The 72,089-nt window shown below is 40.9% G+C and overlaps 1 pseudogene; it reads left to right on the plus strand.

Annotated features, from left to right (window-relative positions):
• The first annotated feature begins 22,692 nt into the window (after positions 1 to 22,692).
• Positions 22,693 to 25,679, plus strand: LOC147465577 (uncharacterized; annotated as a pseudogene).
• Positions 25,680 to 72,089: the final 46,410 nt, after the last annotated feature.

Here is a 72,089-nt window from a genome sequence, read left to right on the forward strand (position 1 = left end):
AAGTGAGAATTTGGAGGTCTGGGACCTCTTCCAGCACCTCATCTTCTTCTGTCATTGGATCTTCCTCCTCAGTGGATCTAGGATCTTGCAAGAGTAAGAGTGCTATAGATGCTTTGGTCTGGTCATCAATCTCTTTGATAACTTCATTTGATTCCTCCACAATGGTCACAGGAGGTCTTTGGTTGACCTTTTCCTTTGATTTTCCCTTATACATGCCCTCAAGCACAAGTAATGCTAGAACCATGTCCCATGAAATAAATTGGGTGCGTATGGACCCCATGCCCAAATCCATGAGATCATCCTCATCCTCTATCCTATAGTCCCATTCCGTGAGGCCTTCAATAAACCTAAACAAGCAAAATCGGAAGTTTTTGTCAGCCACATAGAGATGCTTCAAGAAATACACTGGCAACCACGCAGTGTTGGATCCCTCAAGGATTATGGCATATTCTTCCACATGCTATGCCATGTAGTCAAGAAAGCTTCCAAATGTCTCTACATGAAAATTGGCAGTGGCCAGCATGTCAATTGTCCCCTTGGACACACTAAGTAGTTCATGTGCTCGATCTGCATGTCCTACCTTTTCTAATTGTGTGAGAAGCGCATCAGTAGATGTTGCCATGGGTTTTTTCGCGAAGAAGATGCAAAGAGATCTTAGAGCTAGAGTTTTGTGAATGTGAGAAATGAAGTTTAAAAACTAGAAGGTCACTTATATACCCAAAGTCACTTTTTAAAAAACACTTAAATTAATGTCAAAATAGCTTAAACTTTAATTTTAAACAAAATCATGCGACAAAGCATTGAAAGACACCAGCATTGAAAAAATTTGTACTCCACATCAATTAAATTGGACTTTTCAATTGAAAACTTGAACAAATTGACAAGTATGCATAGTTATGAGATTCAAAACATCGTATGTATTAATGTGGAAAAAATCCCCGTAGTTTACAAGCTTTTACAAAAATACATCGCGAAAACGGAACATTCTCACACAGAAATCTCTTCTCTTTTCTAGAGCGAACAATCTTTTCATTGATTACAAAGAGATATTGCTTGGGCAAGGTATATCTAAGATTAAGATACTCGCGAAGGTGACTGAGATGCCAGTCATTGTTCATTGTAATGTGGTGCACTTCATCATCATGGAGACGTATTTGCAGGTCAACTAATTCTCTAGCAGCAACCTCAGAGTCTAGTGCCTCCCATTCTCCCATCGTCAGCTTCCATCTTCTATAGGGAAAGACCATCGACAAGATTTGCTTTCCAATATGGTATCTGAACACCACATTGTCAATAACTACAGAGCACTTGATTCTATCTCCTTGGTGGTTGAACAGCTTAGTTTCCCATCCAATTCCAAGAAACACGTTGATCGCACTTCCCCCTTTGCAAGTCCACATTGTTGGTGTCGTGATGAACACTCTAAAGTCAAAATATAAACACAAACATATGAAGAGACATAAACCATGTTATCGTGGATTTATGGGAACCATAAGTGCACGTCATTGCTGCTTGCACATCCACCTCAATTCTTGTTTTGGTTGCTGCGATCAAGGAATTGTCTAGCTTAGGCCTTTCCAAACTCTCCAAGGTTGGCGAGTGAACCAGACACAGATTACCATATCCATTTCGCCTAGGTGTGACATTATAAAAAAAAATGTCATGTGAGGCAAGCTCAAAGGATTGACAACCAACATAGAGCAACTTGCCAATCTTAGTGTGGATGTCCTCAACAGTTCCTGTGAAGGACTCTATTGGCTCCCACTCTACAAAATGGGATGGAAAAACATCTATAAACATGAATAAACAACAATGGAAATCTTATAGTCATGAAACGCAACACACAAGGCAAAAATACTAAATAGATAACCAAAAAACTTGAAAGAGGAGTAAAAATTACAATTTGTAGGAAACCTCGATGGAGCCACTACTGTCTCTAGCTTTAGTTGTGAAGCAACATACACATGATGGACCTTTGTAAGCCTCTTGCCATGTTGTGTTTGCTTGAACTCCATGATTCTTCCCTTCCAATGTTGTGCTTGAGAAGCCATGTGTCTCCTTGAGACCTTGTGTGCACCTCTTGAGCTAGGTTGCATTGTCACCCACATCATTCGTTTTAACTCCATCATCACCCAATATCTATTTTGGTGTTGTACATTGTTGCATGAAATGGAGTCAATGACACTCTTAGGTCGTCGAGTACCTGATGATTCCATGGGTAATAGTGGCACAACCTGCACACAAACACTTATGATTAGACATTGCACATCCATGTTCGTAGATATATAAAGAGAAATATTCTTGATGGTACACAAAGATGAAGGATGCCACTTACTGCTATACTGCTCCACCTGCTTGTTGGCTTAATGTGGAAGATAATGTTGCAAAGCTTTGAGAGGGAATTAGCTTAATGGAGAAGTAGCAGGAAACCTGTTGAGGAAAGAAAGAGGGATGATCTAGCAGAAGGATATGATGTAGACTTCAACTTTAGCTAGAGGTGTTTAGTGAAGCCCATGGAGAAATGGAGAACTTCAGCTTGAGGAGAATGTAGCCCTCAAGAATGTAGTAAGCTTGAGGAGGGAAAGGAGGTTCAAATTTTCGCTGTAGAGATTTTGGGAGGGAGAACTGAAAGGCAGGAAAGAGAAACAAGGTGAAGTGAAGAGAAATGAGATATGGTACAATAGAGAGAGAGAGAGAGAGAGAGAGAGAGAGAGAGAGGGAGGGAATGATCAGGATGTTTTTGGAGGGACCCCCTTTTAGGGGGGGGGGGGGGGGGGGGGCGGGGAGAAACTGACAGCTAGTAGAGAGAGGAAGGATTGTTTTTTACTCAATTATTTTGAGAAAAGTTTAGTTTTTGGAATTTAAAAGAGATTTTCTCTACATATTTTATAAAAGAGTACAAGTTTGACCACTTACTTTTAGGCCATGGCATACCCACCATTTTAGTCCACATAGCATCCACCCGTTTGTCCCCTCCATAATCTCCTTTTTAATCTCATGGCAAATAAAGAGCCCCCTTAGACCCCATTCTGTTCCTAATGTAATTCAGTAGGGAGAATCTCTTGGATGTTGGGGAAAAAATAGGCAGTGTTTTAAAATGCTGGTCCGTGTGAGATGCACCGAGAAGAGGGGAGAACTTGTTGCATTTTAAAATGCAAGTGGGTAGTAAGAGGTGGTGTTTCAAAAACGTTGGCAGTTGTGCAGGGTACTCTGTTGTGCAGGCGGGCAGAACAGGCAGCACAAAGGCTAGCGAGTTTTACAACGCAGGCTCTACTTAGTAGTTTTCTACACTAGCTGGGCAGGATAGATGGGTGCATTCTGAAATGCCAGGCAGCAACGCAATCTCCTCTTTGCATTTCAGAATTCTAGACAGTAAGGTAAAAATGCAAGTGTAGAAGGGTAGCAATTGAGCAATTCTTTGGCAAGGGCTTGTTCTTCTACTCCTTCGAGGTGCCTCGCTCTTCCAAGGTCTTCAGTAGCTCTTCTCTGGCGCCATGTCAAAGTTGGCAATGCAGAAGCGTGTAGACCAAGGTGAGAAAGCACCGGAGAGAGAGAGAGAGAGAGAGAGAGAGAGAGAGAGAGAGAGAGAGAGAGAGAGAGAGAGAGAGAGAGAGAGAGAGAGAGAGAGAGAGAGAGAGAGAGAGAGAGAGAGAGAGAGAGAGAGAGAGAGATGCACTGAACTAATCCACCAAGGCAATGAGATAACAAATGATAATACAATGGGGGTTGAGGGTTTCTTATATAGAAATCTCAATAAATTGCCCTACCCAAACTCTAACAAATAAGTGAAATAAATCCCTAAAAGCCAAAATAAATACTGGGTTCACACTGGACAGTTCACTTGAGATGCCTAAACTTTAATAGTTTCATCCTCAACCCTTTCATTTGCATGATTTGCATGATCTACCGATGGAATGGTGGAGGGCTCTACTTGAGGGTCGGGAGTTCCAATATGAATTTCTTCTTCAGTCCCTCCCAGTGCATGATCTACATTAACTTCTTCCATCTGAATATCTCCATCTACAAAGTGAGATTCAAGATAAACCCCTCCCGGTGCATGATCTCGCTCCTCACGCTTGCATTGGCCACCTCCTCACCATGCATCTCTTCCCTCTCAACAACTCCCTCTTTTTTATTATTCTTCTCCTCAGTCCGTCCCTGTGTGACTATTCAATCACCCACTCTTTCTCTTGTCCCTTCTTAGCCGATCTTACAAAATTTGACAACTTGTGGACATCCACTTGATTGTGTCCCTCAATAGTCATTGTTATCTCTACAATATGGTCATCCAACTAGGTGTCTTGTGCATCCATACTTACACGATGTGAAATAGAAAGCAGATGCTTGATAAGAGTCACACGATATCGATGCAAATATTGTATTGTGTACTTCTCCAATGCACTCTATAAAAGAAAACTGAAAACAAAAAGAAACTGAGAGATGTTTTTATTGCTACAATCACCATGCTATAGTAATGCTTTGCAAAATTCCTACCTTTGACATGAATGGATGTAGTGCAAAGGAGCTTTTCAATATGTACTCAGCATGTAGGAAGTATCTCCATCCACATGATTTGGAATCCATTTGATTATGGACTATGACTTCTTTTATGAGGTAGCCTTGTACAATTTGTAACTTCCACACAGCTTGCCATATGCATGGAACAGTCTTTTCATGCAGCTGCAAGCAGATAAGTTTGGTATGAAAACTAAACAATCATTGCATTCACAATTTGGGTGGTTGTGGATTTGTCAAGTTAACCACGATGGTTATTTTGGACAATGTTGATTCCTCAGCAATGTTATCCGATATTGTGATTCCCATTTACCAGTCATCTGGGAAGACTGTCTATAAACCATGGAGGAAACAGACCTCAGTACTACAATTATCCAAGGGGATAGACGGATTAAAAATTGTAATCTTGGGCTAAAAGATATGCAAAGTGCGTATATTAGCACCAAGCACTCCAATTAATAAGAAATTATTTCTCTACTTGGATTTTACTTACTATCAGTTAACGCATGGTTGCGACTAAGTTTAGTCTCTTCATGTATAACTCAGGTTCTCAACCTTGAACCTAGTTATGGTGGGGTTGTTTACTGATGAAATTTGAGAACACGTCAAGGACTTACACTTGGCTGATGAGTTATGTCACCAAGTACTTTCATGGAAAGTGAAAAGCGATTGTCTTACAGATACATCTTTGTCGTGATAACTCGTTTAGCATGCTCATGTGCATTCTAAATGGAGTCTACACACTAGATGGTTGCAAATGGAAAACTATGTGCAAAATTGAGATATTATTCTTGATTTCATTGAACCTCCTACTACACCGTGTTTTCAGTCAAACAAAATAGCTGGATCCATGAGGGATACCATGGTGGAAAACATTAATGTTCGTATGAAGATCCTACCACTTTTGTTTTTCGCGGACAAAAACACTTCTCCAAGGGGGGAGTAATGTCATTCCAAGGGTAGGACTATAGGAGGGCATGGCCTTGGCCAAGGGCCAATGGATACACATGCGGTACAGGGGCTATATATAGGAGGTCCAATGGCCTATATATAGGTATGGTTGGGTGGTTAGCGGAATGTCTATCTGCCTATGTCCTTTCAGGCTGTGGCAAACCATAGATGATGAGCGCATATCTGGGATTGTCATCTGCAATCTCGGTGCTGAGAAGAAGATGACGAAAGATCTAGAGGCTAAAATTAATCGATTTTACATGATTCAAAATCCAATGATGTAAAAGTGGATTTTACAATACGAGGATGCAAAGCAAGAGCAGCAAAGGGTATGGATCAAGTGGAGACGGGGAAGATGACCATCAATGCATTATTTGGCGAGTCTAGAGAGTCTACCAACATTCATGAGCTTAAGATGACCATCAATGCATTATTTGGCGAGTCTAGAGAGTCTACCAACATTCATGAGCTTAAGATGGTTGCAGAACTGATTGAAAAGCGCACAATAGTGTGGTGAAGAAGTGACTGAGGAGGAGTAGGAGTACTCTCGGGGTTGCACAACCAAGGTAAGTTTGCAATGTACAAATCGTAGCTTTCTAGATGTTTGAACGGCCACTCATAATCTTTGTTGGTTGTAGTATAAGTCATACACAACAGCATGGTGTAAAGGTCGACATTTTAGGGTGGAACGGATTGGCATGCTACAAGAGATTTTGAGGATCTATTATAGAGGATTTTTTGTGGACTTGTTTGACATGCAATGGTTCAAGATAAACATGGAGGGTCGCAACGCTACTGTGTGCATAGGAGAGTCTGGTTTCCTTGAGGTGGATTCAACTAAAAAATGGACCGACCTAAGAGACGCTTTTGTACTACCCAAGCATTGTAAACAAGTAAGTTTGTAAATATTTAACATCCAATTTTAGAAGTTATGTGCTTGGAAGTACTCATGTAAGTTATGTGGCTCTGGCAGGTGGTATTTCATTCTACAAAGTCTGCATCAAACTGGTGGTACCTCATAGAGGTAGCCCCTCGTAGTGCACAGACGTATGAGGGCTACCATGTGACAATCACTACGGCATCAGTGGAGGAGATCAGAGAGGATGCTCAGTCAAAAGCCTCTGAGGTGGTGCCAAACGAGCATCAAGATGCTACTCTCTATGGGTTGTATGTAGAGGATCTACAAAATAAATTAGAGGACATCTCCCTAAACAGAGATCTCTATATAGACATAGGGAGTTATGTTGAGCTATGTGAGGATGAGAGAGAGACCTCTTAAAGCCATAAACATTGTATTTGAACAATTTTGCTTGTTTGTGGACTTGTTTGACGTGCAAAATGGACCGACCTAAGAGACGCTTTTGTACTACCCGAGCATTGTGAACAAGTAAGTTTGTAAATATTTAACATCCAATTTTAGAAGTTATGTGCTTGGAAGCACTAATGTAAGTTATGTGGCTCTGGCAGGTGGTATTTCATTCTACAATGTCTGCATCAAACTGGTGGTACCTCATAGAGGTAGCCCCTCGTAGTGCACAGACGTATGAGATCTACCATGTGACAATCACTACGACATCAGTGGAGGAGATCAGAGAGGATGCTCAGTCAAAAGCCTCTGAGGTGGTGCCAAACGAGCATCAAGATGCTACTCTCTATGGGTTGTATGTAGAGGATCTACAAAATAAATTAGAGGACACCTCCCTAAACAGAGAGCTCTATATAGACATAGGGAGTTATGTTGATCTATGTGAGGATGAGAGAGAGACCTCTTAAAGCCATAAACATTGTATTTGAACAATTTTGCTCCATTTTATAATATAGATTATATTCACGTGGCTTTTTGTCCATTCTTGTCTATATGATATGCTTGAGAAATTTAAATTGTGTTTAATCGTCATCGCTTCCACTCCAAGCCGAAGGAGTCCTCAAAGGGCAGATAGATCTTGCTCTTCAAACAAAGAAGCAGGAAGAGTGCAATATCGCTACTCGCTAAGGTTAATTTGAAGCTGGCTTAAACTCCCTCCCCCTTTTTATGAGTCCTCTCTCTCGCTCTCTCTCTCTCTCTCTCAGGTCTCTCTCTCTCTAGACTCTCTCTCTCTCTCTCTCTCTCTCTCTCTCTCTCTCTCTCTCTCTCTCTCTAGGAATCCCTCCCCCTATTATCTATAGTATACATCATAACTTGTCCATATTTTCTTCTCCATTCAATAGTGAGATTAAATGTTCATGTGTTTAATGCAGGTATGGATGATGATGAGTTTCTTTCTTCTTGTCACCCCAATAGAGGAGGTGGTACGAGGAGAATCATCGCTCTAGAGCACCATCACTTCATTCCACTCCTTCAGTGTCTCCCTATGTTTCAAAGCATTCAGTGCGCTCTAAGACTTCGGTGTCGACGAGACAATCTTCACACTTGTCTAGGCACTGTCGTTCTAGTGGTGGCTGTTGTTGTGGAGATGCCGCTGCTGATGCCTTGACACCACCTCGTGTCCGACAAGGCTCCTTACCTTCCCCTTCTTTTCCCGTCTCCCACACCAGCCACCACATCACCATCTATGCCAGGTTTTGCATGGCTATCGGCCATTCCTGGCTACACACCACCAGCTACTCCTCCGGGAGTCACCCCTATCGACACTCCTCACTTCGAGGCCCAGACTCTAGTGGAGACACCTGGCATCTGTACTTGCATTGAGACACCACTAAAGACACCACTCGAGACCCTTTCCGAGACACCCAGGTTCACACGTCACAGGCAAGAGGACTTACCCTACTCGGTCAACATCAGCAGCAGCAACATAATCTTGGATGACGAAGGCAAGAAGGTGATCGCGCGCATGCGCAGTCTTTTCTCTCAGGTGTTTTGACACGACATACTACACACCTGGAGTGAAGTGCCAAATGAAGTAAAAGATAGAGTCATTAGCATGCTGCATGACGAGTTTCCCGTGTCAAGTTGAGATGAGCGCTTCAATGAAGACCTGATGAAGGTTCGAATGCGCGAATACTGCAAGCACAAGCGTTCTGAAGTACAAAAAGAAATAAATCATGGGTGGAACAGACCAGATTCGTTGGCCAAAGAAGATTGGAAGAATGCAAAGCGCGCAGCACGCGAGAATCCGGACAAGTGGAAGCAACAAAAGGAGGCAGCCAAAGCACGAGTAGAGGCAGGTAGCTCACACCACTTGGGGAGTAGCGTGGGCATCATTTGAGGCTGATTTTGTAAGTGTTTTTGCATTGCCATTTAGGTTTGGTAGTTATGTCTATTTGTACTTTTAAATTCTAACATAATGTATTCTTTGTATGTTTTAAAGAGAAATCCCAATCCTCGAGCGAGTACTTCCGAGCGGACAAGAAACCGAGTGAGCATAAGCAATGAAAAATATTAAATCAAGATCTCGATAGCTATTCTATAGAGTATAGTGTAGCAAACTAACCATGTTGCATCTCAAATAGACTCAAACAAAAGAGCCATACTCTTCCTTTAACGTGTTCACACACATTAAAATAGTCTCAAACAAAAGATTCATACTCTTATTTTAATGTGTTCACACACCCATTGATACACAGTCATATCCTTGCTTCTGAACCATCTTACTGAGCATATTCCAAAACTCTATTTGTGCAAACTTATTTTCCATTGTAAATTCACATGTTGCAATTGTCATAATTTCGTGCACAAATAGATCAAAAGATGGTAACTCAAATTCCACATGTCCATCGCATAGGTAGCTCTTGAACTTGAATGATATCCTTTGCTTGCTTGAGTGCCATGTGTAGGCTGCTTTGTGAAGGCATTGCATGTAGTTTACCAACTACTATGGAGGGACCTTTGGACTATTACTAGTGTGTCCTTCATTCCAATGCCTTGTGTGCTTTCAACAATTGCAATGTGAGCCTTCTAGAATTGACATTGGCCATGACTGAGAAGGAAGATTTGTTCACCACAAGCAAGTTCAATAGCCTTTATCTTCACTTGCTCTCCCATTAGAGTTAATGGATGCAAATTGAATGCATTAGTTATTTCATAATGTTGTATCACAGAAGAGTTATAAAGTGCATAGATGCTATTGTCAAACATAAGAACAATCTTGTGGTCACATTGTTGTCCATAAATGGTTATGTTCCTAGCCATGGTTGACTGCAGGATGAGGAATTTCAAACTCCAAGAAAACCTTTCCGAGCAATCATAAAAAAGAGCAAAACCCCACAAGACACATAGAACTTAAATCATAATAAAAACATTTAATATCAAATTACATATTACAATCTATCTATCATTGTCTCTAAACGTTTAGAGAATTCCTTATAGAGACTTTAATCATCCACCCTTATATTAACTCCTTGATTATCCAAGGTTATCCTCCCTCCTCTCAATCAGGACTTGTGGTCATCAATATTCAGGCCATGGTAGATGCTTGGACAAGTAAAAGTGTGTGTGTGTTCGCGCATGCAATGTTGTGGAGGGGGGAGGAGGGCTTAATCTTAATACATAATATTATGGAAAGTTCTTGTAAGGAAGTTATAGAAGAAGTAGAACTGGTAGATCGTATTGGTAGGTTGAAGCCAATATGAACAATGTGTATTTGCAATATTTGGTGCTAGATTCTACCTTATTGAAATTGGGGAGATTTCTTTTTGGGTGAATGACTCCATTTTGGCTAGCTCGCAAAAAGATATTTCAGCGTATTATCATGACACTTGAGAAACGAAGAGGAAAAGGAAAATATCATTCACATCACATACTTGAAAAGAAAAGTTTTTATGGACTACTGACTCTTTTAGAGTTTTCATGGTGAGTTGCAAAAGAGGAGCCCCCAATCACGAGGACTTTGTGGCCAAGGGCGGGAGAGGTGATGAAGATCATAAGGTACTGTCGACATGAACAATAATCACCACTTGCATGCAGCAACTTGGAAATCACCTCTTATGCAATGCCTTCGCAATCACCTTGGCCCCATCTTTTGGCAAGAAGAAAGATAAAGAGTGTGTGTGTGTGTGTGTGTGTGTGTGTGTGTGTGTGTGTGTGTGTGTGAGAGAGAGAGAGAGAGAGAGAGAGAGAGAGAGAGAGAAAGAGAGAGAGAGAATGCGGTTCATATTTCACAGTTGCCGGATCACAGCCGAGGAATCTTTTCTCAAAAACAGCCTTTCTGATCACGTGTCAAAAATGACTTTGATGCGCTGATGCCCTTGTTCAGCAATTCCTACCTCCACCTTCTTCTAGAGTTCCACAAAAGTGGCTCACTCCGCCATTGGGCAGCGAACTCTGCATGGAAGGGGTGTGCATGATCTCAACCAATCTAGCCAATTACTCTCTCTCTCTCTCTCTCTCTCTCTCTCTCTCTCTCTCTCTCTCTCTCTCTCTCTCTCTCTCTCTCTCTCTCTCTCTCTCTCTCTCTCTCTCTCTCTCTCTCTCTCTCTCTGTGTGTGTGTGTGTGTGTGTGTGTGTGTGTGTGTGACTCAGTGCCGCCTCTATAAGTCACTCACAATGCTCGAAAAAAACCTAGGTTTAGTGTCAGAGAAACCTAGGTCTAGTGTAACCCCACCTACAAATTTTGAGATCTACCTCTAAATTTTATAGTTGAATGTGAGAAAACCTCCAAAATTTGAAAAAAATTAGTGTAAAATTGGTATAAAAACCTTCAAATTTAGTCAGTTTACCTCAATTGTTTCTAACATGTAGGTTTGACAAGTTTTTGGAAAAAAGTTTTTGTCGAGCACTGGTCACTCACTCTCAGCGGGGCGAGTTTAGTGAATTTTTAGTGTCGTGTCTTGTTCACTCACATGGCTTCTCTCTGTCACGCACTCTTAGAGTCTCAAAAGAAAGTCAGACTCTCTCTGTCTCTCTCTTTCTTTAATTTTTTGGAAAAACTTTAGAAAGACATTTCCAAAACATCAGATACAAGCCTGTCCAAAAGACTCAAACGTCCCTCAACATCCATCCAATTGATGGCTTCAACCACAGTGGCAATGCTCGTAGCATGCGTCTTATAAGAATTCTATGATAGAAGTCAAAATTCATGAGCCTTCTTCCTCTCCTAGCTTATGCACTAATTAGACAACTCTTCACCTCCTAACAGCACAAACATTGGTACACTGATTCTGGTTTTGCATATCCTCCTTGCGTCTAAACCTCTGTAGTGGCTCTCGAACTTTTCTTACTATGCGGGATCTCACACGGACAATGGGAGAGTGAATGGCACATAAAAAGCAGTATTTCATTTTGGCGTAAAGCTTAGGAAGTGCGTACCCATCATAAAGGCAAGCATCTTGCACATCTCGCACAACAGCTTGTTCAACAATGTTTCTTACAAGAGACCGCTTGACAGCCTTGTCCTTGGGCACACATCACCCACAATTTGCTTTCTCTTTTCGTGGAGATCTCTCTCTCTCTCTCTCTCTCTCTCTCTCTCTCTCTCTCTCTCTCTCTCTCTCTCTCTCTCTCTCTCTCTCTCTCTCTCTCTCTCTCTCTCTCTCTCTCTCTCTCAAGATGCGCACATGCACCTAGATCTGCTCGCCGGTCGGTGATGATTCTAAGCTATCCCACCACAAATTTGGAGGTTAGCATATCGCCCTTCAAATGTCATTCTGTTGCACTAATCAGAAAGACATGCCTCTCCCCTATCCGTTTGCAACGGCGCTCAAGCGGTGGAAGGCTATTTTTAGTGCTACCTACATGTGCGACCTCCTAAGTGCTGCAGATCCTTTACATAGCCTGTGTTTCTGTACTTGATACATCTACTCCAAGTGATGCATAACCCGCCAAGGTTGACATGATTGTCACCGGTTCCATGCCGATCCTTTAACATGTGCACAAGCTGACCACCGGTGGCGTCCAGTGGGACTGTTGTTACCTATGCATGAGCGCAAACGGAGTCATACTGATCGGTCGAGATTCCTTGAAAATTGTGAACGATCAGCAACGTGCATGTGCGCAGCCGTTTTTTGACCTAGTAGACAGCAGTCCACTCTTTTGATCATAACTTCTTCATCCGAACTCTGATTTGGGTGATCTATAGCCTCAATCGAAGAGCACAAAGTCCTCTACGCATTGATGTAAAGACAGAAATTTTCAGAGTTATGATAGGCGTTTCTGTAGTAGAATTTCCGAAGTGAACAGGTTCAACAAAATTGATTCTCATCTCCTATTTTACATACAATGTCTTCCGGCACTCGCAAGGGTTCTTCTTCTTCAACAAGGTCCACAACCATTGTGGAAAATGATCCAAAATCTCTTAAGTGTGGAGATAGCAACACAACCACCCAACCAACGACATCGGAAACCATGATCATGGCGTACTTGGTATCATTGCAAGAGACCGTAAACAAACAAGGCGAAGACTTATGAGCACTTGCAATGGAGAATGGCACACTAAGGGTACTTGTGGTTGAGAATGAGAATCTCAAGAGGACACTTGAGATGCAAACAACACGTTTGATGCAACTTGAAGAGGAAGTCAAGGAATGTAAACGCTCTCTTGTGGACTTGAATGCTTTGAAGGAGCGGATGAGCAAAGTAGAGCATGACCATGTATTGAAAGAGGAGAAATTGGACACTATGAGCCGGGATGTATGCGACATGAAAAATGTATGCACAAACAAGTCTTGGACTGATGTATGTGGTAGCAATGTGGTTTCTAATTCCTCACTCATGCAAGCTATGGTTCAAACAAAGAATGTTGAGAATGTGGATGTGGAGGAGTTGAAGGAATGGGAGCGACGTTCCAAGAACATTGTTATTCGTGGAATTCCCAAAGAGAAGTTAGAGACACCTCCTTCTCTTGCCATTGTTATTGAAGATTTATTCAAAACCCACTTTGGCATGTCCGAAGTTATGGTCTATGGAGCACATAGAGTGGGGAAGCAAGGAGCTCCTCACTCAGGAGAACGGCCAATTGTATGCACCATGCCGGATGAGACCAAGCGAAAGATTATCCTTGATAATAGTTGGATCTATTTGAGGGATACAAAATGTTTTGTATGTGAAGATCGCACTATTAACACTAGGTTGGTAACCTAACAGGACATAAAAGTGTCCTTTCACGGTTTTGAAAAAAACCTCCAAAACCATAGTAGATCCACTCATTTTGTAAAATCCTTTCATGAGGTTATAGTTCAAGGCCTACTACACATGGAAAAAATAAGAAACTTGTAAAATTTCTCATCTTTTGGTCACACCAAGCCTCCAAAGTTGATGGATCACTGCATTTTCATCAAAACAGTCATTTCTTACGTTTTGTTGCATAAAAATAAGATTAGGGATTTTTGTAGGACTTGAGATAAATTCCCTACTTAACTTCAATGGGTTGGTGATCAGAATATATGATTGATTCTCACTCACTATTTTTTGTTTTGCCAAAATAACTAGGTACAAAAAAGTTGAATTTTTACCATTCTGCAAACCTATCATCAAAGTTTCTATAGCCACGCTGAATACAAATAATATATGCATGTTTTCTTAGTTCCCTATTGTCCTTTATGTTCATATGCATCCATGAAACATGTCAAAAGAATAATACATCTCTTACCAAGGGGAATCTTGGAGACAAAGATGAAGTGTTAAATACAGCAAACATGAAAAAATCGGGTTCAACATTATGAGTTGTAGAATCCCATAGAAACTATTTAATATCTATCCAAATTTTCTCCTTATGACTAGATATGATTACTACCTACAAAATGCATGTAGTTGTCACAAGAAACTAACAATATTGAAAAAGTTGTACTTGATATATTAGAATGTTTCGTTTTCTTCTATAATTGAAAAAATCAACCATCGTTGTGTACCATGCAAAATAGGGTATTAGGTGCCCCAAAACTCAAAAATATTAGCTTTATGTTACAATATGCAACATAGAAAATCAAAAAAGCATTTGGATATCATGAAATCCACCAAAAAAATCATAGAAGAGCTAAAATTGGCTAAAAAATAGGATTTGACAATTTTTGTAATTTGGTCATAACTTACAACTTTAATATTTATTTCTCCCTAGAAGCATCAGGACATGTTGAGGATTACTAAAGATAGTTCTCTAGCATTATAGACCTCACAAACATGAATTCTAGAGTGATATAGTTGCAAAAAGTTGAAAAAAGCGAAAAACGTGACCCGTTTTTTCACACAGTTTAGGTTGTGAAATGTTGTGCAAGGACAATGTTAAAGATGGAATTGATATTCCAAAAAAATGTTGAGTTTTTTTCAGCTCATGAGACAACTTTCTAGATAGATAGCACCTCAAAATCCATTTTGAAACTCTTGACATAATTCAAGGAAAATGGTCACTTAATAGGACATAAAAGTGTCCCAGGACATAAAAGTGTCCCATTACCAACCTAGTGTTAAATTAAGCAACAAAATATGCGTCGCAAGGCATATGAGGAAAAGAATAATAAAAACAAGGAGATCTCTCATGAAGAAAATGTGCCCAAGGAGGAGGCAAGTCTCTCAAGCAAATAGGGATGCGTGACCTATGAGACCGAGTTACAATTGAAAATATGCTTTTGGAATTGTAATTGATACCCATGGAATGCGGGGGTTGGCATTGATGAACTAACAAGCAAAGCCGATGTTGTACTTCTTGTTGAAACTTGGGAGCATGATACACAAAGGATTAACGGCTTGGAGGATTACAATGTACATTCATTGATGTGGTCAAAGAATCTCAAGCAACGAAGAGGACAAGGAGGGTTAGCATGTATGGTTAAGAAAGGATTGGAAGATTTTGTATCAATTGTGAAAGATGACAAGTACAAACGTTATGTATGGCTGAAAATTATGACACCAAAAAGAGCACCCATTTTTGTAGCCGGTTGCTACATTCCTCATCATGATTCTCCCTTTTATGCTTACATGGATAGAGATCAACCATTTTCTGATTTGGAAGAGGACATTGCTTATTTCAAAGGTGAAGGTGATGTTATTGTATTTGGGGATATGAATGCTCGCACAAAAACATTGCAACATGATACTCAACAATTTGATATGCCATACATTTCAAGGGAGTTGGAGGAAGTTCACTTGTATGGTCGTACTTCAATGGATGAGAAAGAGCCGGATCACTATGGAAAGTTACTTTTACACATGTGTAATAGCACGGGTATGCTCATTGCCAATGGTGTATCTTTGTGGAGTGGAACCAATGGATTTACATGTAGGAGACATAATGGGGATAGTGTGATTGACTATATGCTACTCTCTGAAGCCATCATGTATCGCATAAAGAGTTTTATGTTTGGTCAATGGACCCCGGAATCCGACCATCGCACCTTATGTATTGACCTTTCATGTGGAGAAGCAACTAAGCATGATAATCTCAGCCAAAGGAAAGAGAAGTTATCACTATGTATGGATTTCAAACGGACACCAATGTACATTGAAATGGTTGAGCAAAAATTATGGATGACAAAGCTTCAATGTGATGCACCATTGGAAACTAAATGGAAAGCTGTCAAGAAAGCTATTTGTTCTTGTGTGGAAGAATGCTTTTCCATAAAGCATCTCCATGGTATCAACAAAGATAGATCTCGCAAAAGGTGGTTTGATAAAGAATGTCAAGATGCTCGAAAGTCCTTGATAAAGCTTGATGCAACTATGGACAAAGACAACTATCAAAGTCATTTGCATACATACAAGGCATTGATTCAAAAGAAGAGAAGAAGATGGGAAGTAAAGCAACAAGAATTTCAAGTCCAAGAAAAGGCACATGCATGTGGAAGATTTTGGAGAAACTTGAGAGGCAAGCGGGTTGAGAATTTTGGTAACTTGAGTCTAGTGGATATGTTCACACATTGTAGGCAATTATATAAGCAAGAAAATACTGAAAAAATGCCATTTTATGGTTCACTCCCATGTATGCCGTCTTTTTTTACTATTGAGGATGTATGCGGTGGGCTTGAAAAGTTGGCCACTCGCAAAGCAGGAGATTTTCAAGGTATCAAGCCGGAGATGATCAAATGGACGGGAGATTTTACCCATGAGTGGATGTGTGATATGTTCAACCTTGCACTTCAACATGGTATGCCTTATGATTGGAGTACTAATTGGGTTAAGCCTTTGCATAAAGGAGGGGATGTAAAGAATGTAAGCAACTACCGGACTATAATGATTGGGTCTCTTATGGCAAAGTTGTTTGGGTGCATAATGGAGATGAAATTGAGTGATTGGGCTGAAGAGAATGACAAGCGTGCAAAGGGACAAGCGGGTTTTGGTCGATGCCATAGCACCATTGATCATCTTGTCACTCTTCGTGTTCTCATGGAGGAAAGTCGGTTGAAAGGCAAGCGATTGTATTGTTGTTTTGTGGACTTTAAGAAAGCCTTTGATATGATTCCACGTAACAATTTTTGGAGAAGGATGGAAGAACTCCAAGTGCCAAGTGAGTTTATGCTTGCGGTTTCTCGAGTTTATGAGAAGGTGATTTGTCAATTGCGCATGGGAAGAGAAATTTCAGAAATTTTTGTAAGCACTATTGGGGTTAAACAATGATGTCCATTGTCACTAACTCTCTTTGGTCTATGCATCGATCAATTGGAACAAATGGTACTTGACTTTATGCAAGAAGAAGGCATTGAAGAGGTCACTATTTGCAATGCGGTAATCATGCTTTTGTTGTATGCGGATGATGTAGTGCTTCTAGCACACACTTTAGAAGATGCACAAAAGCTTATGGTTGTCCTTGAGAACTTTTGCTTGCATAGTGGGCTGATTGTAAATGAATCCAAAACAAAGGTTATGCTTGTGAAAACCAACCATAAGGAGAAGCCATGCATTGTGTACAACAACGAGACACTTGAAGTTGTTGAGAGCTTTAAGTACCTTGGCCTTGAGGTTCCATCCAATCACAAGTGGCATGAATGTGCTATGCGTCGTTTGGAAGCGGGAAAGAGAGCATATTATGCATTTGAGAACATGTGTAATGCGGGAAACATCAAGTGTTGGGTTCTCAAGAAGTATACTTTTTATGCATTGGTGACACCGGTTCTTCTTTATGGAGTTGAAGTGTGGGGCGGGAGCATCTCAAAGTCTACTTGGAAAGAGTTTGAGAATGTCCAAAAGTGTTTTCTTACAAACTTTCTCCAAGTTAAGACACAAACACCATATATGCTCCTACTTCTTGTGTCGGGATCTCTTCCAATTGAGGTTATGGGCATGAAAAGGGTTGTGGAGTACATGATAAAGATGCGTCAAAACCCCTCACATCGACTTCCTACAATTGCATGGGAAGCAAGCAAAAAAGTTTAAAAGACGCATAAAAGCAAGATCTTGAGCACGGGATGGATGCAAGGCATAAAGAAGTGGTTTGGGAGATGGGATGCATTACACTTGCTACATGATGCTTCAATTGACTCTCAAGTGAATGAAGCTGTTCTACAACGCCAATGTATTACGGCTTGGGAGAAATCCGGTGGGTCACGCTTCATACATTACACCACCTATATTGCCCCCAACTACAAAACCATGTTCTTCGCTGAGAGAGGAAACCGTACTCACACTTACATGCTTGAGCCTATTCCCTTGTCCGCGATACGCACTATCGCAGCAATTCGGCTTAGCTCCCATTTCCTTCGATGCGAGATAGGGCGTTGGGGCAATGGAGAAGAGTCAAATCGATTGTGCACATTATGCTCACTGCAAGTTCGAGAGTCTGAGTACCACACACTACTAGCGTGCTCAGCTTTTGATCACATCCGAACTTGCTTCTCTCACATTTTCAGCCATAACTTAGACCTACACACTTTCCTCTCCCAGCCAAAGTGTGGGCTCTCCATTGCGACTCTCATCACTACAATTTTGGAGCATCGAGAGTCACTCATCAGCCATACACATACTACATCATATGTAACTTTGGTCCCATAGGTCATATTTGACCTCCGAGGACGATAATAAAATCTATCTATCTCTCTCTCTTAAGAGAGAGAGAGAGAGAGAGAGAGAGAGAGAGAGAGAGAGAGAGAGAGAGATCGTCGAGTGAGTGAGGGCAATGCAAGGTAATTGCATGAGCAAAAGCAGAAGCAGCAGAAATATCATCAAGTGAGTGAGGGCAACGCAGGGTGTTTGAGATGCATGCCAATGGGGGGACGAGTATGCATCATGGGGTGTAACACTTTTCTCAAGTTTGAAGTGCTAAATTGTCTGAGCAAATGAAGTGGTCTAATTGTATGGTTCATGCAAATGGCTATATTAATGTCATGTTAAGTATCTTCGATGTTCACCCACATCTCACAAGCCTGCAGGTCGAAGCAGCAAACATGCAAGGTGTGTTGCGCACTCTTTTCCTATGGAGAGAGAGAGAGAGAGAGAGAGAGAGAGAGAGAGAGAGAGAGAGAGAGAGAGAGAGAGAGGAACTACTTGTTTGGCTTCAACCAGTTGGTTTGGCTAGTAAATCAAGTTCCAAAGGATGCCGAATACATGTGCTAGAACTTTGCAGCATCAGCTACTATGGTAAATGTAAGAAGCAACTTGTTTGAAATGCATGCCAAGGGATGAGTACATGCCTTGGATCGGATGCATCATGGGGCATAACACTTCTCTCAAGTTAGAAGTGCTATATTATCTGAGCAGATGGAGTGGTCTACTTGTATGGTTCGTGCATCTAGTCTTGAGCAGAAGACTGTGTACCCACGATTGTCCAGAATCACCAATCCAAGGTCGATGTCATCCCTTCCACTATTTGCGAGGGATCCAATTTGGGAGGAATCTCTGAGCTTGATGATAACGCGCATGCCCTTCTAGCCCTTGGCAGTCTCTTTGGCGATGTCCTCTCCTACCATCGAGAGGCCCGATCTTGGGTGCCAATGAAGAGGCAGTTCCAACCAGCTCCCCTCCTATTAAACGAACAAAAAACACCTCCTCATATTCTTGCTACCCTTTCTTTATCAGCATTGCATCTTCATCGTGGGTGCAAAACATGCATCACTTAGCTTCACGTCTACCGGAGTTTACGGGTGGCTCCCTCAAGGGTGACATTGAACTGGAGCACGACTAGAAGTAGGGGAGCAATTAGCATCGTTGCCCTTGTGATCAAAGCCCTCAAAGATCCCGAGTTCGATAGGAAGAAGATGAATGTATTGTTGCAGATGCTGCTCCTCGTGAGACTGAGATAGTAGCTAAACGCGCTATAATCGTTGCTCAAGAACGAGTACTGTTGTGGTGGGCGCCTGTGCTCTCGTGTGAACATGGCCTCTAAAGACAGTTGGAGCTACTCATGATTAGTGCTAATGGCCTTGTTAATTTCCTCTGAGTTTCGTGCAACAATTATCTCCCTTCGAGCTCTGACACTCAGATTCCTGCCTATTTAATGCATAATCAATACCACAATGATGAAGTCGACTAACAGGAAACAATAGAGATGCCATCATTTGCATTTATGACATTGTTATACTACAGGTGCTCCTCATGATTGTTGGCTACCACTCTCATAATTGCATTGTCAGAATTCCTCCTATAATATGACCATGCAAGCTGTGGCAGCTCTCGATTGACTTTTTCTTCTTCTTCTGCTTGCCCCTCAGTCCTAGCATTGGCGATAGGGTTTTGCTCCATGCTAGTGTGTCCCATGAGCTCTTAGCTGGTTTTTGACCTGCAGATTGCTCTTCCTTCTCCTTATACATTTAAGAACATCAAGCACAATGGAAACATTTCTATCGGTAATGTGATCGAAATTTCCCTTGTGATGCGTCCCCGTTCAATGGCAAAAAAGCTTGTTGGCACAATAAAGAAAATTATCGGTACTGCGTTTTTGTGGGTTACTCTGTGAATGGCAAGGATCCAAAGGATTTGCAAATAGAGATTGACGATGGGGATGTTGAGATTCCAAAGAATTAGCTTAATTAATCTTAGGTAGGTGCCTCTCTGGAATGTAGCGCTGCTAAAGTAAGTTATACTTTGTGGTACTACTGTTGGGTTTTTCTCACGAATCATTTTTGGACAAATGTGAGCTTGTTATACTTCTAACAAGTGTATGCTCAGCGTGTCAAAAAGAGGGGGGAGAGAGAGAGAGAGAGAGAGAGAGAGAGAGAGAGAGAGAGAGAGAGAGAGAGAGAGAGAGAGAGAGAGAGAGAGAGAGAGAGAGAGCGAGAGAGAGAGAGAGAGAGAGAGAGAGAGAGAGAGAGAGAGAGAGAGAGAGAGAGAGAGAGAGAGAGAGAGCGCACCGATTCACATGCTTCAGACAGTGATAAATTTCACAAACAGCCATAGAGGAAATCTCTCAAAATAATGGTATTTTTTACCATTAAATTCTATTTTCTTGAATTTTCAAACCCGATTTTATCCTTCTTTCCCTCCCTTCAATTGGTTGTTTTAAGTTTTCAATGAGCTCTTAGCACTATATTTTAGCAGACTTGAAATCAAAAAATTGAAAGAGACGTAGACTTTTTTAGAGAGTTGTGTGTGTGTGTGTGTGTGTGTGTGTGTGTGTGTGTGTGTGTGTGTGTGTGTGTGTGTGAGAGAGAGAGAGAGAGAGAGAGAGAGAGAGAGAGAGAGAGAGAGAGAGAGAGAGAGAGAGAAGATCCTGCAAGGTAGTTTGGTCGTGCTCACATGTTTGCTTGGTTTTCATGAGGACTAAAACTCAAGTGGGAGAATGAGCAAGTTAAAGTGAAAGAGAAGAAAGATAAGTCAAATATCAAAGTAGATCTAGTCAGCTTTGGTCCCTGAAAGTGAAAAGGCCTTAACTTGGAGATTTTTCAAGCTCAACATTTTGTTGTAAAGATATTTTGTATATGATGAAAATAGTCGGTGATAGTGATATTGTTTCTCTTTTTTAGAGAGAGAGAGAGAGAGAGAGAGAGAGAGAGAGAGAGAGAGAGAGAGAGATAAGCATCTTCTCTCACTTATTAGCGCTCTTCCTAGTGGACATACATGGTAGCTCTTGGTCTGGTAAGTCTCTATTATCTGCAAAAAATGTGATGTCAATGTGATGCAACCCTTTCTCTCATCCAACTGGAAAGATTTCCTTACCACCTTGTCTTGAGTAGACACAAGCTGAAAAGAGATTGAAATTTGCTACAAACAAATTATGACCTTTTAGACATCTGCTCAATTTTTTCCAAACAATGATCCAAAATGGAAAGGAGTCGCATCTTCCATTATTGTGAACTAAGCTGTTCAATTGATCTATATTTAAGTTTTCAAAAAAACAAACTTTTGCTAGCAATGGTGACATGTATAAGGACGACTAGATTGGTATAATCATGATTGGGGAGCAATGGTGCTGACATTTATTGTTTGGATTTAGAGAAAGCTCCATCTCTCTCTCTATGATATCTCTTTTTAGAAAAGAAGTATATGTATACGTGAAAAACTCACTTCATAACTTTGCTCGATTTTGAGCTTGCTCGGATAAGTTTGCTCAATGTTTGGTAGAACTCTGTTTTAAACAGTGGTCGATGACAGGACGTGACCCCACCCCGTACGAGCGCAAGTACGTAGGCAAAAAGGGCTTAAACACCCTGATGGACACTCTCAGTTCTCACGACGGCATGGTTACTAGTTCACTTTACTCTTTTACATTTGCTGTATTTTAATGATAAGCTAAGAAAATATATTGTTTTGTAATTATATGTTTATACTTATAGAAAGTCCTTATTGCTTTTTTTAGCAGGAATCCGACAGATATGCTGCTTGGATGTGATGAGACGTTTGATTAGACGACGTCAATTGTAACCATAGCCAGATAGCACTAGTGTTCTTTTGTCATAGCATGTATATGAGATGACATGTGTACGTCTTTTTGTAACTATTGAAAAACCATGTATTTTCTCAAATCAATCACAACTGTGTTATAACTATTACATTTGCAAAGCTTAACAATCAAGTGATTTTGCCTATGATGTGTATAATTTTGTCATTGATTTACTTTCATCAATTCACTTTAGTCCAATTACGTTTGCCATTTTGTATCTTTATTGTGCAAACAATACTATGCATGATGGAGTTAATGGTTATATTGTCTTGTGGGTGACTACTTTGGGTCTATACCTTGCACTTCCTTTCAAAGATGAATCTGTACTTATCTTGGATTCATTTAGGTATATTTTATTCTGGAAACATTTAATATGGTTGATGGGTCACCCAAAAACTTTTACTATCGGGTGTCGCTCTATAAGCGTCTCAATATAAGGTTTTATTGTCTTGTGGGTGACTACTTTGGGTCTATACCTTGCACTTCCTTTCAAAGATGAATCTGTACTTATCTTGGATTCATTTAGGTATATTTTATTCTGGAAACATTTAATATGGTTGATGGGTCACCCAAAAACTTTTACTATCGGGTGTCGCTCTATAAGCGTCTCAATATAAGGTTTTGCAACGTCGCTATGAGCGTCGCTACAGAAGGACTACAATCGTTTCTATAGGTGTCACTATATGCGTTGCTATTTAGCGACACATATAGCAATGCCTATAGCGATGTTTCCGTAACGATGCTTTTAGCGACGGTGGTAGCGACGCTGGGGAGTAAAAAAACCCAATGTATTTTTTTCTCTAAAAGCGTCACAAGTGCACATAACCTCTTGTAGTGTGCACATACATAATGATCAATCTAGATACAAGATTGGCCATGAACCACCAATTCTATGGTCATGTGTGAGCGCTTTCATTGTTGGGGAGGCCAAATCCACCGATTATCCAACGACCTTCAAGACATACACACACCATTGGCGTACGCTTTCACAACTCAAGCTCATCACATGCGACACTTGGATAGAGAGAAAAGTGTGACCATAATTTACTTTTCTATTTTTTTAGTCCCAATTTGGTTGCGGTTTTGGTGTGCAAATTTAATGAATTTTTTAATGTGTGATTTAGGTTCCGGTGTGAATATGGCCCAAAAGACTCATTAGAGACAACACCACACCATCCAAGTGATGTTGAAGGAGAAGACAGCATTGGGGATTTGACATCAAGCTCAGTGCCCATTACTACAAGGAAGAGGCATGCCCTGCTCACTAAAGGCTTAGTCTTCAAAGGTTGCCAGTGCCATTTCCGTGTTAAGCGATTTGCTAAGGAGCTAGATGTAGGTGTGATATCTTACATCCATCCTATCACACGAATAAGGCGGATGAGGTATGTCATGGTTCTTCTCATCCAGATGCATCTTTGAAGTTCTCCCCTTGGATTTCATTGCACAAAAAAATATGGGTGTCAAGTATGCTTTATCGTGGCTTTTTTCCCCAACAAGTCATGGAGAAGCATATACAAGCACTGCACACCCAAAAGGAAAAGGATCCTAATTACACATTGGTGAGGGATGACTTCTTGTGTATATGTGATATCATGAATATAGGTAGCAAGCCCTCCGTTGAGCAATATCAAATGCATGATAATGATGCCAAAAGTGTGCCGCGTTGGTGCAATGTAAATACGCTCAACATATTCATATATCTATCACAAGATCCAATGCACAATGTGGAGTTTATGCTAGGAATCCAAACTCCATGGCAAAGAGATATTTGTTACAAGTATGGAAATGGAAATGTTCTAGCAATGGATGCAACCTTCAGAACAAATAAGTAGAAGTAGTGGCTGTATTGGCATTTTCATATTATGCTCAATCAAGTTCTCTATGTATTTTGTTGCATCCTACTGACAAGCACTCTTGCATGTGTTGTAGTTCTATCTCTACACTATACTAGTCTTTGATAGTCATCACAATGGCGTTCCCATTGCATGGATCTTGATTCTTCGGGCACATTTGAAACGACATGTATATGGCTCACAAGCTTTAAAACCATATGTTAGATCACTTTAAGTCTTGGGAGCCTGGAGCTTTCATGGTTGACAATGCTGAAACAAAAATTGGTGCTTTACAGTATGTCCACCTTTTATTTCACAATCAATGTAAATGACCACAATTGCATTATAAGTCTCACGTATGCACATGCTTTTTCCAAGATTGTATTCCATGTACCTATTTTGTTATGTTTATGGCACGTCAAGAGGTGTTGGCTAAAGCATCTCATCAAGAAGGTGAAGGATTGGCCAACAAGGGCAGATATGTTCCGTGCATTGGGATTGATTATGAATATGTATGGTCAGCCTACCTTATCAGAGGATTCCACAAAGGGTGATGCAAAGCTTTTGTTGGAGTCCTTCTACTCAATGTAAAAGGAAGAGGAGGAGTTCACCTTGTACTTCAAAACATATTGGGAGTCAAAGATAGGTATACAATAAACTACCTCTCATTTGTTTTTTGTGTACTGTCATGGTATCCCTCTCATAAGATTCATGATTTTGCACATAGGCATGTGGGTACGTGCAACACGCAATTCCCCACATGCAGGGAAAGACACAAACGGTGCTATTCAACGGCATACCATGGCCATCTCAAGTGAAAGTTTTTTGGCTCATCAAAGAGATTATTGGCATGTAGAGTTGATTGGCTTCTACATAAGCTAACTACATTGTGCCTACCCTTTTATTGGTTCATGCAACAAGTGAAAGAAAATGTCTTCAATTGCAACAATGCAATAGAGAATTTCATTAAGAACTCCTACCAACAAGCATTCTCGATGGATATGTCAAGCATATTGATTCTTCTTCAGGTGTTGCATTGGTGCAAAGTATTTCAACACAAATGCATTTCCACATGGTGTACAATGCCGATTGTGATTGGGCATGATGTACTTGTGGGTGGGTTGAAAAAGGAAAATTTTTCAAGCACCAAATCAAGGTAATGCTTATGAAAGGAAATTCCCATTCATCATTAATAGCACAATGCTTGCTCATGTATAGCGGTTCAAACATGTCTTCAAGGCCGAGACAAAACATGGCCATACTTACAAGGACAAAAAGTGTTCATGAGGCATCAAGTCCTGCCATGGATTGCAATGTTCTGGAAGGGGAGCCTAGTATGGTGGAATTGTCAACACATGCCCCAAGCATTCAACCACTTCAAATCATTTTTGAGGAGTTGATTGACCTAGTGGGAGAGGGCAAGGTGCTCATAAAGGAGGCATGTGAAGGACTCAAGAAGACCTTAAGTCATGTGTACCTGGTGAAGGCACACAAAAAGATGGACGATGAAGTTAATGTGGGCTTCATCACTATGGAGGATGGTTTTGGAAACACACTCAAGCGTCCACAACCATTTTTTGAGAGGAATTATGGAAAGAAGCACCAAGAGCCCACTGTCCAATCCTTCATGAAGCCAAAAAAAAGCAACACAAAGTCTCTATGCAATCAAATTTGGATGCAAAAGCCAAGAAGCTCACCAAAAATGTAGAGTCATCTTGAGGTCTTGTCTTGTGGCAATCTCCTAACTTATTTGTTTCTAGACTGTCCTAGCATCTTTTGTTCAAGTTTTGCAATTAATTCATTGTTCCCTTTCTCTCCTACATTTTGTGTATGTAAACTCACCTTCGTAACCATCCCCCCCCCCCCCCCCGCACCCCACACACACACACAGATCATTTTGCAGGGGGTTGTGATCTCCACTACTTGCAAGATGTATATGTCTATTGAATTCATAAAAAAATAAAATTGGATGTAAGCAACAGTTACAGAAAGGTAGTCAATGGCACTATAGCCACTCATTCCATTTATACTTTATGCCAATATCTTTGGTACGAAGCTTAACTCCATTTATAAATTCCATGTGAGAGGAATGTGTTACTCAAGTCATTAGATTTACTTTGGGCACATACCTTCTCTCTCTCTCTCTCTCTCTCTCTCTCTCTCTCTCTCTCTCTCTCTCCATCCACCCAAAACACACACAGACACACACAATTTGCTAATCAAAAGAGTAAGCGAACCATACTTGAACTCCTTTTGCAATTTAATTTAGGAACCATAAATAAAATAGGAGAGTTACAATGGCTTTGAATTCAAAAGAAGAATAGCAAGGTTGGTGGACATAGAAGAGAAACTTTAAGTTACATTGCAATAAATGTCTTTGAGTCTAGTAGATCTCCTACGAAGCAGTGTGTTGTTGATATTTTGAAGCATTTTGCATTTCCTCTTGCAGTTGTCACGTACTGTGGTTTCACCTGCTACTTGATTGCCTAAGACCTCATCACTTGCGACTTGGTCGTGGTCCTCCTTACCAAATTTGTCCATTGTGTCCATGGGAAGAGGTTTAACTAGGTCATCCTCAACACATACACCTTTTGGGGAAGGAGGAGTCACCAAGTCCACTATCACCATACAAAAAGAACCATAAACAAGCCTTTATATATATAGTATAAATTTAAAAGAGAAGCTTTTAAAGACAGTCACAATGTCATAGAAAGAAAGGGGGTTTACCTCCAAGCCTTATAGGACCTTCAAGTTGCTTATCCTTTGCACACTCTACATATTCCGCCACAAAGAACCGGCCAAATTTAGAGTGAATAGGAAGACTTGAATCATACATGTGAAGAGAATTTTGATCTTGTTGCACATGCAAATCGTTCTCTCTTCTAGACCACTTCCCTACATAGCGAATATAAGGAATTGACACCCCTATGTTGTGTTCTTGAGCAAAGTGGCGTACCATGCCTGCTCTGCGAATGACGCCTTGGAGTCCAGCTTTTTTAGCCTTGCACTCAACACGCTTGCAATAAAAAAACGTTTTTATTTCTTGATATATACATGATTTCCTTGTACTGCATGAACGCAATAAAACACATCCTTCACTTATTGCAAATCTATTGAGCAATGTATGGTTTACATAATGTGTAAGCATGCATGAGCACTTATTAAAACTCCATGAGCATGATGCTTGTTTTATACCACACAAAAAGTTGAAACCGTGAAATCAACCCCATACCAATGCACGGCCCCTTAATCGCAATAAGAAAGTCAATACCACAACATTCTCACCATTGATAACCAAGTCTTCTTTCAAGCTATTACAAAAAAGCATAAAACTATGTTTGCAACACAAGAGTCAGAGTAAAATAATCATAACATCATCTAAGCATTAAGGTGTTTGTTTCTACTTCCATAAAACATTAGCACAATTCAATCACCTCAAAGCTCCAATGGCAAGCAAATTCAAAACCATCTTGACAAATTTTATGTGACTGCTTCAAATTAGGACCAAAACTTGGGCCAATTGCACTTTTAGCATCCTCTCCGTCTCTCTCTCTCTCTCTCTCTCACACACACACACACACACACACACACACACACACAAACAAACCCTATCGGCTAGTTGCACGACACCCCTTTGAAAATCCCCTTTTTCTCTCGCATAGCCCTTCGAAAATCCCCTTTCTTTTCTGTCCTACAATCCCACACATACCCAATTTCAACACACACACACACACATGTTGATACGTGAATTTCCTACCGTACTCCTCACACACGCTTAACTCTCAATTGATGTAAGAGTGCCCGCATAAAGAACAGGAAGTAAATTACCGACCTCGTCGTTCTCCCTACGAACTTGGAATTTGCCCCCAAGACATACCACCTCAAGTGGATCCGAATTCGCCCCGAAGCTGTGCGGCACACTTGGAATTTTCCCTCAAAGCCATGCCGCCTCGAGTGGATCCGAAGTCGCCCCGAAGCCGTGCGACAAACTTGGAATTTTCCCTCAAATTCATGCTTGATTGCTCACGCTCCGATCTTTGCCCCTTGCTCGTCGAGCATTGTCCGTCCCGATATCGATTGACGTAACCACAATGGGTTCTTCGCAATTCGGATACGTGCTTTGCTCATTCGCATCGGCTATCGGAGTTTCCATTTCGTGAGAGCTTTCTTCAAAGTGGCTAAGCTGTGCCTTGGAGTTCTCCTTGATGGCCCAACGTGGCTTCTTTCCATGGCAACCATTCTTCTGTATGGCTAGGAGGCATGATGGCAGAGAGAGAGAGAGAGAGAGAGAGAGAGAGAGAGAGAGAGAGGGTCTAGGAGGAGCACCCTTTAGACTCCACAGTTCACCCTGTTGCAATGTGTTGCAATGAACTAGGATGCGGCAGTACGACGACTTGCGAGTCAGCATCGCAAAATGCTCAGGTCCTTGTGTTCAATGGTAAGTGCCGCCACTTTTCCCCTTCGAACTCGATGGGGCCGCTCGGCTACTTTTTATTCAATGGGCTTTCGAAAAAATTGAGTAGTCCAGGTCATAGCTCCAAGCCAGCGTGGACGCCACCTAGGACGCAGAGACCGATATCTATATTGCAGAGCTGAGAATCCCTGAGCTTGAATTAACGCCTGCAAAATTGGCTCAGCCTACATAGTACATGCTTGGAGGGAAGTGAAAATGGCATTGAAGCTTGAAGGAACGTAAGCAAGGTTGTGACCGAGTTTATATATGGAGATGAATAGATTAAAAAGAGAGATATTCTCTCGGTGCTCCTGCAATCTGCCTCTCTAGTTGCAAGTAGACACCAACCTCATCGCGAGCTACAGCCAGCCACCAAGATGGGCCACGTTATAATAATAAGCCAAAAGGCTTTAACAACCTTTGTATTCTCGACTCACGCCTCTATTTAAAGAGGATCTCATGAATGAAACAACGAGCGGTTGTATTTGTCCATATGCACCTCTTAGGGTGCGCCATGCACCCATATTTGCTCGCCGGTCGGTTAAGATTTCATGCTGCCCCACCAGAAATTTGGAGGTTAGCGTATCGCCCTTCGAATGGTTTTATGCCGCAGTAGTCGGAAAGTATTGCCCTTCCCCTAGCCGTTTGCAATGGCGCTCAAGCGGTGGCGAGCTATTATTAGTGATACCTGCCTGTGCGACCTCCTAAGCTCTGCAGATCCTTACGTAGACTGCCTCGCCATGGTTTCTGTAGCTGCTAGAGCCACTCCAAGCACTGCAGAATCCACCAAGGGAGACAAGCATTGCATAACCCGCCAAGGTTGACACCGGTTCCAGGCCAATCCTTTGGCATGTGCGCAGGATGGCGGCCAGTGGCGTCCGGTGAAACTGCTACCGCCTATGCATGTGCGCAAACAGGGTCGTAGCGACTGGTGGAGAGTCCCTGAGTTGTGAACGATCGGCAGCCTGCATGTGAGCAGGCTATCTGTGTGTAACCGTCTCTGCAATATATAAGTGCATGCCCGACCGATGTGCCATGAGTTGCGGCCATTAGTGCTTAATTAGACCTGTGAATGCTAAGTACATGTCCTTGACGTTCACCACTTGACCTGAAAATAGAGAAACTTGAACTTATAGCTCTTTCCTAGCCCTACTCTTTACTCCTCCCACGTCCCTTCCAATATGCTCTTTCTCTTTAACCTCCCATCATGTGCTCTAAAACATACCCGCATTTTCTCTTCTCTCAAGTCTGTGCCTCAAGGCACGCCGCACCAATATCCTCCCTTATTCTTTGACTCTAAGCAAGTAACTGAAAAATTGGAAGCTGGAGAATGCCAGAACCTCGAACTGATTAGCCGGTCTAGAGTTGAACCATAGCCAGCGGAGATGAACTATGAACAGCCCAAGCTAGCATCCAAGGAGCAACAAGGAGGGAGTCCAAGCAACAAATATCATGGCACTCGTGGGTCTCTTCCATGGTCCCCCGCTGTGGCATCGACTTGCCTGTTGGGTGCTATTACGGTATCAATCTTAACAACTATATCCATATTCACGCCAGTCATGTGGTGATGAATTAGAAGTACGTAAACGTTTTATGCTTGGATGCACCTGGCTTATGAGGTATAATTCTTCCTCATAGATCAATGGCTATAGAGTTCCAAGAGGAGTTCTTGGGTTGAGTCCTCAACCTTCTTATATCCTTGGATTGCATAACTCCAAAAACCCTCCTTGAGAAAGCAGTGATAGAGCCATTTTCATCCTCCTTTGTGATAGCTAACCCTAGAGAGACCTATGCGACCAGCTATTTAAGGTTGATTCATACTAGAGGTGTCAAATTCCTCTATCATGGCCTCTTAGTCTTTCCTACATTCTCTCGTGTGAATCATGCATGTCTACCGCAATGACCATTATCGTGTTGATCATGCCTACTGCGCTTTCCATCATCCTATCTTTTGCAACTTCACCCATCATGTCCATTATCACATTCACATCTTGTCTACCATCACCTCACTCTTTCTATGTTCTTCTTCTTTCAACTTTGGCCTCATGCTCAAGCTACTCCTATTGCAGACCTTTGATCCCCCCTATGTCATTAGGGACAACAAGTGTGCGGAAGGCTGAATTTTCCATTGTGTCCAGCAAGCTTTGACTATATATACATCCTATTCAATGCAAGGCCAGCTTTTAAAAGTCTTTGATGCACTCAACAATTGATGCATGCAAACAAAGTCATAGAGCATGGCATGTAGCTGGGTCGTCCCATGTTGTGTTGGTCTCACAACTTTCCATTATCTCTATTTTCTTTTCATTTTACTCTCAACCAGAATTTTTTATTTCAAAACATCACAAATGTAAGTTGAGACACACTTTTCCTACACACACACACACACACACACACACACACACACACACACACACAAATTTAAACACGACAATTTGTTTTTACCCTTAGTAAATGAGAGCTTTCTGTCTCATTTCATATTCTTGTTCGAAATCCCTATCCTATATTTTTATTATGAGCATCCTTGACAAGGATTAGCTTCCCACCATGTAGACCCTACCCTTGGCACATTGTCAGACTGTAGGGATCACACACACATTCTTATCTAGAAAAAAATTTCGGGACACATCCTTGAAGATGGCATGAACTTGCCTTGACACACACACTTCTCAGGGTATGTATTGACCCTCCTCCCTCCCTTCGCCTTCATGTACAGATAGATCTCGCTCTCTCTTACACAAACCTACACACACACACATACTATTGCGCATGCAGACACACATTGCCTTTCCTCTTTGACGCATAGGTAGTGCTACAAGAGGGTCTTTTACATACTAAGCTTCTTTATGCATGATGCATACTATACACACACACACACACGCACAACCACAAGGACAGGGTTGGAAGTTTGATTACTGAGGATCTTCCATGGGGAGGAGTGCCGAGATGACCCTCCTATTTGTACATGCAGTCTCCCTTCACTATGCTACAACGGAAGCAAATCTAGAAAATAACATGAGGCTGCAACCAATAGCCACATATCATGCTTGGCATGGACCGTACCAACAAATTGAATGATGATAGAAATCCACCAAACATTTCACTTGGCTATGCTACCAACATCAACATAATAGCTAGGTAGGTGCCCTTGCACTTACTCTGAGGATGAGAAACATGACTTAGAAGCTCTGCAGATTTGCAGTGCTTGCAGGCTCATTAGATGTATAGTAGTTGAATAACTTTGTTTTGACTAATGAGCCATATTCCTAATACTGATGTGTATTCCCTCTAAGCCGTAAATGGTACACGATTATGAGAAGGTTTACTTATTTGTACTTTTTGATGCACTTTTTGGATCCTATAATGCAATTTGATGATGGTTTACGATTTTAAAAAAGAAAACAATCAGAAACACAAGCAATTTGCTGGCATAATTCGTGCTTAGCTAAAAGTTAATGAAAACTGGTTTTTTTTTAAGTTACTCATTTGGATCTACATTCAATCATTGATGTAATTGATATTGGATAGAGCTATCAGTTTCCTCTACTTGAAAATTTTCTTAGAAGGATTTTTTGGCTACAGCTTTGCTTGGAATACATGGCTTGAATAACTCAATTGTATAAAAGTGTTTAGACATATGTACATGTTATTTTGTGCCTTATACCTCAAGTGGGGATCTCCAAAGAGATGGCAGTTATTACAAGTTTTTTTGACTATATGCCCGAAATGTTACCATATACATGTGGTAGTGATGTGCGTGAACACACTAGGACCGCCGGGGCAATTTTTCCCTCTTTAGGAGGTTTTTTCTCCTGTGCATTGTATATACGCCCATCACTCTAGGGCTATCTATCTTTCCATTGCACACTAAGTAATACACTCTCTACTGTGTGCCTTGACCTTCCTTCGTCTTCTCCAAGCTGTGTGTGTTTCTCTGCAACCCTAATTCCAACAATTGGTATCAGAGCAGGTCACGTCCTCTCGGGCTTAGTCGCTAGCTGCTCCAGCACACGCCTGCTCACTTTCTCCGATTTCAGTGAGCTTTGGCGAGCGTTCGCAGGTCGACAAATATTTTCGGGCAGTTTTCACATCAGGTGCAACATTTACCATGGCTGACAACAACAACACAGATGTGTTCAAGATGTTTACTGTTGAGGACAGGTTGGATGGGGACAACTACCCTATGTGGGCTTATATGAAGCAACATGTTCTTGTGTCAAAGGGTGTCTGGAACATTGTTCAAGGCATTGATGTACGTCCTTGTTCTAAGGATGTAGGCGATGTTGAGGATGTTGCAGGTCTTGCTACAAGGATTGCAGCTGTTAGAGTTGTTTTGCCTACGGCAGAACAAGCTCGTTGGGATGTTAAGGATGCGCAGGCTAATGCATTGATTGCGTTGTTTGTGAAGCGCACCATTATTCCTCACATCCGTTCAACAAAATCTGCAAAACAGGCATGGGATATTCTAGCAGGTCTTTATGCAAGACGCAATGAGGCTAAAATTGCTTTGCTGCGTAAAGAGCTGGAGTCGAAGATTATGCATGAGGAAGATGATATGGACACTTTCCTTGCTAGTGTCAAGGATATCAATGAGCAGCTTATTTCTGCAAGTGAAGTCATTTCAGACAGTTCCCTTGTGCAGACTGTTCTTGATGCCTTACCAGATTCCTACCAGACTTTTGTTAGTACTTGGAGACTGATGACCCAAGGAAATCCTGAAGTTGTCAAGTTTGATGCATTATGCACATTGTTGTTGCAAGAGTCACTTTCTAGAAAAAACAGGACTAGGCAGCGTGCAGTTGAAGAGGCTTTTATTACTTCTCAAAGAAAGGGTGGTAGCAGTAATGCAGCCACTTCTTATGGTTCTGCTGCTGCGAGTGGCAAAAATTCTGTTCCTAATGCTTCTGCTGGCAGTAATTCGTCTGGCAATTCTGGTGATAAGGGCAAAAAGAAGATGCGCTGCCATTATTGTAAAGCCAGTGATCACTTGATCAAGTCCTTTCCTAAGTTGAAGGCCAAAGAGGCTAAGAAGAAAGAGGGTGGTTCCACTGCAAATGCTGGTTCCACTACAAATGCAGCCATTGTTGAGTCTTCTGTGAAAGGAGATTGTGTTGCTGATGTTGATGCAGAATGGGCTTTTAGCACAGAGTGCACTTACAATCCTGCTATCCATGATGCATGCTTGTCAGTTGCTGCAGATTAACATGTGCGGTATTTCGACAGTGGAGCTACAAAGCACATTACCTCACATTGTGAATTGTTTACCTCTCTCGAGTCTGTCCCTCATGGGAATTCAGTCACTTGTGCCAACAACGCCTCTGATCCAGTTCAGGGAGTTGGAAAGATTGTGCTCACTACTGCTAATGGTAGTTCCTTCACACTTCTTGATGCACTTTATGTACCTGGGATCAAGAAGAATCTCTTGTCTGTATCCACACTTGCTAGACTTGGACTTGTAGTCAAATTTGTGGATGACAGATGTACAGTTCATGATCTCAGTTTTGGTGATGAAATTGTTGCATCTGGCCTTTTGTGCCATGGGTTGTATAAGCTCACTTTGTATGACAAGTGTGGACAAAATTTTGCAAATGTTGTTGCAGATTCAAGGGCTATTTCAGATGCAAAACTTTGGCATGCACGTTTTGGTCATCTGAATTTTGCCAGTTTGCTGCGTTTGCAGAAATCTGATATGGTTGCTTCATTGCCGCCTCTTGAAGCACCTGCCAAACATGTTTGTGAAGGCTGTATTTTTGGTAAGATGCAGCATTCTAAATTTCCAAAGGATGGTTCAGTTCGGGCCACATGCAGGTTGCAGCTTGTGCATAGTGATGTTTGTGGGCCCATGCAAACTCCGTCCTTGGGAAATTACCTGTACTTCGTGACTTTCATTGACGATTACTCCAGGCATGCATGGGTATTTACGCTTAAAGAGAAGTCCAAAGGTTTTATGTGCTTCAAACAATTTCTGGCTATGGTTGAAAATGTCTCGAAATGTACTATGGGCACCCTCCGTTCCGATCGAGGGGGGGAGTATATGTCTCATGAATTTAATGCATTTCTGGCTAGTCGTGGGATAAAACACCAATGTACAGTGCCTTATACACCTCAACAAAATGGTGTTGCTGAGAGGAAAAACAGGTCACTGATGGAAATGGCACGATGTATGGTCAAAAGTCAAGCTTTACCGCATTCTTTTTGGCTTGAGACCATCATGTGTGCCACTTATGTACTTAACAGGTGTCCTACGAAAGCTTTGTAGTCTATTACTCCATATGAAGCATGGCATGATAGAAAGCCTTCTATTGAGCACATGCGTGTTTTTGGTTGTTTGGCATATGCTTTGGTGCCACAAGTGCAGCGCAGAAAATTGGATGATAAGGCTGTCAAATGTATTCTTGTTGGTTATAGTGCTGAAAGCAAAGGTTACAGGTTGTATCATCCGCAAACAAAACGTATTCTGGTTTTACGGGATGTAGTGTTTGTGGAAGATTCTGTTCAACCCTTGCTGTCATGTACTAGAGACAGTAATGTAAGCTCACAGGACATTTATGACACTTTGTTGCCTCTTTTCAGTCGTGGAAATACGAATGTAAGTTCCAATGAGGCAAATGTACAGCCTATGGGGGTTTCTGAAAATGTTTTAGATCAGCCTATTACTGATGCAGATGTACATGATGTACTTGATAAGGAAAGAAGTGAAAATGAGCAGGCTAGAGGTATGCCAAAATGGCTGGTGCACAATTTGCGTGACAGTAAATTGGATGCACCTTTGTCTAGTCGTACTCGTTCAGGCTCTCGCCATGCATCTTATGCATCAGATTGTTATGCTTTGGATGTGTCTAGCTTACATGATGTTGAGGAGCCTCTGTCTTTTGATGAAGCAGAGAATTCAAAAAATTGGATGGCTGCCATGCAATCAGAATATGATGCACTTATAGAAAATGACACATGGACTTTATGTGATTTGCCTCCTGGCAAAAAGGCCAGTGGTATGAAGTGGGTTTACAAGTTGAAACGCAAACCGGATGGTGAGATTGATCGCCATAAGGCTCGACTTGTTGCAAAGGGTTATGCACAGCAAAAAGGCATAGATTATGAAGAGACTTTTGCTCCCACTTGTCGTATGACTACTGTGCGTTTTCTATGTGCATTGGCAGCTCATTTTGGTTGGGATGTACATCAATCAGACATTGTTACTGCTTTCTTGAATGGTGACATATTTGAGGAAGTTTATGTAACGCAGCCTCGCGGTTTTGTCATAAAAGGACAAGAGGACAAAGTGTGCAGATGTAAGAAGGCTTTGTATGGGTTGAAGCAATCTCCTCGTGCTTGGTATGAGAAAGCTGACACTCATTTGGTTAAACGAGGCTTTCGTAACAGTCCAACAGAAAGCACATTGTATGTAAAGCGTAAGGATGATGTATTTCTCATTGTGGTTCTTTATGTTGATGATTTGCTGATCACTGGACCAAATGAGAGACATATTGCTGAATTTAAGGCTGATTTGAATGCTACTTTCAAGATGAAAGATTTGGGATTGTTGCATCATTACTTGGGTATACAGTTTAAGCAGTGTGATGGTGGTATTGCCTTGTGTCAGAAAAGTTACATAGATACATTACTAAGTTGGGAATTGAGGATTGCAAACCTATTGCCACTCCCATGGAAACAGGTTTGAAATTGAGTCTACATGATGCTGGTGATCCTACTGATGTCACTCTTTACCAAACTGCTATTGTCTGCCTCATTTATGTATGTAACACGAGGCCAGATATTCAGTTTGCAGTCTCACAGGTCAGCAGATTTATGCATAGCCCAGGGTCTAAGCATTGGCAAGCTGTCAAGAGGATTTTCCGCTACCTTAGTGGCACTTTAAATTTTGGCTTGTTTTATCCCAAGGGGGGATCATTGCCGCCAGACTTACATGCTTTTTCAGACTCAGATTGGGCTGGTTGTTTTGACACGTGAGTGTCCACAAGTGGTTTTTGTTTCATGCTTGGCAGTTCATGTATATCATGGTTGATCAAGAAGCAACCTACTATGGCCACTTCGAGTTGTGAGGTTGAGTACAGGGCAGTCTTCACAGCTATGGTTAAGTGTGTATGGCTCAGACGCCTTATGGCTGATTTGGGTGTTGGATAGGACACTGCCAACACTATCTACACTGACAGTCAGAGCGCATTGGCAGTTGCGAGGAACCCAGTTTTTCATGCGTGCACAAATCACATTGAGGTGCATTACCACTATGTCAAGGAGAGGCTCTCAGCAGGAGAGATCAGCTTGGCTTATGTGCCAACACAGGACAACCTTGCAGATCTTTTCACAAAGGCATTGTCTCGTGAGAAGCTTGAAGCTTTCCGCAAAGCTTTAAGCTTACTCCCCTTTGTGGAGTGATCCTGTCCTCAGGGCATGGCACTTCCCTTTACTCATGTGCCAGCTCTCGTTCACCGCATCACTCCAGGGGGGATTTGTTACCATATACATGTGGTAGTGATGTGTGTGAACACACTAGGACCGCCGAGGCATTTTTTCCCTCTTTAGGAGGTTTTGTCCCCCGTGCATTGTATATACGCCCATCACTCTAGGGCTCACTAAGTAATACACTCTATTGTGTGCCTTGAGCTTCCTTTGTCTTCTCCAACCTGTGTGTGTTTCTTTGCAACCCTAATTCCAACGCGAAATACAACGAAATGCTGGTGAAGTTTTTGAAAAAAGTGTTAGGAATACACAATCTTACAAAAACAACCAAAATATGATTCATTTTCTGGCAAGTTTTTGAAAATTTGACAGATACACGAATTTGGGCATAACCGTTTCTTGGATCTTGTATACTCAGTATTAAACCTCACCGTATACTTGAAAAACATGTTGATTGATTGCAATTACTATGCATAATTGTTAACCTCAGCATTTTGACTTGAGGTTTGATGGTTTTTGACTTGAAGTAACACATTTACAACTTTTACTTTTGAATATTTTAGTTTTGGATTGGTTTCTAGAGCCTTGAACCTCATGTGGGGGTCTCGGATGAGATGACATTAGATTGGACTTTTGAGAATAGATCCAATTTACAAAGGAGATCTTATTCGATTTTTTAAAAAATTAAATGATGTAAACATTATCGTAAATAATTGGCTCATTCTCTAAACATAAAATTTGATCTATGTTATGTTGTTAGTTTTTGTTGTAATTTTTGACATTGATAACAAGGGGAGGGAGTCGTTGACACCTATCTTCCCAAGTATTGCTAGTTTTGATGGGCTTGTGTTTCTTGGATGGTGACAAGTAAAAGATTCTTTCCTTGGGATTACAATGACAATTGCAGCAATGACAGAAGATCATCCATTGTTCGGTTATTTTTATTACTGATTGATAACCCTTGTATATGATTATTTGAAAATAACATGTAATACACTATATGTCAGTATCAAATCTAAATGTCAATTGTAGTTTTAACTTTATCTACTTGTTATCTAATGTATACAAAAGCTTTTGTTATTTACACTTTGGATGGTCTCTAGTCCCCTTGTATGGTTCAATAGTTTGATTTCACAAACTATTGTTAGATAAATCATTCTTAAACACTCACACACACGCACATTGGAGAGCTACCTTATTGGACTAAATTCAAAACTATGAGGTCTTCTACACTTGTCTCAAACGTTGCCATTCATAAAATTTTATTGGCTCCCTTCAACAACTAAAATAAAAATGTTGTAAAAGTTTTGTTTGACTACCAAATTCCAATATTCATTCTTATCATTACCTTGCCTGTTCAATACTCCTTTGAAAAAAGTTAATTAATTTTTCCAGTGAAAATAATCATTAAGCAGCCAGTCAGACAATCGGCACTTACACCAAGTTGGAGCTATATCATAGGGTTTATTAGTCCAATTCCCAATTTTTCTCATGAAAAAGCATGGAGCATGGCATTGCACATGGGTTCAATTGTCCATAACTCTTTTTAAGATATAGCTTAAAAGATGTCACAAAACTTCTAAACCGTATTAGTGAGTTAATATAGAACGTGATCAAAAAATTCCAAAATCAAACAATACCTTTGTTAGAAAATAAGACGTAGCTAAATAGATAATTGAGTAGATTACTTAATGGAGAGAGACAGATTTACATACACGAGATTATAGAGTAGAGAGAGAGAGAGAGAGAGAGAGAGAGAGAGAGAGAGAGAGAGAGAGAGAGAGAGAGAGTACACACGATATACGTGGTTCACCCAATGTGGGCTACATCCACGGGAAAGAAGCCACTCAATGGCTTTAATACTTCAAAACAAGAAGTAGTTTACAAAGGGATTATACCCTTAATGGAGCTCCCGCCTTGCTTCACTCTCACCACCTCACACTCACCATGTTGCATCAACTTCACACTATGAAATGTGTGTAAAAATGGCCTCCTTTTATAGGCCAAAAGGGCTGCCCTCTCTCATGAGAGGCAGCCATGTGTAGCCGCCCTTGTGTAGATAAGTCCAAATCGGACCCTTCAATCTGCCCATGTGTGGCCACCCTTGAGAAGACAAGTCCATTTTTGAATTCGGCCACCGGCCACCGGCCAACCGACGGTTGTTTTTCGACCACTTTCCGGCCGTCGTCCGGCCATAATATTCCGGCGAGAGAAAATTTTTTTACTGTGAATATTTTGGTTTCCGGTGAGTGATATAGCTTCACACACGATGGCTTCTCCTCATAATGGGGGCCTTACAAATGTGCGCTTTAACCACAAAAAATTACAAGGGTAAATCAGGCTCCATACTTAACAATCTCCCACTTGGAGACTGATCTCCAAACCAAACCTGTGACTGCTTTCCATTCTGGCTTCTTATTGTTGAATGCCGATTTAAGATGAGCAAAAGCTCAACTTCTCCTTGTTGACCACCTTTGTAAACATGTCTGCAGGATTTTCACTTGTATGCACCTTTCCTAGCTTTAGCTGTCCCTCTTCCAAAAGAGTGCGTATGAAGTGATATCTCACCTCAATGTGCTTTGTCCTTAAATGAAAGGCTGAGTTCTTCGCAAGATGGATAGCGCTTTGGCTATCACTGTACAAGACACAATTGTCTTGTTTGAATCCAAGCTCTTCTAAGAATCTGTGAAGCCACAGAATTTCTTTGCTTGCCTTCGTCATTGCTACATACTCTGCTTCCGTGGTAGAAAGTGAAACCACTTTTTGCAGCTTTGAAGCCCAGCTTACTGCTGTGCCTCCAACCGTGAACACATAGCCAGTAGTGCTCCTTCGAGTATCTTTGTCACCTGCCATATCTGCATCAGCATACCCTTCTAGAAAAATATCAGTTCCTCCAAAACATAAAGCATTTGACGTTGTTGTCCCTTTTAGATACCTAAGTATCCACTTCACAGCTTGCAATTGCTCTTTAACTGGGTTGTCCATGAACCTACTCACAACTCCCACTACATGTGCAATGTCTGGCCTTGTCCATACCATAGCATACATTAGAGAACCTACCGCTGCAGCATATGGAACTTTAGACATATAGGCTATCTCCTCTTGTGTCTTTGGACACATATCCTTCGTTAGTTTAAAATGACCAGCCAAAGGTGTAGAAACTGGTTTTGCATTTTGCATTGCAAACCTTTCTAGTACCTTCTTGATGTAATCTGCTTGAGACAGCTTTATTGTCTTCTTCGTCCCGTCCCTTGATATTTTCATACCAAGCATCCTCTTTGCAACACCTAAATCTTTCATTGAAAAAGATTTAGACAACTCCTCTTTTAGGTCTTTGATGTCCTACATGTTAGCACTTGCAATCAACATGCCATCATCATACAACATTAGGATGATGAATTTCCCATCTCCCAAATTCTTCGTGTAGACACAGTGATCCGAGTTGCATCTTGTGAATCCATGATCCAACATCCATCGATCAAACTTCAAGTACCATTGTCTTGATGCTTGATTTAAACCATACAAGCTCTTTTTTAATCTGCAAACCATTTTCTCCTTACCTTTTACTTCATACCCCTTTGGTTGAAGCATGTAGATTTCCTCCTCTAAGTCACCGTGAGGAAATGCCGTATTTACATCCATTTGCTCGAGATTTAGATCATGAGCAGCCACAAGGCTTAAGACAAGCCTAATTGAGTTCATTTTTACAATAGGAGAAAATATTTCATTGAAGTCAATACCTTTATTTTGAGAAAAACCTTTTACCACAAGCCTAGACTTGTACCTTTTCTTCCCACCTTCTTCTTCCTTCACCTTGTACACCCATTTGTTCTGAAGTGCCCGCTTACCTTTAGGCAACTCAACCAACTCCCACGTTTGGTTGCAATGTAGTGAGTCCATCTCCACTTGCATGCTCTTTGTCCATTATTCTTTGGATTCATGTTGCATAGCTTCTTCATATGATTCCGGCTCTCCAGAATCTGAGATCAAGAGATGGTTGAAGGAAGGAACAAACCTTTCTGTAGGTCTACTTGCTCTTGTAGATCTTCGGGGAATAGGTTGAGGCTCCTCATTTGGTTGACGTTGTTGCACATTGTCACCGTTTGTAGTCCTTGAGTCTTCACCATCCTCAAGCTCCATGTACTCGTCACCTGTTTCTTTTGTTTGTTTTCTTTCCAAGTAATCTTTGTACATATTTTGTTCGTTAAAAATTACATCCCTACTCCTTAAGATTTTACCATCTTCAGGATTCCATAGGCGATACCCAAAGTCACCTTCTCCATAGCCAATGAAGAAGCACTTTTTGGACTTTGCATCTAGCTTTGATCTTAGGCTTCTATCTATGTGCATGAAAGCCTCACACCCAAACACTTTGAGAAATGCATAATTCACCGGTTTACCTGTCCATGCCTCTTCTGGAACTCCCCCATCCAATGCCGTTGAGGGTGACCGATTGATTAAGTACACAGACGTACTTACAGCTTCCGCCCAAAGCTCAAGCGGTAGGCCTGCACGTAGCCGCATGCTTCGTGCTCGCTCCATGATTGTCCTGCTCATCCTTTTCAAAATCCCATTTTGTTGAGGTGTCCTTGGGGTTGTCCTTTGCCTCCGAATGCCATTGCTAGCACAAAAGCTTTCAAAAGCTTGGCTGCAATATTTACCTCCATTGTCGGATCTAAGGCATTTAACCTTGGTACCTGTTTCATTCTCCACAAAGGCTTTCCACCTTTGAAATATGGAAAACACATCGGACTTATTCTTCATGACATAAACCCATGGTTTTCTAGTCGCATCGTCTATGAATGTTACATAGTACAATGAGCCACCAAGTGATGGTGTACTTGCACGACCCCAAACATTAGAATCAACCAACTCAAGTTTTTTATTTTTTCTTTCATTTCCTGATTTTTGAAATTTTAGCCTCTTTTGTTTACCATAAACACAATCTTCACAGAACTCTAAGTCCACTTCTTTCAAACCTGGTAGAAGCTTCTTCATTTGAAGGATTTGCATTCCTTTGGCACTCATATGCCCAAGCCGGTAGTGCCACACTGCACTGTCAACTTCTATAGTTGCTGCACAAGCTGAAGGCTGTATGCTGATAGTACACAAGTAAAGTGTACCGACCTTTTCTCCCTTGGCAACCACCAAAGATCCCTTTGAGATCTTTCACCGTTTGTTTCCGAATGCAATGTTGTGACCTTCATCATCCAATTGTCCTGTAGAGATCAAATTTTTCCAAAGAGAAGGAGCATGCCTAAAATCTTTAAGCTTCCATTCATTTCCATTAGTAGTTTTGATAGAAACTGTATCTTTGCCGACAATCTCACAAGCTTCATCATCTCCCAAGTATACATACCCAAAATTACCTTTGGTGTAATCTTGGAAATGTTGCCTGTGTGGTGTCGCATGGAATGAAGCCCCGGAATCTACTATCCAGGAATTAGACACATTGTCTAATGAGAGAATTAGAGCATCTTGCTCTACTTTACCTGCCACATTGGCCTCCGATGTTGGATTGTTGTCTTGAGACTCAGTCCCCTTCTTCTCCTTGGACCAGCAATCCTTCTTGACGTGGCCCTTCTTGCCGCAGTTCCAACATTCAAGAACTGACTTTATGCATGACTTGCTCCGTCTTGAGCGATCACGACCCTTTTGGTTTTTGAACCTCTCCTTAGGCCTTCCTCTTGTTTCCACTGACAGTGCAGCACTTGATGATTCTCCTGTGCTTCTCCTTCGTATTTCCTCGCTTAGGAGAACACCCACAACATCATAAAACTTAAGAGTATTTGTGCCAGAAATAGAATTACTTACAGCCATCACAAGGCTGTCCCAACTATCTGGTAGAGATGATAGTATAAGGAGAGCTCGCACTTCGTCATCGAAATTGATTTTCACCGATCGAAGTTGACTTATGTTTGTGTTAAAGTCATTTAGGTGTTGTGCAACTGAACCATTCTCTGCCATCTTTAGATTGAACAAGCGCTTCATAAGAAATACCTTATTGGATGCCGATGGTTTCTCGTAGAAGTCGTCGAGTGACTTCATCAAGTCCTCCGTGGTCTTCATCTCCGAAACATTGAAAGCCACCGTTGACGCCAAGCTTAACCGGATTGTTCCTAGTGCCTTTCGATCAAGGACAATCCATGCTTCATCTGCCATTGTTGCGGGCTTCTTCGCAAGACCGCCTAGTGGCAAATAGAGGTCCTTCTGGTAGAGATAGTCTTCAATCTGCCTCTTCCAATGTTGGTAGTTTTTGCCGTTGAACTTCTCAATCTTGAGCTTCCCTTCCTCTGCCATAACTCCCACTCAATTCAAGGAATCCTTTCCTTGAGATATTTTATCTACGAGCAAACCTTCCTCTGATACCAGTTGTTAGGAAATAAGACGTAGCTAAATAGATAATTGAGTAGATTACTTAATGGAGAGAGACAGATTTACATACATGAGATTATAGAGTAGAGAGAGAGAGAGAGAGAGAGAGAGAGTACACACGATATACGTGGTTCACCCAATGTGGGCTACGTCCACGGGAAAGCAGCCACTCAATGGCTTTAGTACTTCAAAACAAGAAGTAGCTTAATGGAGCTCTCGCTTGCATCAACTTCACACTATGAAATGTGTGTAGAAATGGCCTCCTTTTATAGGCCAAAAGGGTTGCCCTCTCTCATGAGAGGCAGCCATGTGTAGCCGCCCTTGTGTAGATAAGTCCAAATCGGACCCTTCAATCTGCCCATGTGTGGCCGCCCTTGAGAAGACAAGTCCGTTTTTGAATTCGGCCACCGGCCACCGGCCATTGACTTCCAACCACCGGCCACCGGCCATTGACTAGCGGCCACTGGCCAACCGACGGTTGTTTTCTGACCACTTTCCGGCCGCCATCCGGCCATAATATTCCGGCGAGGGAAAAAAAAGTCTCAAGGGGCTTCCGCCCCCGAGGCCCCTAAAGTTGCCCCTGGTTTTTGACTGTGAAAATTTTGGTTTTCGGTGAGTGATGTACCTTCATGCACGATGTCTTCTCCTCATAATGGGGGCCTTACAAATGTGCGCTTTAACCACTGAAAATTACAAGGGTAAATCAGGCTCCATACTTAACAACCTTTTTATGGACAATCCCAAGAGAAAGCAATAGAGAAAGGGCTATGACCCTAAATTTGGTTTAAACATATATTGTTCATGGCTTTGTATCGGCATCACTATCGTCGGAGGCAGCACGAGTCCTATATTAAAAAGACAGGAGTGAGGCCCCTCATGGCTGCAAAGCATGCATGCACAGCTTCACTCCAACATTTATGTTTGCATTTAAAGAATTTTTACATTACAAAAGAAGTGGAATGGATGAACATGAAATAATGAGACATGATTTTTTTTGTGAGTAATGACAAATCCACATCTTATTAATACCAAGTGCGTCAAGGTAAGAGCGAGCAAGACCCTTCAAAGGCGGTTTATGCGAGCGCGGTTCATGCGAGCTAGTATAAATAAAGAATCTTGGCAAAGCTACTAGAGTAAATGGATGAAGCATATCCTATACATCTCCTAACTAATGTTCTATCTCTTTGATGAAAGGTGAAGATGGAGCATGAGAATGGGTTCATGAGGAGGATGGTGAAGAATCTCCTATCTAAAGCACCCATTACTAAATTAAAGCTTTATATGCCCATGCAATTCACAAGCTAGTCACAATATAGAGGTGACTAACATTGTTAATGAACCTCTTTTGTATGTGAGATTTCCACATTGGTATACTTAGAGAGAACAAGTCTATGGAAACTAGTTGCATCATGTCACTAGAAAACTTTCAAAACATTTACTGTAGCCCTTTACCCCGTTTTCTAGAGAGGGAGAGTCCAAAATGGGATGGCCAAAGAAGAGAGAGGGAGGTGGGAGGACATATTTTCACAAATGAAATATTATCGTGCATATTACTATTGTTGTTACTGCTTATATTACGACTACAAATATCGCTCGTATTATCGAACCCTGTTTTGACACTAAAATATTCAAATTTAGGTACTTTTTTCTATTTTCTTGTGAATTTTTGAAAAAAAACATAATATTTATCTATTTTTAAATGGACAAAAAATGGTATTAGGACATGAAATGATGGTTATTTGGATAGATTAGGTTGCGCAAGGCACATGATCGCTCTATCACTAATGATGGCCTGCAAGTAAGACACACATCGTGCATGAAATAGAAGAAGCTCGATTTGCTTTCCCAAACAATATCACACTCATTTCACCCAAGCGACTACACTCGTTGCATGTTTTTAAAGGCTTTACACAGTGGTGGTGATGAGCTCACTACAACACAACATGGAGATATCGATGCGCGTATATCGACGAAATTAACGGGCGTCGATATACGCGTCTCAATGTACGTCGATATACGCGTGGAAAGGCTTTACTTCCCATGCGTATATCGATGCGTATAGCGACGTAAAAAAATTGGGAGAAAAAAGCGAAACCCGCGAGCAGCAGGGGCCATTTTCGCCTGCGCTCTGCTCAAATCTTGGCCTCCACCTGCTGCGCAGGTATTATGCCCCCCCCCCCCCCCCCCCCCCCCCCCCCCCCCAACCCCTCTCTCTCTCTCTCTCTACATCGTGTGTGTGTGTGTGTGTAGGAAAGAGAGAGAGAGAGAGAGAGAGAGAGAGAGAGAGAGAGAGAGGTGTGTGTGTGTGTGTAGGAAAGAGAGAGAGAGAGAGGTGTGTGTGTGTGTAGGAAAGAGAGAGAGAGAGAGAGAGAGAGAGAGAGAGAGAGAGAGCGGTGTGTGTGTGTGTGTAGGAAAGAGAGAGAGAGAGAGAGGTGTGTGTGTGTGTGTAGGAAAGAGAGAGAGAGAGAGAGAGAGAGAGAGAGAGAGAAGTGTGTGTGTGTGTGTGTGTAGGAAAGAGAGAGAGAGAGAGAGAGAGAGAGAGAGAGAGAGAGAGAGAGAAATGTGTGTGTGTAGGTAATCAAAGAGAGAGAGAGAGATAGAGAATTAATGTATGCTTAGGAAATTAAAATTAAAGAAAAATAATTAAAGAGAGAAATGAAATGAAATGAAATGTTATATTAACGTCTTCGAAAGGCCAAAGTGACCTATGAGACATGAGACAAGAAAGTTACAATGTGATGGATCTGATACAAAGTCAGAGTAAGAAGATGACAAAACAAAATATTATGGAATCCTAAACTGCTGGGTATGGACTAAATGGTTAAACCAGCTAGCTCGGATAGGTAGACCATAGGAGATCTAGCAGCTGTCGCTGGCGAATCTCATCAATCTTCTCCATGGTCAGTAGTCTGACCAGGTGTTATGCATGTCGAGCCAAAGTGACCTAGGTAGATCCTCTGATGCATCCTCTGTCGATGTTGTGTAGTCCTCCGCAGTCGTGGACGTCTAGATCTCCCTAGCTCAGTCGCTCGTTCGATCAGTAGAGAGATAGGGAAGTAGAGAGCGAGAGAGAGAGAGAGAGAGAGAGAGAGGTAAGTAGAGAGAGAGAGAGAGAGAGAGAGAGAGAGAGAGAGAGAGAGATAGGAAATAGAGAGATAGAGAAAGAGAGTTATATATATATATATATATATATATATATATATATATATATATATATATATATATATATATATATATATATATATATATATATATATATATATATATATATATATATATATATATATAGAGAGAGAGAGAGAGAGAGAGAGAGAGAGAGAGGTAGGGAAGTGAAGAGCGAGACAGAGAGAGAGATAGGAAAATAAGGAAATAGAGAGAGAAAGAGAGATAGCGAGAGAGAGAGAGAGAGAGAGAGAGAGAGAGAGAGAGAGAGAGAGAGAGAGAGAGAGAGAGAGAGAGAGACAGAGAGACCGAGATCGCTTTTTTGAGCAAGAACATGGAGGCCCCGTCCGGTTTACAATCAGGTAGAAAAATTTCATTGGGCTGAGAACTTCCATGGCTTGTGCTTTCATTAAGTGCGGTATTGGAAAGCTTTCTCTGACAGGCTACCTCGGAATGGAGGCAGGTGGGTTCGTAGACAGAGAAGAAACTATGGAACTTTGTCTGCTACATGCATTGCCATGTACACCTGGGAGTGCACGTATGTGTCTACCCATATAGGATTTGACCAATAAAGAGGAGATTTTGACCCGGTGGTCCTGATCTCCGTACACCTCTGGACCGAGGTGTACAGAGATTGAGCAAGACTAGAGCATGCGAGGTAGTTTACATTTTGAGGAGTATATATATATATATATATATTAAAACAACAGTCATAATCATTGTAGATGGCAACGTCATCAACTAACATGGAGGAAAAGATTGCATGCTCATGCACGCTCTACAAGTATCAAATCCTGCACAAGCGTAGGATATGTAATGAGCATGTGCACAAGTACGGAGAGTTTGCTAGAGAAACGGTATAGAATCTGCGATACGACTCCTACGGAACGGGCATTGATTTCCGCGACATAGCACCTACATCTGAGAGAGAGAGAAAAAAGATTATGCGTGAAGGTCCGACCAATATAGAGCCACGGATGGAAGCAGAAAAGGGCTTACAGACAGAAGACGACGGCATGGAGGAGATGCTGGATGCGTTCTTCCAGACAAGCGAGAAGAACACGAACGAAGCAGCACCAGAAACCGTGCGCCTATCTCCTGAAGACATGTTGAGGAAGTTGGCACGTCAACCAATCTATGAAGGCACCAAAATATCTGTGCTTCGTACTTGTCTGGCGTTTTTGAATCTTCAGACAGTGTACGGGTGGTCAGATGCAAGCGTCACTGCTTTATTTAGGTACGTAATTTACAAAAGAGATTTTCCGATTGCAACGGTGATGTGCTCGGAGAGCTTTTTAATTTAATGTGGTTCTCCCGGCTGGCAATGAAATGCCCCCCTCTAGGCCAGACGCAAAGCAACTTCTGACCTTAGTTGGCTTGGACTACAACAAGATTCATGCATGTGCAAATGATTGCATTCTTTTTCTCAATGAATTCACAGATTGTCTGTCGTGTCCTAAGTGCGGAGCAATGCGCTACAAACAAGATGCAATTGGCGAGACAGTGCCAGCTAAAGTGTTGCGGAATTTCCCTATTATTCCTAGGATAAAAAGCATGTTTCGTTGTGGTTCCATTGCAAAGTTCATGCGGTGGCATTCTACGAATAGATCCACTCACGCAACATTTAGGGTGCCCGCTGATTCGAAGGCTTGGAGGCACATTGAAGATACCTGGCCACATTTTAAGAGTGAACCACGCAATTTGCGTTTGGGCATGGCAATGGATGGAGTCAATCCATTTGGCTTGAGAAGCTCGTCATGGAGCACTTGGCCTGTGTGCCTTATCAATTACAACCTCCCGCCGTGGCTTGCTATCAAGAAGGGTCATTTGATTTTAAGCTTGATTGTACCTGGTAAGTTCAAGGCAAAAAACATGGATGTTTATCTAGCTCCACTAGTTGATGAGCTCCAGGAGTTATGGCATGGGATCGACATAGCAGATGCGGTTGAACCAGTAGGACAACAGCATGCAAGGATCCATGGACTTCTTATGTGGACTATGCATGATTGGCCAGGATACGGAGAAGCTTCTGGTAATGGTGATTGATTTACAAAATTCTCGCTATTCGTAAGCCCTTTGCCTTGGCCTGATTCATGCTTTGATATATGCAGGACTAACAACTTCGGGATACAATGCATGTCCAATTTGCGGGCAGTCTTTGGATGTGCGCTATTCTACCTCTCTTCAAAAGACAATTTATCAAGGCCACCACCGTTATATTCCAGATGGCACACCTCGGACACCTTGGGGGGCACACGATCCTAGTGCCTCCAAGCTCTATACTGTACGAGGAGATGGTTCTGTTGACATGGATAGAGTCGGGACTGAGATGCGACAGCAGATTCGCTAGCTCGTGGAGCTGTAGTTTTCGACCAGAATTCTGACGTCTTGGGATCAGCAAGACAAGGAAAAAGTCACTTACATAGTGGAGACCATCCTGAGAGAGTACCAGCCTGCTCTGGGTTCTTCCGTTGTTTTGGTGCGGTGGATCAAGGGTGTTGCACGGGACACCATCAAACATCGACGAGACGCAGCTCGAAAGGCTTTCAGGACCGGCTCGCCGAAGCCTTCAGGCATCCCGCACGAGACGTGGCTGCAGATCAAGGAGGATGAGTGGACAGCGGCCACACGGTTCAGACAGCAGCGTGAGGCCGCGCAGGTACGACAAATGACTAGGGGGACATCTCATCTTGGTAGCAGAGGCTTCGACACCTTTCGCTATGAGTTTGTGAGTTTCTAATCCAATCTTAACTATGGCGTTTTTTAAAACGCGATGAATCATGTATTCTTATTACTTTCATTTTTGTATAAACGCAGAATCTTGCGATGCATCGAGCTCCATCACGCGAGGAGGAGTCAGATGGATATCACAGAGGTATCTATGAAGTACTGAATGCTCTTGAAGCTTCAGGAGAGCCTGTAGACTGGGAGGCCTTACAGTCTCGCTGATCGCTTGAGGTGAGATGTTAATATGTGTGAGTTGATTTAATTAAGTCAGTATATGTGAAGTAATATCAATACTAAATTTGTGAGTTGTCCTATGTGCAGATTGCGACGCCTAGTCATTAGTGGACCAGATTTCATCTATATGCTTTGTGAGACGCAGACACGCTTCTGTGTCTCTTTTGTGTACAAACAGTTAGTGTTCAGACAGTTATTGTTTCCCTTATGGTTATGATTATTGTCATTGTCATTGTATAGACAGTTATTGTTTCTCTTTCTGATTATGCTTATGGTTATTGTTAATTTTGTTTATGGTTATGGTTATTTGCATTATGGTTTTGATCAAAGTGGTTATAGCCGGTTATGGTTTTAAGTTATGGTTATGCTTTTAAGTTATAGCTATGCTTTTCAGTTGGTACGGTTGTCTTTCATTGGCCTTAAATCTCATGTGAGATCCTACATGGATAGCATGTAGGAGGCGTATACATGATATGGTTTTTTTTGAAAAGTTTATGTAAAAACAAAGGGAACTCTGCCGAAATTTCTGCGTACGGGAGCATGGTTGATATTTTGGTGTTGCTCATTTTCTTGGGCAGAGGCCAGGAAGTCTGGCTATGGCTGTGTCCATCTTTTAACTTGGCATAGGCCAGGCTACCTACCCTCTGCCCAAGAAAAATTTTTTCTGCTATGGTCGTCGCTATATGCGTCGCTATGATCGTCGCTATCCGCGTTGCTAATAGCGACTGGTTTCACAGCGACGCGTACAGCGACACGCATAGCGACGGGCAGCGTCGATATATGCGTCGATAACACCTGTTTTTGTTGTAGTGGCTCTCTTGATATCAAGAGGTGTTGAGTAAGGAGCACAATAAAGGAGCTCTTCTTCAAAGAAGTCTTCATGAGTAGCATAAGCACTCTCACACTACGTAGAACATAAAATGCTAGCTCCACCTGCACCCATAACTCTTCAGAACAACAATAGAAGAAAATGCATGAAGGTGGGTGTGAGAAAGATAATGAGGTTATAACCGTCGTTATCAACTCTAGCATTATCATGCAATGCTTTGGAGCCAAAATATTCAAATTTAAGTACTTCTTTTTATTTTGAAAAATAATTTTTAAAATGCATTTTATATATTTTTTAAATAATTATACAAAAAGTGATTGATATTTTATCATTAAATTAATCACACCCACTTGATTAACATAAACTAGCATGCTTGATAAAATCAGAGAGAGAGAGAGAGAGAGAGAGAGAGAGAGAGAGAGAGAGAGAGAGAAATGGGCAGCACGACAAAAACTTTTCATAGAATAAAATATTTATGAATCATTCTCTACAAGTACCAAATCTAAATCTAAACCCATGACTCCTAAATCAATAAAGAGAAAAATTGAATCGTCGCTTATGGATGTGTTGGCTTCATGAGTCTTCGAATTATTCACCTTCCATCTCATCATCATCATCATGGTAATCATCTTCCTTGCTAAGATTGGTTGCGGTGAGACTTGAATTGTCAATCTCTCTCTCCTCTGTCTCTTCCTCATCCAAAGTAGTAGGTGGGAGAGGGTCAAAGATGGTCTCCACTTCATTAGTGACAAAAATGGTTCTCTCCCAAGGTGTAACTAGAACTACAAATCAAAGTTTTGGTTGGTGGATTGATAGGGTATAGATGACCTGTAGAAGAGAAGTTCAAAGTGAGGGACATTGGTATTATGTTCCAAGCAAATAAAGGTAAAGAAGGTAACCACTCACCTGCTCAAAATTGTATGGCAAACCTAAGTTCCAGTGTGATGCACAATAGAGTCCACCATGTAGAGCCCATTGTTATATCGTCTATACACATTTGCAAACCACTTGCACTCAAAGATGAAGGTATGAAAGGTTCTAAAATTGACCTTTAATATCCTTTCAATCAGAGATTTAATATTTACAAAATTACGTGAAGTTTTTTATGATCACAATGATATATTTGCATATTAATATCATCACAGTTAACATAATCACAAACAAGCTCGTTGAAGGCAACCTAGAAACTCACAAAGAGCCCGACGGGCTTCTTTATTTTCCTTGCGGGCCCGTCGAGAAAATAAGGAAGCCCAGTGAGCCTGCAATTATATAGGGGTGAACGCATGTTGACGTGTCACACTTTCTTCATGTCCCGAACAATGCTAACTTGCACAATTTTGACATATGCTAACTAGTACAATAACATGAGCTACATCTCCAAGATCTATGACATATGATATATCGGTAGAAATCTCTTGAAACAAGGAATCCAAATGTAGAACCTCCGACAAATTTTGATATAAGTTGTAAAAATTTTACCGGACGCCCAATTTTTTTTAAATGCGCTAACTTGAAAATGCTAACTAGCACAAAAAGCACAGCACGCACGTTAACATGCTTTCACCCATAGACGGGCCCGATGGGGCTCACTGGGTGTTATTTTGTGAGCCACACACACACACACACACACACACATATATATATATATATATATATGTATATATATATATATATATATATATATATATATATATATATATATATATATATATATATAGATAGATAGATAGATAGAGAGAGAGAGATGACCTCCTACATAGGTATGTCAAGAGGAGAGAGGGAGGGAGGGATCATGTGGGAGCATGCTCTGCATCGCACTACATGGCAGTAGCAAAGTATCTAACCACACAACTCAAGTGTGTGTGTTGTGTGCGCGTTGTGTGATAGCGTATCTTTTGTCATACTGTACGATAGTAATAAGGTACCTCACTGGAAACAATGTGAGTGTGTGTGTAAGTTGTTCTATAGAATAGTGCTTACCACAGGGGCATCATCTCGATTATGCGGGGAATATGATGTCCTTGTGGTAAGTATTGGCTCACCATTTGGGTACTACGTCGATAACGTGGTGATATTTGTAACTTCCCTTCCCCTTGCCAAAAAAACACATGGGGTAACGCGACCATATGATGCTTGTATGTAAACCATTATTGCTCTTCAGATTCGAGAAACACTCGATCGGTAACACAACTATAGAGTGTTGTTTGTCAGAAGCTTTTGTTTTTGCATAAATGTGACATTTAGGTCGTTAACCTGGCCATATGAACGCCATATAATTTGTACGTGCATGTGCATTTCATGTTTCTTAAGTATTGAGTATAAGAAATACCTGGTCGGTGTGACACGACCGTGAAGAGTATTTCATATACAAATGTATGAATTTCTATAATTGTTATTTTTAAGTGTTCTTGTCAAGAGTTATACTATCTAATCATATTTAAAAAAAAGTGTTATTCATCATTCATTGTTGCTTTGTGAAAATGCTACATGCAAGAAGTCATAAAAATTATAACATATATGGTATCACTTTTATAAAACCTCAATAATGTCTACACTAATGAATAACATCTTCACACAACACTGCTAACATTTCAATAAAATTCATACTCTGTTGTTTCTTTATGTCTATAGGTAGCTAATATACATTCAATTTAAAAAGTTATATGCACACTTTTTAAATGTGAGACATTTTATTTAATATTTTTGGATGTAAGACATTCTATTCAATTTATGAATTGCTTGTTAAAAATGCACCAAATTTTCATTTTAGTTGTGTGCTTTCACTCATAACTATGCTTTTTTCACAAAATTATACACTATTAATATTTTAAAATGAGCTGAAATGAGATTGGAAATATGTACATTACAAATCTTGATGTGAGACGTTATATTTAATTTTTGAATTCTTTGATAAAGAAAAACCAAATTTTCATGATTTTGAATATTGTTTAGGATTTTTAACCTGTATTGTTCAATCTGCATGGTTTTGTTAAGAGTTACTTGTTTTTAATACATTTTGCATTATCAAACATAGCTTTTTAAAGTGAGAATGGTTATCAATCTGTATTAATATAATCTTAACCAGTTTTTGAAGTCTTTAGGTCATGGTTATGGTTTGTATGAACTGGTGTGAGAGTGTTGGTGCACCCTAAAACTGTATTTGATATGTTGTTTTTTATTGTCCATTGTAAAAATGATGCTAGACCAAAAGAAAATTATTATGCGTGCCATTCGAAAAGAGTGTATATTGGCAATATCTTCATGTGCAGATAGCCACATACAACAAATAAACAAAAGTGACGTCTTCATTAAAGATCTCACTAATGTTGTTCGGGAGAACACAGAGCGCAGATTGCGAGATGAAGGCCAGTATGAGTTGTTGATTCCTACAAGGATAAGAGAATTCGACACCCCCCCCCCCCCCCCCCCCCCCACAAGATCAGGATGGTGCTGGACAATATGAAAGTGTGTTACAGAGACTTGAAAGAAGATCTCCCTCCCACTTGCGATATGGCCAAAATAGAGTTGTGGGTCAAACAATAGGAGGAGTAGAAAATAAAGATGAATTGGTAAGAAGATGAAGACCAATCCACCTTACCCAAGCATTTAAAGATTGCCCAAGATGCGCAAGCGGTCGTAGGTGGTTGATCAGATGCCATCGGTACTGGCACAAACATGCACACAACATTGAATTTCAAGTGCGCACATCTGATCATAGCATTCCCCACGAAGCCTTGCTGGAAGGTGCAAGAATTGGAGCAGGCTCTTTTGGTGTATGCACATTATAGAACATTAAAATAATTTATTTATTTACAGAGCACATCACTTATGTAGGAAAATGCTACAAGGGAGGGACTGAGGCAAAATTCGATAGCTTCCAGATAGAGCAAGGCATGCAAACACAAAGAATTTCTTTCTTTCCAAAGCACATCACATATGTAGGAAAATGCTACAAGGGAGGGACTGAGGAAAAATTAGATAGCTTCCAGATAGAGCAAGGCATGAAAACACTTCACCCCTCAAGGCATTGGAAGATGCATTGGCTTTACCACCGAGACCCCCTAGATCACAATCCCATACTACAATGGGGGTACCTTGAGAGACATGATGTGCCACCTATCGTTCACCCAAGGAGCGTTCAGACACTACATGCACGGGCTATAGTATGGCTGGAGGAATTTTTCACCAACAAATCAATATTTATTAGAGATAGAGACTACACGGCTCAAAGCAGTGATGTAGCAGATTCCATCAATTTTACACGCTCTTATTTTGATGGCGTTTCGCAACTCACTCGTAGCTAGCACTTTCGATGTGATGCAATATCTTTTTGTTGAAAAACATGTAAAGTAATTTGTTTTCTTTGTGTGCCAATAATCTGTTTTGAATAGCACTATGAACATACTTGTACATACTCCATTTTCTCCCCGAGCTTGAGTTTGTTGCACATTGTACGAGTACTTTCATTGCAAGAGGACATAAGGTTGAGTAATGCTCTCCACCATTCATCGTCCACCGCTTCCATGCAGGTTGCTCTTTTGTCATTGATTGTACAAAATCGTTTGCAAAAGGTCCTTCTTTCAATCTAAATGCACTCATTTCTTTGATACAATCAATTCGATCCTGAACATTCGAGTAGAACGTATTGACCAAGAGGTTTGGCTCTTGGTTTGATTTGCATTCCATAGCCAAACCTCAAGCTTGGGTAGTGCTCCCACAAGCACGACAAACACCTCAAGCATCTTAGTCAACAAGCAAATCAAACCAAGAGCCATGCTTCAATGCTTAATGTTTGGCGGACGAAGCAACAAGCGGCCGTTTCCAGAGAAGGATCATATTTTTATGAGAAACCATTGTAAAATTCTTTTGTAGGAAGCATCTCTAAGCCGAGAACTTGTCAAAGGATTTTTGATTATTCTTCTAGGAGAAATTGTATATTAGAGATCCAGCTAGAAGTGTAGGAGCTTTTGGTCAGACAAGCCATTTGTAAAGACCTAAACTATAAAGGTCATTTTTTGTAAGTTTGAACATGATCTTTTTTATGGAAAATTGAGAAGACAGCGTACGTTTGAGAGCTTCCTGCTCCAACTTGTAATCTTCGCCATTGAGGCTATGATAATCCAAATTCAGATTTGTTAATTGCATTGTGTTCCTCTTACCTTGCTCTCCATTCAAGTGTAATCATTCAAGATTCGGTGTAGGTTTTCAACTACGAGTTTGAGGCCTTAAATCGATGTTTTGAGTGTCTATATGCATGTTTTATGTTGTTTTGACCCTAGGAGGGGCTTTAGGGACCCTAAAACGACCCATTAGGATCATCTGTTTGCTGTTTTTACTGACTTTGGGACAAACGATCGCAATCTTTGTACCTCTCCAGAATGTTGTGACAGTGATGGATATGTTCCTGATAGTCCCCTGTAGCTTCCCTTCAAGTTTCGTGCGATTCCGATATGATTTTCATGGTAAACTGGCTTGATGACTGTAGAGCTGTGTAGAAGGACATAGGCAGATTACTTGGCTTTAGTGCATTTGATGTGCTTGTAGACTAGTAGTTGCATCTCTTCGAGTTCACTTCAGTAGGGTTGACATCCTAATGAGTTTCCATGCCTCATCCGAGCGCTTCCCCTATATCGATAATTGTATGTTGATGCTTGAGAGCTATGCTATGGACGTCCGTCGCGGCGACCTGCAAACATTGGCACCGCTGTCGGGGAATGCACCTTAGGTGATGAGTGACCGCGTGCGCAGTTAGATTCCTTAAAAAAAGATCAATCCTCAAATCCATTTTACACCTCAGTTAGGTTGCTAGACAAGGGTTTAGAGCTTAGTGGAGTCTAGAGCTAGTGGACCAGCTAGATCCTCTCTTAGGAGATTTAGGGAGCTGTGAGTGAGAGTGTTAAAGCATTTAGGGAGTTGTGAGTGAGAGTGTTAAAGCATTTTTGCTCTTCAATTTCTCTAATTCGATTGAGTACTGAAATCTCACCCAAAATCCATCGTGTTTGTTTTGTTTGATTCATTTTCTTATGTTTTTTCATTTTTGTACTTACGAGTAGGATAAACAAATCACGTTCCAATCAGATTGGGGCAAAAGTTAGAGTCGAGAAACCAAGAAACCATAACTTTGGCCAAAAAAGCCATAAGACTCTTAAATTTCAAAAATATGACCAAACAGGGTTGATATTGATTCAAATCACAAAGTGGTAGCAGAAAACACTAGGAAACACTTGTCAGAGGGAGCAGACAAAATTTCATCAGATTTGGCCAAGGTACTACGATCGCGATCGGTGTACCTCAGTGTCTGATTTGTACAAGATTTGACATGTGCCTTCCTGATAAGATTCTAAACAAGTTTGTCTAAAGCAACCACACCCAAAAACATCAAAAATCAAGGAAATCAAGCCACTTGGGTAAAACTAGCCTGACAGACCCAGAAAGTGCAAAATCTTGGCTTTGGGTGACCAAATGCAAAAAGACTTGGGGGATAGCCTTAAAACATCAGTGTCTACAAGTATGTCAAATTTGGTCTAATTTGGTTGGGCTCAGAACTACGATCACGATCGGTGTACCTAAGTGCCAGATTTTGACCAGATTTCATATGTGGGATCCCCAGGTGTATACAAACATAAAAGTCTAAAGGCCCTAGGGCCAGAAACCTCAAAATACCTGTCAAACCATCTGAATACAGATCCAAGTCAAAAACTGCTAAACTGGCTTAGAAATTGACTTTCAGTAGACCAAAACACATCAAAACTGGGAAGGAACCATACAGAGGGATAGCTTGAACATAGGACAACCCCAGATAGCTTCCAAATCCCTAATCAAGCACTAAAATCAGATCAAACTGACAGATTCTGGGAAACAGACACTTTCAACCAAGAACTGGGAAAAGCTTGACTTTTTAGAGTCTGGTTACAAAAGTATTAGAGAGGTAGCCTTAAAATAGCCTAGTGAACAAGCTGATAAAGTTTGGTCAAATTTGGGCCCAGAAGTACGATCCCAATCGGTGTACCTCTGGCCAGATCTAACTCATTTTTAACATGTTCATAGACCTAGACTATTTAAGATATCAGGAGTTCTCAAAACTCAAATTGGACATACTGTCAATAATCTGCAAGCAAAATTGTGTTGAAATCATTGTGAAAGTGTTGAATCTGCTGACAGTTGGAATGATACAGTGATCTCATAGCCATCAAGTGTATTCATTTGCAGAGACCGATCAAGTAACAATCCATGCAGTCGCAGGACATTAGGGCCATAAACGACTCAAAAAGGGTTGTGTAAGGAATTGGTTAAATTACTAATTAGCAGAGCCGTTTGTGGTCAAAACGGCTCCAAATTTGTCCGTTTTGGTCATTTAAAGCATATCTACGCAATCTAAAGCGTATCTCGGTACATATCTCTAAATATTCAAAAGGATATCGTTTTCTTCGCATTCCTTTGTGGATCACCTCGAAATTTGTTTTCATTTACTTCACTTGGTGGCAAATAGTTGTTTCCACTTTTGAATCTCTCTTTTTTCTCTCACCTTTCGCGAGCTTTTTATCTTCTTCTCTGATGCACCTTGTTCTGCTGCTACGTTATTTTCATTATACTTTCTGCTCCTTCATTACTTACAATGACTAATACATCTTCCATTAGGGATAACCGCAAGTTTCACTTGAACATTAAGCTAAGCCAGGAATATGCTACTACGCGGAGTGTCTATCAAAGACCAGTTACAACTGCAAATGAAGCACAACAACTTCGCAACGAGGGAAAGAAACACATTGATATATGGACAGATGGGAGCTTGTATCCACCGGATCCTAGCACTGGAAGGTATCTATCTTTTTACACACCTCATGATTTGATGAGATTTGTTGGTGATGGGGTTGATGGCTTACTAGGATATAGTTCTAGGTTATCTCATTTACACATTGATCATACACATTACATTCAATGTCTCAAAATTGTTTTGTCTTCAAATGCAACAAGAATTTTAGAACTTGAAAACCAAATAGCATCTCTAAAACAAGAAAATCACCAACTTCGGACTTTAAAAGAAACTCCAATAGGATTAAGAGCACGAGTAAAACGAATGAGAGATGTAGTAAACTTAACAGAAGGTTCTGGACAAAGAAAAAAAAAGATTAAAGATTACTAGAGAACATGTGACTAGTCTTTTAGGATTTGATATGTCCAATGGTCAAGAAAGGGTGAGATTTTTGAATGAGGTAATGAACAAAAGTGATATTCTTAAACTTTTGAAACTTCCTGAAAATCAAACTCAGAAAAAATTGGTATTTCAAAGTTTACTGAAAGATATGGGTTTACTGGTCCAACCTTCTCAAATGCAAGAAGTTTGTGACACAGTGGGGGTGAGGAGAAGGGGTTACAGGGCCATCTCTAAAACCTGGTTTCAGGTTTTAAAGTATTACAAGATTAAAGCTTTTGGGTTGCCTAGGCCTCATAATGTTGGGAAAGTTAGGACTCTATTAAACGAAGAAATACCCGAACATTTTGGAGAGTACTATCATATAGAAGGAACGATGCCATATGAAAAACAGAAAAAAAAATCTTCTTTTGAGTATAATGTTTTTAATAACATTTGGATGAGTATAAAAAATGTTCAATCTGCTATGGTGAGATACTATAAAATGCAAGAAGTAGATTGTGAAGGAAAACTTATATTTGTTCTGAAATTGGATGAAGCTCAAATTCAAAAATGTCAAAAAATGGAAAGAGTATCCATATCCCTTATGAATAGAGCATTGGACTATAGCCAGGGTAAGCTTGATTCCCCATACCACAAAACTCAATCAGAAATGGAACTTTGGTGGATTGGAGCAGCTCAAATACCAGTAGAAAATCACGATACATTGAAATGGCTGTTTTTGCAGACCGATATCCCTTCTGTTATACAGGACCAGAATGCACATAAAAAACTCTGTGTAGATGGCATGGGTGACTTTTTTGTAGAATGGCACTTGAGTGCCGACCTAAAAGCATTAAAGTGCATGTTTGGTGTATGTGGAGGTGCCAATACCAAGTATCCATGTCTATATTGCATGGCAAGCACTGGAACAAAAGGATGTCTTGCAGAACACGAGGTTGGAAAAGCACCATTGAGGAATAGTGTTAACGTCATCGACTACCCATCGTCTTCTATGATTTGGGATCCAATTCTAACAATAGATTTAAAAAATATACATATATATACAATGCATGCAGAGATTAGAATCTTGGACAAATTGCTTCGACTCCATCTTGACTATGCATATTCTATTAAGCCAACTAAACTTGCAGACAAGTGCATAGAAAAATGCGAGGCTTTGCTCTCTCAAAGGGTTTTCATGGTGGTCAAGTGCATCTGAAAAAAAATCCCACTCTTTCAAAAGGAACCGGTGATGTTTTGCAAGATGTTTCAATGGGTGGAGCAAAAGCCAGAAGATTTTTCAGTAACCATGACAACAAACAAGTTGATGCTATGTGGAACTGCTAGAAGGATCTTTGTGTTATAACAACCAATGTCAAAAGTAGACCAAATGTAGCCAGCAAGCGCATGGAAGTGTGGAAGAAGTTCGACAATTTTTTGAAATTTTTGAGACAACAAGTTAGCTCTGCTACTTATGCAGATGACTTTAAAAAGACAATAAAGATTTTAATAACTGCTATTACAGATGCTTGGGGAGCAAAAGACATCACATATTACTTGGTGAGTATTCAATTACTTTCTAAAGTCTGGATAGTATTTTACTTTGCATCCTATTGAGTTCAACTAACTTTTTTTTTATTTTTAGCATATTCTGTACCTGCATGGACCATATTCTGCAAAACAAGGACCCCTTGTAACATGGAATACTCAGGGAATGGAAAAATCTCACTATCAAGTGAGGACTTCTTTTTTCAAATGTACGAGAAAGGGAGGTGGACAAAGAAGGAGCAATGCACTAAAGGAATTATTCAATTGGTTCTATAGGAGGCAACTACAACGGATGAGATCAAACAACCATGCTTCTCAACCACAGATCTGAGATTAATGCTTCACTTTGAAACTTTGTACTGAATCTTTCTAAAGAGATCCAAATTCAAAAAAGATATTTTGGTGCAAAAAATTGTCAAATTTACATCAGTTTTTGATTTTTTTTATATCTCCAGGCATGTCACCCCTATATCTGAAAAAATTTCTTCTTTTATAGCCCCCAAGAAGGTTGACATTTGTCTCCTCAGCTGCTGCTGCATAGCTAGAGTAGCAAAGAAAGTACCCTGCTCTTGAGGCATTGAACCCTACAACATATCCAAACATTCGAAGTGTTGCTGCTCTCTCAAGTAGCATAACCTTGTTTGCATTGATTTGAAGGGGAGTGTACCCTAAAAACCGTGACAATATCTTCAGTGCAAACATTGGCAACTCAGGATCTTCAGAATACTGCATGTGGAAAGCACAGAAGGTGGCACTATCCAATGTAGGCATGTAGTGCATGAGAGAGGAGGCATCCCTTCTTGAAGATCCCTCTATTGCTTTCCCTCTCGAGCCTTTAGCTCTCCCAAGAAAATTGTCTTTGTCAAGGAGTTCAATCTGCAAAACAAGACAATGAGTAATTAAAACTAACTTGAAAAAAAAGAAAGATTTCAGTAGGGAGATCACCTTTTCCAATTCATCTTCGGCATTGACTTTTTCTTGAAGGAGATTGCATTATCCGGTCATCTCTCTTATGTCAACTTCCTTTCCAATTTTTTTCAACTTAAAGTCTCTGCCAAAAGATTGGATGCCATGCTCAACAAGCCTCTTCTCAAAATCCTCATCTTTGAGGAAAGGTTTTTCCTCTTCCACTCTTCTCATGCATAGAGCAAGTGCATCAGGAGCAGGCAAAAAATCTTTATTGGATGTATGAAGATCAAGTGCCAAAAACTCCTCTTTTGACTCTTCTTCTGTGTCAATAAAATCGTTGGCCACCTCAGAAGCTTTAGAAATGGTTGCAATATAGTAGTCCTCCCTCATATTAAGCAAACACTGGATATGATGGAGATTAATATACTCTTTCCCATTGATAAAGAAGTAGGGAAGGTTTGGAATAGTAAGGGAAGCTTCAGATACCTCTACCTCATTTGTTGGCTCATCAATGATAGTACTAGCTCTAAATTGAGCAACATCAAAATTTTCACTCTCCTGCTCCTCAGCTGCAACATCAACTTCCTCCTCTTCTAGAATTTCACTTTTCTCAAGCTGCAAAACTGTGGAAACATTTTTATTTGTTGCCTCATCTGTATCTTTCACTTCATCAGCTTTGCCTTGCATGTCAACTTTAAGGAACAAAAAGAAAATAAAAGCAACTTCTTTTGGAACAAGGTTACAAGGTTTTAAATGTAATTGACAAGAAATGGTAGGTGGACAAACAAAGGAAGTCTTCTTAGAAAATCTTCCAAACCTCCTTGTTACTTTGCTCTTCTCAATTGAGTTTGTAGTATATTCGGTTAGATGACAATAAGCCTTTCCATCTAAAACCAAACACTTGCCTTCAACTGCTTCTTCAAACTCTTTGAATTCTTCTGCCAAGAAGTCTTTCAAATGGTCTAACAAAGCTGCAAGATCAAACACACGGTTGAATATTTCATATGCTTTGGTGTACACCTCCATGTCACCACCATCCATCACAGCCACCAATAGTTTCTCACTTGCACTCTCCTCCAAAATCTCCTCCCGGCCTTCAATCATGGTAGAGGAAAAGTCGACAGGTGAATCTAGGTACAAGGTACGGAAATACGCCCAACATTAATGTACTAGTGCCAATGACAAACCCAAACCACGCGATACGCGTTGGACCCAATCTTTGGAACTTGCTCCCTACGCGTCGTGCGGGACAAAACCACAGCAAAACGAACAACCCCGGACCACGCGATACGCTGTCGTGCTATAACACGTACATAGTGGGAACGCATGCTACAAGATCTATCTTGTAACTTTTTAGATACATAATTATCTTTCCTATAATGTACATATGCATATTTGAGTATAATAATAAGCCTTCTATCTCATCCTATTATTTTTCTCAAGGGTAACCTATCCATACTTTACCATCAGAAAATACTATGGGAAAAGCTCAATAGCTCCGCCTCTTTAACTTGGGGCAAAAAGCATTGATTCTTTATTTCTACTATCTCATTATCATCTCATACCCTAGCTAGATCCTATATCTAGGGTAAACTCCAATATATATATATTCTATGTATTTTTTATACTTTTCTTATATTTCTTTTTAAATAGCTACTAGGAGGGAATCAAATCCTAGTGGGACACTAGGTGGCATGATTTCAAAGATACACTTATTTTAATGCATTATTGCAAGCATAATTACAAAACTTTGTCAAGGAGCAATGCCATGCTTTCATATGGCATGAGGTGTCCTTTGGAATTAAATGAAAGTCTAGGCTAAGGGGACCACGGGAAGACTTTTGCTGCCAGAAATGGACCCTATTTTGATAAATTTTTTACACAAGGTTCCAATCCGAATTGGAAAATGATTTTAAAATGAAAATCGTAACTAATGAGCTGAAGTTTTTAATTTGCCCATATTTTTACTTTTTTATTTGGAGCCACGGTTGAGGAGATATGATCAAAATACTGGACCCCAACCTGCCCACATCATGCAGGGACAGCTCATTTCCAACTTTTCCAGTTCCTATTCACACTGGCTCCTCTCTTCTTGTGTAAACCCTTGGGGGTTCCCTTCACCTATAAAAGGGAACCTCTTCTTCCTTGAAAGGAACTCAAGCATTCAAGCCATTGATGAGAGGAATTCTTGAGGGAGTGAGTAGTAATGCCTAATTGTACTTAGCCATTAACATAAGCCTCAGCCTACACTTTCTCCTAGAGGGAGACTAGCCATTCTTGCAACAAGCTAACCTTGTAAGATCAACTCTAATCAAAGAAGGTCTTGCACTTGGTGTATCAATCAAAGTGGAATTATCCACTCTTCTTCTCTCTCCATCAATAATGGTGCCGAAGGGTTTGTCAAGTAAGATGTGTTCTACATTGATGTTTTCTTGATTTCTTGTTGTTTTCTTTTTCATCTCTAATCCAACATACATATATGTATCTAATCTCATCTCCTTAAGCAAACCTATCTCTCTCATTCTTAGTAATTCATCCTCTCTGCAAATTCTAGGTTCTCTTTTCTACAGGTACATCTCTCCCCGCAATATCCTTATTGCCTACGGACAAGAATAGGGCTTGGGAGGGAAACTTCTCATCTTTTCACTTCTCTCATATCTACATTTCTCACATACTATCGTAGATGAATAACCCACATGATGATCATTTCTATCGCTTTCACTCTGTACAATCTATTAGAATTAACGTATGGATTAGCCGTAAAATACACTTTCAACAACGTATAGTGTTTCTCTTTGGCCCAGAAAGGCTTAATGAAATAATTCTATCACCGGATCCCATCATACTACCTCTCATAGACTATAACTTTTCTTTTGACGTAAGCGTAGTTATCTTGCTATGAACCAAGAGGATTTGTACACACAATTAATCCCAATCACTAGACAAAATATATATATTATGGTAAGCACAAAACTACAATTCCAAAGAACAATTCGTAGCCTATTTGGTCAGCCGGGCATTTATGGTTTAACTCCTTCATATAGTTTTTGTTGAGTTCTCTCACAAACTCTCATAGCCATAAGCCCGGTGCTTTCTTGGCAAGACCGCAAATTTCTCGATATATTTTTGGTGAACCCGACGCGAAACTTTCAGGGTGAGATTTTGTGGGTAACCATGGGTGATCATGTTGAGCAACAGGGTTTGCATTTTGACCCAGCAACAATGCAAATGTTTCAAGCATTTGCAATGTTCATGCAACAACAACATGCTACTGAACGAAGGGAGATTTCAGCAACGAAGGCCATACAAGCGGTCGTCAACAGAATGGATCAGTTCAATGGCAAAGATGTAACCAAGTACTTACGCGAGTATGTGAAGGATATGGAGCTCCATCGCATGTCAGAAGGTGAGATGATTCAAAGCTTTGAGCTAGTTGTTGCTCCAGAAATTAGGGAGCATGTTAGGGCAATTAAAGATGGGCATGGGAGAAATTGGAAAGAACTCAAAGTAGCTTTAAAGGAGGAATATTTCATGGAGGACTCGGAGAGAGTGACCAAAAGGACATTCTTAGAATGGGTAGTCAAGCCAAAGCAAGGACTATCAATAACAGAGCTACTTAGGGAATTTGAGCGGCGCTATGCACAACTCACTAGGACAGAAAGGGCCACACTAGATGCAGAGAAGACATATCTTTTCTTACAAGCTGTAGGAAAAGAGTTTCAAGAAAATTTGGAGCTTCTTCTTGAAGATAAAGATGCTGAGTAAGGACTAAAGACCGACTGGAATGAGGTTGAAGGTGTTGTCTCACTGCTTGCCAAACGACAAAGAAGAAGGGACAAGATGGTAGTAAACACTACAAGTCCTTCCACCTCAACTTCTGACAAAATGGTAAAGCCTACTTTTATCGCTCCTAAGTTTGATGAGTCCATGCTAGATGATCTTGTGAAGGGAATGCGTGACTTGAAGGTGAAGTTTGCAAAGCTTGAAGAAAAAGGCCAACCATCAGGGCCACTTCCTAGGCAAAGACAACAGCCCAAAGAAGGGTTTGTTAATAGATGTATTTGGTGTGATAGTACAGACCATGTAAGAAGGGATTGTGATGATTTTAGTGATGCTTTGTCAAAAGATGTTGTCTTTTTTAAGGATGGTAAAATCCACTTAAGAGAGACAGGTCTACCCTTGAGAACTAACTTTGGGAAGGGGGGAATGCAAACCTTAGTGGAATATATGGCAACTAAGCATGCCACCTCTTCAGTTGAGGCAGTTACTTTTGGAGTAAAAATTGAACATTTTTGTGATGAAGAGGTGAGTGACCATCATGGTCAAATTTGGCCAAATGTCATGCAATTAGCTAAAAAGGGAAAGCTTACAAAAGAGATTCTACATGAAGCAGGTGATTGCATACGTCTAGAAACAGGATGGAATGATCCAGTGGACTCATTGTCAGTGCATGCATACATTACAAAATGCCAACAAAATGAGGCAATTGTAGAAGAGAAGCGCAGAAGTGAGAATGCTGATGAAAGACCATCAAAAAGAGCTTCTAGAAGTCGGGGAAGAAGCGACTCAATGCCTTCTCAAACACCCTCAACACAAGGAGCATCTCCACCTGAAGTACTCATGGAGGAGTCTACAATAGGAAAGAAGAAAGAGCCAAGGAAAGGTAAGACAAAAGGCCCAACTTATAAACTACAATCTGATATTGAGGTTGCTACAGATTTAAAGAATGTCTTGGAGGAAAGGATCTTGAATAGCAAGATTGAGTTTACTCTGGGAGAAGTTCTTGGCATTGCAAAGCGTGAATTCCATGAGGAGATCATTGACATCATCAAGAGGAAGAGGCAAACACCTTGCTGAAGTTTCTCGTTCACAGGTTGAAGGGGAAACCTCAAAGACACAAGGGATGCAACTGCAAAATAAGGAGAATGATGGAGCTGTGGTAGGATGCTACCAATCTAGTGGGAGAGTGAAGCAAGTGCATTTCTCAAATGATGATGAAGAAGTTGAAGATATTCCTAGGAGTTACTATTCACGAAGTCATTGGGCAAGGGCTACTACTGAAACTTTGGTCAAGGTAGGCGATCTTGAAGAGCCATTTGTTGCCTTGATTGACCATGGTTCAGAAATAAACATAATGTCAAAGAGTCTCTACAACAAGTGCAAATGGCCGATGGACACAGATCATGGCTGGATGGTAAAAGTGGCAAACAATTCATCCGGTGAATTGTATGCAGCATGTCCAGGTGTGAAGGTAACAATAGGTGATGTAAAGATTGACCAAAACTTCTTTGTACAGGATACATCTTCATATCATCTCATCCTTGGACAGCCCTACATTGTGGGAGTTCGAATGGAAACAAAGGTAATGGATGATGGTTCAGCATATACTAGGATACGTAGCAAAGATGGTAAACGAGCTGTCCAATTTCTCACAGTTTGTGTGAACCATGAAAGAAATTGTGACAACCTCAGAGAACATCCTCTACCAAAGGTGAGCAAAGAGTTTCATGATCATAGAGAAATGATGGGTTTTGGCCAAGTACCATTGTAAAGCGGGATTGAAGTGGTACAGAAAGAAAAAGGGTCTCGCCTGATCCAAAAATAGGTGAAGCGTTTTCAACGAGGTCCTTGGTAACAAAGAATGGATCAGTATGTTTTACAAAACTTGAAGATTTGAAGAGATGTGAGAGGCAATATGTGCATCATGTACAAATAGGCATGAAAAAGAGTGGGTTGCTAAAGCCTACTGAAAATGTTTTGGGTTTGTGTGAACAAGTTTCTTTTGTAGATACTATGGGTGAGCTTGATGCTATAATAGGGTCTAATTTGCATCTTGAAAATGAAGTTGTGGAAGTTTGCTCTATGGAAATGTATCAAGTAATAGAAGCCTTTAAAGAAAGCCAAACAGTTGGCCCAGAAGTCCATGTTGAAACTAAATACAAGAGTGTAGCAAAGAAGGTGAAACCAGTAGCTTCACCCTTACCACCCAACAACAGGGAAAAGATTGAGCAGGCTTCTTTACAACCAAGTTTGAGGAATCCTAAAAAGATTTGGCATACCTTCACAAAGGAGTCTTTCCAAGACTTGCAGATTGATCGCAAGGAGTTTCTAACACAGGAAGAGACAAAGTGCTTCAATGAAATGCTTTCAAAGCATGGTAAGGCTTTTGCATTTGATCCACATGAGATAGGATGTGTTGATCCTTCTATTGTAGCTCCTATGGTAATTTTCACAATACCTCATGTGCCTTGGAATCTGCGGCCTATTCCGGTTCCAAAGGCTTATTTGCCAAAGTTAGTAGAGCTACTAAATGAGAAAATCAAAATGGGAATCTTGGAGCCTTCTTGTGCTCCATACTCAAACAGGTGGTTCACAGTTCCGAAGAAGAATGGTTCTCTACGCTTCATCCAAGATATGCAACCAGTGAACAAGGTGACAATTAGAAATGTAGGTACAGGTCCAATTGTGGATGAGTTTGCAGAGGCATTTGCAGGGAGGGCAATCTACTCAACGGGGGATCTCTACTTAGGGTATGATCAATTTCAGCTTGCAATCAAAAGCAGAGACTTGACGACCATGAGGACACCTTTGGGTTTGGTAAGTATGTGTACCTTGCCATAGGGAGCAACCAACTCGGTTGCACATATGATGAATGGGATGAATAAGGTCTTACGTGACTTTATTCCTCAAATCACAATGCCTTTCATTGATGATTTGCCTATCAAAGGATGTGAAGAAAGTGACAAAGATGAAGCTTTGGATCTCAAGGGATGTCGCAGATTTGTGGTAAATCACATAAATGATTGTGATAAAATTTTGTCTAGGTTGGAAGAAGTGAATCTTACATTGTCAGGGAAAAAGTCTATGTTTGGTGTCAATGAAGTGCTTATTGTGGGGCACATGTGCGGGCCATATGGTAGGAAACCTTGTCCAACAAAGGTAGATGCCATCCAAAGAATGAAAGAAACGTGCACTAGCATCACTGAGGTTAGAAGGTTTCTAGGAGCATGTGTCTTCTATGTTATTTGGATTCCACATTATGCACATGTAGCTGATCCTTTGAATCAGCTGCTTAGAAAGAATTAGAAGTTTAAATGGACAGAAGCACATATAAAATCCATGAAAAAGCTAAAGGAGTTGCTCCAGACAACAACAACTTTGAGAAAGGTAGACTATGAGTGTCAAAGGCTAGTAATTGTGACAGTAGACACCAGTCCTACAGGGATTGGATGGGCAATAGGGCAAGATGACAAAGAAGGACAAAGGTATGTGGTAAGATTTGGAGCAAAGGTGCTAAGTGCTTGCCAAAGAAACTATCCACAGATAAAGAGAGAGTTATGGGGTATGGTTACAGCCTTGAAAAGTGGGAAAGAGTACCTAATTGGTGCATGTGTGTGTTAACCCTCATGGCACACGGACACCCTATGATCTATAAACGTTGTATTGTTTAGAGTCAGGTACCGGGCTTGTCGGACCAATAGGAACAGGGTAAGGGTGATCGCCGATGACAGGCGCACTCTAACTGGAATATTCAAGGAGTTAGTTGGCTAAGTATGGGCGCCCAAGTGTGAATGGGGTGAGCTCATATAAAAGCCACTAAACCTAATTTTTACTGATTCTCTCATTGTGCAATAGAAGCCGCTCTTGCTCCATCTCCACCTTCTCCTTCACCATCTCTTTGTGTGTGTGTGTGTACGTGTGTGTGTGTGTGTGTGTGTGTGTGTGTGTGTGTGTGTGTGTGTGTGTGAGAGAGAGAGAGAGAGAGAGAGAGAGAGAGAGAGAGAGAGAGAGAGTGATCGAGCGTTGCGGCGGCACGACGGCGGCGAGGCGGTTGAGCGCGGCGTAGCAGCGTCTCCCTCTTCTTCGCGGGGCGGGAATCCTTCATTCGCAACTACGCAGGAAGGTGAGTGACACACCATTCTTCCTTGTGAGCTTGTCTGTTGTATGACTGTGTGCTAGGAACCTTTGTGGCTCGCACACGGCGCGTAGCAAGTCCCTAGCCGTGACATTTTTGGCGCCGCTGTCGGGGACCTGCTGCGCGTGAAGCTCCAATGGAGACCTGTAAATTGTATTGAAGCTATTTTTTATGTAGGAAAGGCGCGGCTTAAGTTTGATTATTGTTCTTATGCAAAAACAGTAGAGAAAGACACAATGTTGTTGACTGCATTCAAGTTTTCTGTGTTCTGTTAAGCTCTGTTTTGCTAGTTCTATTAAGCTCAGATTTCAGCTTACACAGTTAGCATTTCTTGCGTTTCTGCGTTTTCTGCATTTTCTGGTTTGCACTGCACAGTTCTGTCAAGTTTCAATTTTCTGCATTTTCTGTGTTTTCTGGTTTGTGCACAGTTAGGCGCACAGTTAGCTAATTAAGTAGGTTAGTAATTAGGTGAACCACTGATTAGCAGGTCAGTAGGTAGGTGAGACAGTAAATAGTTAGGTGAGGTCAACGCGCACCAAAACGCGTACCAAATAATATCCAAAAAAAAATAAATTGAAAAATAAAAACGTGAGTGACGGGGAGGTTATAAAAACGGACGGGTTGGTTTGTATAAAAGTGAGATCGGGATCGGGATCATTTGACCCACACTACAAGAGGTTATTCATATTAGCGACGCTCACACAGTGACGCTCAAAAAAAAAATCCCGGCATCACTATGAGCGCCGCAAATTTACTTGTAAATTTGCGACGCTCATAGCGACGCCGGCTGGGCTAAAAAAATAACAAAGAGCGCCCAAAAACACAGATCTCAGATCTGAGTTTTTCGGCGCCCTCAAGCAAGGAGCAGGTAACGCTCTCCCTCTCTCTCTCTCTCTCTCTTTCTTCTCCACACACACACACACACACACACACACACACACACACGAGGAGAGGAAGGAGAGCCAGGTATGCTCCTTCCCTCTCCTCACTCTCATGTTCCCTTCCCCTCTTTCTCTCTCCCTCTCTCTCTCTCTCTCTCTCACACACACACACACACACGCACACACACACACACATAGTGTTTTTGAGAGAGAGAGAGAGAGAGAGAGAGAGAGAGAAAGAGTACAAACATAAACAAAAACGCACACACACATACATAAACAAAGAATGCACACACACATTGAGAGAGGAAAAGAGAGAGAGAGAGCATGCATAAACAAAAAACGCACACATTGAGAGTGGAAAAGAGAGAGAGAACATGCATAAACAAAAAACTCACACATTGAGAGAGGAAAAGAGAGAGAAAACATGCATAAACAAAAAAACGCACACACATTGAGAGAGAAAGAGAGAGAAACTAATTTAACGTCATAGGAAACTAATTAAAATTAAAAGACCTAAAGATCTAGCCGACGAGGAGTTGAACTCAAGACCTATTATTCAAGAGGGAAATGGCATAACCAATCTATCATACTTGGCATGGGTCATAGAAAGGTTATACCATTTATCTCTTTTTATTGGCACACACATCCACACACGCGCACACACACACGAAGAAGAGAGTTATAACGTCGTAGGAAACTATCCTAAAAGATGTTAAAGATTAGGTTAGATGTAGACTTACGTTAAATTAGATTTAGGTTTATTTAAGTTAAATTAGATTAGATTTAGGTTTATTTAAGTTAAATTAGATTAGATTTAGGTTTATTTTTAGTTAGATTTACGTTTATTTACGCTAGATTTAGATTTACGTTATATTAGATTAGATTTAGGTCTCCATAGACTGCGATGCCTGCATGAAGCGGGTGAAGAAAGCCCTCAATGGAATATAGGGTATTGCTGCCTTCACTCATGGTGGGCTCCGTCGATCCAAAAGTACTGGTGAAATGTCTTCAGAAGATAGGGAAGAAGGTGGATCTTCAGGGCGGCAAGAGTCACTACATCCCCGACAATGACCATCTAGACAACCTCTAGTCATTCAACAGCAACTTCAAAGTTAGTAACAAGAGCAAGAACGGTCCAAAGGGCCAATTGCTGTCGTCAGATGTGGATGGAGATGAGGCAGCGTGACCGCCGGATGTTAACTCTCACATCTTTAGTGATGAGAATGCCAACTCTTGCCGAGTTATGTGAAAAATTATGTGTTAAATCAGTTTTAAGGTTCTTATAATCCCTGTTAGTTTAGTTCTTTTTTTTTAATATAACATAATTTACGTTAGATTTAGATTTATCTTATATTAGATTAGACTTAGTTTTATTTAGGTTTACCCACACACACACACACACAAAAGAAGAAGAGAGTTTTAATGTCGTAGGAAACTATCCCAAAAGACGTTAAAGATTAGGTTAGATGTAGACTTACGTTAAATTAGATTTAGGTTTATTTTTAGTTAGATTTAGGTTTATTTAGATTTACGCTTATTTACGTTAGATCGAGTCCACGCAAGAATTACTTACAGTTTAGGGTTTAGAGTTAGACGAACAGTGAAAAGATCTACTGTGAAAAGATGTTAAGATGCTGTGAAGTGCTACAGCTAGAGAAGAGGCAAAGGGGTTTTGTCCACTACATGCAGTATCATGTAGACGTGGGTCTGTAGATTTCTTGTACCCACAAATATAGGTATTGACCAATAAAGACGAGATTATAACCCGGTGGTTCTGATCTCCGTGCACCTCTAGACCGAGGTGTGCGGGGATAGGACATGACTAGAGAACGTGAGGTAGAGAGAGAGAGAGAGAGAGAGAGAGATAGAGAAAGAGATAAGACGAAGAATGCCAATAGAATATTAAATTTGTTGTCCAGGTTATAAGATTTTTATCCTCATTATGAGTAGTGACGAGGATGTGGGACCGTCCAAGCGAAACACCTATCTCTCAACGAGGGTCTTATGTCCTTGTAATCAATGCAAGCCTTCTGTGCGACGGACAATACGTGTTTCTTTGCAGCACGTTCGCGAATTTGGCGAGTTCGATCCATCTATTATAGATCGAGTTGTTGCCAATTATAACTCGTCGGACTCTGACGCTGGCCAACAAGCAGCAATCTTGCAACCCAATAGACGTGTTCGCAGGCGCTTTGGTCAAGCAGCATATGTGAGGCCACAAGATGTAGCCTCTGACAGCTCGGGGGATGATCATGTAGAGCACATTCCCAACGAGGCAATGTTTGAGCCCGAGATTGATGAAATGATCGAGACGATCATGGATTCAGAAAGGCTTATCTATGATGATATGAAAAGTGAAGCCGATACGCCATTGTATAATGGAGCACGTATGTCTAGATTGAAAGCACTCCTGGTTCTTCTCAACATGCAGGCAAAGTTTGGATGGAGTGACACTAGCGTCACAGTGCTTTTCAGGTGATCTATCACAATTAGTTTACTTTAATAAAACTCTAAATGTATAATGATCTGA

Source organism: Adiantum capillus-veneris, chromosome 1 (genome assembly GCF_014529385.1).
Source record: "Adiantum capillus-veneris isolate H3 chromosome 1, ASM1452938v2, whole genome shotgun sequence".
Taxonomy (NCBI): domain Eukaryota; kingdom Viridiplantae; phylum Streptophyta; class Polypodiopsida; order Polypodiales; family Pteridaceae; genus Adiantum; species Adiantum capillus-veneris.